This window comes from Phoenix dactylifera, unplaced genomic scaffold (genome assembly GCF_009389715.1).
Source record: "Phoenix dactylifera cultivar Barhee BC4 unplaced genomic scaffold, palm_55x_up_171113_PBpolish2nd_filt_p 000143F, whole genome shotgun sequence".
Lineage (NCBI taxonomy): Eukaryota > Viridiplantae > Streptophyta > Magnoliopsida > Arecales > Arecaceae > Phoenix > Phoenix dactylifera.
Window position 1 is genome coordinate 58,832 of NW_024067698.1, and position 56,910 is coordinate 115,741.

The window sequence follows — 56,910 nt, forward strand, 5'->3', positions numbered from 1 at the left end:
AACCCCTTGATTTCATCTCTTTGGGAGCAGAAAAAATTTGAGAAAAATAGTAAAAAAATTTGGAAAAATTCTTCTCCCTCTTAGCCACTTCCAAATTTTGTTTTTACATTTTTATTCAGTTTATTTAGTTCTTTTCATTCCGTTCTTTGCTGGATCTGCAAGTACGATCAGGTTCGCTTTGACTTCTTCCGAGACGTGCCGAAGAAGAAGTTGTAGGGTCGTCGTATCTCCGAGAAGAATTGTCGGGTGGCCCGTACGTGGGGGCAAATACTTCTTTGGGACAGCGTCTACGCGCTTCGACCTGCCTTCAATCAGGCTAATTTTTTCTACTTTTATTTTTAATTTAATATTAGTAGATTTGTAGGATTTGAAATTCTATAATATAAATTTATTAAATGCATAGATTTATTTTGTGCTAGAATAGATTTATTTTGCATTGAAATAGAATTATTTGGATGCCGAATAATATGCATGTATATTATTCCCTTTAAGATTTTCCTTTAATTGAATTAATAGATTTATTGTTTATTTATATGATATATTGCTAACAATCCAAAGAAGTATTTGTTTTTATTTATTGTTAGTAATATATAATTCATTAAATTCTTTATTACAATTGTGGCATATTAGATTTTAATTGCAATAATTATCTTTGCTAGCACATCATTAATAATAAATTATTCTAAAGAGGTAATAATTTGGTTAACCTCCAAGAGGTTTATTATACCTCCATTTGGACTCCTCAAGGAGTAATTTCCAGATCCTATTCAAACGGAAAATTCGGAAATTGGTTGATACATAATAATAAATCTATTGAATTGACTTATTAGATCTCAATCAATTAGTCTAATAAAGACTTTTAATTCATTGAATTGACATCTTAATTACAATAATTGATTTGCTACAAAATTAGTAATTAATTATTCTAATAAGTAAATAAATCAATTCTAATATATATAATTCATTGAATTGATAAATTAGATTTTAATTACGATAATTGTTTGCTAGAATTAAATTTAGTAATCAATTGTTACTAATTCGGAAAGGTCAAACGAAAAATTCAAAAATTAGTTAATCCATTTAAATTTACATTTAGGTTATTTTAAATATTGAATTTGTGTGATTTCTAGTGATTATATCCACTAACTAATAGTGTCTAAGAAAAGCTTGTCAAAAAGGCATACGTGCCTAAGAAAGGCTGGTACTTAAGTGAGCCTAGTGCTCCACCACCGATCTGGAGCTGATCTGGCTATTAGCTTTTTGAATATATCAATTAGACATCCAAAGTTCAATATAAATATTAGTGCAATCTTTTGACATAGATTTTTTGCCTTCAATCAGGTTTCTGTCTCTATTCTGTAACCCTGATCCTATGGCCTCAAACACTAGTGACCACCTTAGTGCCAAACCTGAAAAATTTGATGGCCATAACTTTAGGAGGTGGCAGAACCAAATGCGGTTCTGGCTCACGACATTAGGGTTAATCTCAGCCATAGGTGAAAGTACTACCGAAGTTGATAATGGGTCCAACCCAACTACTTCTTCCAACACTGAACATTCTGCCTCCACTGGCATACCCTCTAGGACACCTGATGAGATAGATTATCATTGTATCCATAGAATCCTAGGTGCTCTTTCTGAGAGGTATGATATCTATTACACAGCCAAGAGTGCCAAAGAACTCTGGGACACCCTAGATAGCAAATATGGTCTTGATGATGTTGGGGTAAAGAGGTTCAAGGCCTCCGATTTCAATAAGTTTAGGATGGTGGACTCAAAGCCTATGAATGACCAAATTCATGAATTTGAAACCCTAATCCACCAGCTTAGGGCTAATGGAACCAATTTGGATGAATCATTCCAGGTAGCCTGTCTGATAGATAAACTACCTACTTCCTGGTCTGATTTTGCCAAGACCCTGAGCCATACCCAAGGAGTTCTCACCCTAACCCAAGTCTTAAACTCCATTAGGATTGAAGAGCAACATAGGCTCAGAAATAATACCTCTACTGGACCCAAAAATAATGCATATAATGTAGAGGCTCCTCCTAAGAAAAATCAGAACCGACCCTTCCGTAAGAATTTCAAGAAGAAACCCTACAACCCTAACCACCACTACAATGGGAAGCCTATTCAATCCCAGGAGCAGAAGAAGAAGAAAGAGGAAGGTGGTGCTCGTTTCTGTTATGTGTGTGGTCGGACCAACCATTTTCTTCCCAGTGCTTCTATAAGAAAACTGCACCTCTTCAATCTAAGAAGAAAGGTCCACACACATCCAGTGCTCAAGTCAACATGGTGACTTCCGGTGCTGGCTCCTCTGAGACAGCTTTCAGGTCTGTTTCCTTCACTCCTGAAGTTAACATGACTTTACAAGCACTTGATTGGTGGATTGATACCGGAGCTGGTATTCATATTTGTTCGGATCGCTCCCGGTTTTCTTCTTACCAGATCTCAAGTGGAGGAGCTGTGATCATGGCAAACAGCTCGGAGGCGCATGTGTTAGGAGTAGGACGTGTGGACTTAAAGCTTACATCTGGAAAAGTCCTGTCCCTGCACGGCGTCCAACATGTTCCAGTTGTTAGGAGAAATCTCATTAGTGATTCCTTGCTTGTCCAGCAAGGCTTTCGTCTTGTTTTTGAGTCCAATAAGGTTGTAATTTCTCATGGTGTAATGTTTATTGGAAAAGGATTCCTTAGTGAAGGATTGTTCAAGTTGAATATAATAGCTCCTTTAATAAATGAAAATCCTTTGATTATGAATATAGAACCCCCTTCTATTTGGCATGGTAGATTAGGTCATGTAAATTATAATTCAATTAAGCAACTTATGAACCTAAATCTAATACTGTTGACCCTCTAATGGATTTTGATGAATTCAAAATACTAGAGCATAATTCCCTTTATCTTAACAAGTTATTTGAGGATTTTAGTTGGTTAATTAAGAATATTGTTAAGAAATGTCTAGGCAAGTTCCCATGATTTTTAAGAACTTATTGAAGAATTTTTGAGATGAAAGAAAAAGTTCAGGGACAGCCGAGACGTCTCCGGATTGTCTCCGAGACGTCTCTGGCACAAACAGGAAGAACTGGCACGTCTGGAGACGTCCCCGTAAAGCGCGGAGACGTCCCCGGAGCGCGGAGACGTCCCCTGAAAAAGCGGAGTTGACTCTCTCAGAGAATTCCAGAAGACTTGTTTTTCGGAGATATAACGGCGGAGACGTCCCCGTAAAGCGCGGAGACGTCCCCGGAGCGCGGAGTCGTCCCCGAAGAAGCGGAGTCGTCCCCATGCAAAAAGCGCAAACAAGCGGAGACGTCCCCGTAAAGCGCGGAGACGTCCCCGGAGCGCCTGGGACGCGACTAACAACTTTTTCAGGTTTGATTTGAATTTCAAACGTCTCTTTTTTGTGTCTAACGGCTATATTTGCTTTTTGGGCTATAAAAGGGACCTCTTAAGTGCTTCTCAACATCTTCTTACCAACCCAATACAAGATCATTCAAGAGAGAAAAGAGAAAAAGATGTTCAAGGGAGTTAGTGCATTCAAGTGAAGAAATCAAGCGCCTTCAAGTTTTCCAACAGATTTCGTGCTCAACTACTCTCTCCCGTTTGGCATTCAAAGCTCACATTCAAGCCAACACGATCCACATCGGAAGAACCATCATCTCCCACGCTTCCAACGGCTAAAAGGGTTCTTGCGGGTTCTATTGTTTATATTGTTATATTTGCTTGTTTAAGAAGCTTTGATTTGTTTTAAACCTTTATTCTAATATCTTGTAACTTGATTCAATCAAGGGATTGAATCAAAGGGTTAAGGTTTGTTGGTGAGCCAAAGGGAAAAACCAATGTTGTAAGGTTGTGGTTGGTGAGCCTTTGGGGAAAACCAACCGGGTTGGATTGTGAGCCCGTGAAAACAATCGGTTGGTTCGAGTCGGTGAGCCTGTGAAAACCGACCGAGTTTGTTGTGATCTCGTAAAACAACAAGTTGGGTTGTGAGCTTGTAAAACAACCGGCTGTAATTTGTAGGATTATAGTGAAATTCCCAAGAGGTCTTGGGGAGTGGATGTAGGTGCTGGGGTGCACCGAACCACTATATGTTTGTTGTGTTTGTAATGCTTCTTGTCATTGTCTAACTAACACACTTACTTACTTAGATAAATTGCTTGCTTAACTCTTATCCGCGCATCCTTTAGTTGCAAGCATATTCAATCAAGTCACGTTCTATACATCAAACTGTTGCTAAGTTTAACTTTCACTGTGCATCTGTACAACTTAGCATAATTAATCAAAAAGTTTCAAAAGCAATATAAAAGTTTTTAAAAGACCCAATTCATCCCCCCTCTTGGGTTGTATCTACTGGGCAACAAGTGGCATCAGAGCAGGTGCTCTAAGATTAATTATTGATCTCACGATCAAGAGCCAAAGATCATGACAACTCAAATAGATAGTTTTCTAGGAGAAGGACAATCAATTGATACACCTCCACTATTTAATGGCATAAACTACACACATTGGAAAATACGCATGCGCATTTTTATTCAATCACAAAACTATTATTTATGGAAAATCATAATAAATGACCTTCACACACTCTCTCAAACTATTAATGAAAAGGACTTAGCACAATTGAATGCTAATGCTATGAACATGTTATATTGTGCTATTCAAGAAACAAAGTTTAATGAAATTTCTGCATGCTTATCTGCTAAGGAGATCTGGGATACGTTAGAAAATATTTATGATAAATCTCAGATTAACTTGCATGTGCTTCAATTACATACTAACAATGAGATTGCAGAATCGTCCACAGTAGCCGAGTCGACTCCCAGGTTGTCCGAGTCGACTCCTAAAGAAGAACAGTCTGAAAGGCAGAGACACAGTCTTGAAGACCCTGTAAACTCGAGTCGACTCGAGGAAGAAAGAACAGCAAGAAAAGTCAAAAGCTTCCCAAAGACAAAGAAAGAGATAAAAAGGAAGAGAGCCTTGCCCAAGGAAGAGTCAAGCAAGAAAATGAAAGCTAGGAGCAACAATGATGATATTAGCTCCAATGAACTACAAGAGGTAACTAGCTTATGTTTTATGGCACAAGAAGACAAGGTAAAATCTGAATCTACTTTTACCTCAAATGATTTTCAAGAAGAATTCTCTTATGATGAATTATTAAATGCGTTTCATGATTTGTATAGTGAATATAGAAAATTAGCTGTGAAGAATAAAAATCTTAAGAAACTAAATCTGAAAATTTCAAAAGAAAGAAATCCTAATGATGAAATACAAGATTCTGAAAATAAAAGCTTAAGGTTAAATTTAGAACAATTGATCCAGAAAAATCAGAATTTAATTAAAGAAAATCAAAACTTAAGCAAAGAAATTAACCAATTAAGATCTTTTATTAACAAATTCACTGTAAGTTCAGAAAGATTAAAAATGATGTTTGAAAGCCAACATGCTGATTTTGATAAATCAAAATTTAGCTTGACTCCTTCACTTAGCCATAAATCTCTAGAGAAAAAGGTTATCAATTCACCAAGCAAACCATTAAATAAGATAACTTATTCCAAAAATAAAAAGAATGGGCATAATAACTTTACCTATCGTTCTAGTATAATTAAATCAAGTGGTAAAGTTATTACAATTAAATAAATCTGGGTTCCAAAAGGAACCATATGTCCTAACTCTCAAGGACCCAAGCAAGCTTGGGTACCCAAAATGAAAATATGAGGATGTAGACATAGATGTGCCAAGATACCCATGGAACAAATAGAACTTTCATACAAATGGGTGCTCTAGACACACATCAAAAATGAAACTTAAAATATACTTATGAAAAGTAATTTTAAATGAAATAATAATAATTATGAAATCAGTAATCCTTGCATCTCATCATTATTTTTGCTTTAGTATTTGATATGAATTGCTAGTATTGATCAATTTTGTGATATAGAAAATACTTTTGAAAATATAATCAAATCATTTCATTTTATAGTATACTTTACTCACTATTGGATAAGTTGCTAAATGATTAAACAATTTATTAAGAATAACTCTATGAATTCTCTATATGCTTGATTGAGAGTTTCTATCCATGGCATTATTATTTAAATGATAATGTGTACTTGGTATGCTTTTGAATATATGCACTATGAATACCAAGATTAAAGAAACCATCTTTGGCATATAGAATCAACTCATGCTAGTATGTACTTAATCTCAAAAGACCTTGTCATTGCCTTACTTAGATTATCTTCTAAAAGGTCAAAGTTTGCTATGCATGTTAACTAAGGAAACAAACAAAATCAATTTCTAAATCTAATGATGTTGTTTCCAATACTAAGTTTTCAAAAGCTTACACTGGCTTTGTTCTTGGCACGTAAATTGAAATATTTTCTGCATTGGCACAAACTCACAAAAAGGGTTCAAATGAAAAAGGTTTGCAAAAGTATCATGGGATAGTCTTGAAAACCAATTTTTTATCAAGTTGTGCATAGAAAATAATATTGAATACAATTGTTTCAGCACCAAGGACACCAAAAGTAAAATAGGATTAATAGATTTCTTGAAGAAATGAAAAAGACAATTGTGTATGATAGTCATTTTTAAAAGCTATCATCACTGCTTGTCATACATATGATTTCTATTAAATCTTTTTTTTTTGATGAAAACTCTTTTTGATCTTCTGAAAAATAGAAAATGAACTATTGCATATCTTTCATATTTATCAGTAGTATATGTTATACTTGATATGGTTTCTTGAAAGTAATGCCAAATCTGATAGAGATATGTCTATCATTGGATATCATTCATCAAGCAATGCATATAGAATATTCAATGAAAAGATTTTAGTTGCAGAAATATCAATTCATTTTATTCTTTATGAGACTAATGATTTATTATCAAGATACTAAAATCAAATTATATATGTATATGGTTAATCTTTTACATATAACAATCTGAAAACATGTTAATAATTAGAACCAAATTGAGCTTTTCAGAAATGCACTTAATGAAGAAAAATTGATGACTACTAAAAGACTAAATCAAGAAAAGATGAAATAGATCTTGATGAAATTCTTGCATGATTAGAAGTAAAGATCACCATTATCATTTGCTTGCTTTATGAGCTTTATATTCTATCAAATGAGTGTGTAGAATGGACTCCTATGTGCTTACTTTATTAAAGAAGATATATGTTAAATAACCACCATATTTGAAAACACTCATTACAAATATGATAAAGCAATATATGATTTGAAACAAGCATCAAAAGCGTGATATAAAAGCTTAAGCAACCTTTTCGACAGAAAGTAATAAATCTATGCATCAAAAGAAGAATTTGTGATATCTTACTTGCTCAAAGTATACATTGATGACATCATTCTTGGTTCTACTAATGGAGATTTATATGAAGATTTTACTAAGCTCATGCAAGGTGAGTTTGAAATATGTATGATGAATGAATTAACATTTTTTTCTCAAACTCCAAATTAAAACAAACAAGAAAGGGGATCTTCATTGACCAAAGTTAGTCCACAAGACAACTCTTATAGAAGATTGGCATGAAGAAGGTATGTCTATGACCCCATCTTGTAGAATTTGAAAAGGATGAGTAAAGTAGATCTATTGTTTTAAAGCTGTATTGAAGCATGATAGAATAATTATTTTATCATACAGTTAGTAGACCAGATTGTATGATCATTGTGTGCCCTTGTGCAAGACTTCAATCTAACTTTAATGAATCACATTTTATTGATAACAAATAAATCATAATCTGAATTTTGATAGAAACAACCGTTTAAGATAAGTTGATTAAAACTTAGCTAACATGTCTTATTGATAATTATCTTAAGCAAATAGAATCTAAGCTAAATTGATTCTGAAAATAAAAAAAAAATGAATTGATCTTGATAAATCTTCCTATTGCTTCACATGCTTGTCTTTGAACCATCTTGGTTAATGAAACTATCTCTTTAAGTTCAAGTGACATATGCTTGCTTATATTTAGGCAATCTCTAGAGTAAAATGACTCAACACTCAATTATTGTCATATCGTACGTTGAGTCATCTAGTTAAAAAATATATGGTATGAATGTTTTGTATCTTGAAGAAACTAATGATTTTTCTTCAAGAAAGAAAAGAATTTTGTTAATAATGTAGGATCTTTAAGCAAGAAAATGAGAGATTTTAACTTGAAGGAAACCTCCACATAAGATACAATAAACATTCACATGCAAACAAGAGAGAGGATCTTCTTCAGCCAAAAGTTCACACATAAGAAATCTAGTTTGGCTTGAAGAATATAGAATGAATAGGTAATTTTAGATACCTTTCTCATAAATTAATTGAGCAAAGTCAATAACTTAAATCTTATTATGGCATGATTATATTCTTTAATTATTAATTTTTGATATCATGTCTATGTGTGTATTGACTGACTTATACTTTTAGAAACTGTTTCATGGTTTGCCCAAACTAAATTATTTCTTTGCCTATATCATAACCATGAAATACACAAGTATATGCTTAAAATTTTGATGTAAAATAACTTGTGAGAAGTTATGAATACTTGCGCATAATGAAAATGTTGTTTGCATGATATACATCTATATGACACATAAGATTATTTCTTTATTCTGCTCTTTCATGTAAATTACTTGAGAATAACAAAAAGAGAGAGAGATAAAGAAAAGAAAATAGATATTATTCAAGAGAAGTAAAATCTAAGTAAAGGCAAATACTTCAATCTTGAGGAAAAGCAAAACAAGCATAATATATTTGGGACATTTGTGAGCATTCTTTTGGAAGGGATAAAATCCATAATTAATTACACTTAAACAGGAAGAGTTTGAAGTAAACATTTTAACCTTTCTATATTGCTCATCATAGGGATGGTGCCAATGGGGAGGCTAGTGGTAGTACCCAGCACTATTTGACCCAACTATTCGGTGTAGGGCATATTAGGGACGGCACAAGAGGGAGGCTAGTGGTAGTACCTCGTGCCCCTTCCCAACTCCACCGGATAGGGAGCAAATAGAGTATAGAGCATAAGAAAGTTAAAAATGAAAGACAAAGTAAATGAAAGTATATAAGAAGAATCAAGTCAAATTTTTAATCACTTGAAAACACACTTTAATGATGAAATCAGTGCAAAATTATATAGAGGGAGTTTATTTGAAAAGAATTGATTTTGATCCTTGACATTCTTTTTCTTATTATTTTAATGCATGACTTAACACATAATATATTTTGCATGTGGCATGATGTCTTGAATTATGGGTTCTCAATATTTTTGTAATGCCTCATACTTGGACAATTTGATTGAATGTTTGAAATACTACATAACATCTTGTGTTTGGTTTTATTGAAAAGAAATTTCAGATTTGTCGTTCACAATCATCGTTAAAATCTGAAAGTTAAATAAATTTGTAAAAAGGAGAAGAGAAGGATATCTCTACTTAGGCAAAATGAATTGAGTTTGTTTTATCTTTCAACTTGCTTAACTTTGGTATATAATGTGCTAATTCATACCAAAACTCACATTAAATACAAAGATTCTGAATATGCTCTTATATGTTTGAAATATAAGTTTTCAATCGTAATGATTTAAGATGAGCTATAATGTGGAAGATACATATCTCAAATTATGACCTTGAAAGGCTCTATTGAAAATCTTTATGAAATTCAGAATCTGATTTTGTATAAAAGCTTAAACTCATATGAATTCTAAATAAAATCTTAATATAAGAAAAATAGAATTAAAATTTTGATGCCTTGGTTGATTGCTCCGATACGCATCCGAAACATATCATTTCTTATCTTTAAAGTGTACTAATATTGGTCCAAATGATGTGTCTTTCGATGATTTTGGTTGCAAACAAAAATTTCTAAATATATGATCTTATCTTGATATTAAAAAGATTTATTGTGTTTCATATATACATTGGTGAAAAACTATGATTAAGAAATTGAGTTCTATAAATATATATACCTCAATGATCATCTATATGTTTTTCTCTCCTACATTCTTAAAGACTTCCATCAGAATATATATATAGAGTGAATGATCTTAAAGCTAGAAATATTTCAGCTTACTCAAATGATTCTTAAAAGAAAGAAAATGTAAATGTTTTTGAAAAAAAAAAACTGAGCTTCAAATGAATCATTTTCTGATTAATATCTCTATACATTTTCTCTAAGATTAGGAGAAAGCATAACTTGTGCTTAAAAGATTAAAAAGGGTGATTGCTATAAATTTTGAATAATTCTTGATCACTCGACATTCTCGATATCATAGAATTTCAGTTTTATTCACGCTTGTCATTAAAATCTGAAATTCAACAAAAGAAAAGAATGATTGAAGAGGAATGCATCTTTTGAGGGGGAGCTTTAGATATCTTATCCTAAAGTTACTTTAATTTGATGCATACCTTGATTTTTATGGATTGATTTTGATGAACATCCTTATATTGCAATACATGCTTTAATTATAAGTTTATACCTTAAGATGAGTTCTATAAAGGTTGTCTTATCTCAAATCTTGAGTCTTATGAAAATAAGCTGAAACTTATAGAAAACATATTTTTGAGATTGACAATTTTATTGAACATTATCTACAAATTCTAAACTCTTAAAATGGAATGATCAATTAAGGAGGAGAAAGAAAATTTCAGAAGAAAAGATCTTATGGAACTTAATCGCATAAATCTATAACTAAAGGAGAGGAAAAGAATACTAAATGAAAAGTGATCCTAATACTCTCCAATATGTATCATCTGAAATTTAAATCTGAAAATCTTTATGATACACCTTGAGGCGTGTTATTTGGTTAGTATATCTCATGCATCACTCTTGAACCAAATTGCAAATCATAAGAGCCTCTAATTTAATGAAAAAGGGGGAGAATAATGTGTTAAATTTTCTTGAGTATCTCTTAGAAAATCTATTTTTGAACTTCACTAATGAGTCCTAATTGGCTTGCTCTTTAGAACTTCAATTTTGTGCCAATTCATTATTTTATGTATCAAATTGTGCTTATTCTCTAAAGAAATAAAAGAAAGTCTTTAAAAGAGTTCTAAGATGTATCAAAAATTGCATGAATTCATATTTTGGTATTTGTGCCCCAATGCTCTTATTATCATAAAAGAACTTTGAAGTCATTAAGAATTAATGATCCAACAGGATGATATGTCTTTCAAATATATAAGTTTTGATCTTTTACTCTGAAAATCAATTGAATTGCTCTCCTATTGATAAAATACTTAATAGATTAGGCAAAAGGTCTTAAATGAACAAGCTTTCCCACTTATTATTGAAGAGAGGTCAGATTTCCATTCGTGCTTTCCTTGAATATCATTTGTGGTACTTCTTGAATTAACCTAAGGAAGATTCCACCTACACTTGATTAGAAAACTATCTGTGGTATCAAATTAGAAAATTTCTTGAAATCACATTCGATGTGTTCTGCTCTGGAATTATCTTAATTGGCTCTGATCTATGCTCATTAATCTTTTTCTAACATTATTGCCTTGAGTTATATGATTCATATTCTTGCAATAACTTGACATGCAAATCAGAGTACAATAAGAAAAAGAAATATCTGAGTATTCTTATCTTTGTGCTTAATGTTCCACTATCTTTTTGATGTTGTCAAAAAGGGGGAGAAATATCTAAGTATATGCTCATAATGCTTTGTATTTTATATTGAATACCAACTCAGCTTAAACTGAAATAGGTTGATTGTGTTAAGCTGATTAAATCTAAAGCATTATCATGAAGTATGTTTTAAATATTTATGTTTTCTACTTCATGCAACTTAGCTATGCATTAGTCCTAGAACACAGTATATTTTATATTGCACATACTCCAAGTTTTGTCATCATCAAAAAGGGGGAGATTGTTGACCCTCTAATGGATTTTGATGAATACAAAACACTAGAGCATAATTTCCTTTATCTTAACAAGTTATTTGAGGATTTTAGTTGGTTAATTAAGAATATTGTTAAGAAATGTCTAGGCAAGTTCCCATGATTTTTAAGAACTTATTGAAGAATTTTTGAGATGAAAGAAAAAGTTCAGGGACAGCCGAGACGTCTCCGGATTGTCTCCGAGACGTCTCTGGCACAAACAGGAAGAACTGGCACGTCTGGAGACGTCCCCGTAAAGCGCGGAGACGTCCCCGGAGCGCGGAGACGTCCCCTGAAAAAGCGGAGTCGACTCTCTCAGAGAATTCCAGAAGACTTGTTTTTCGGAGATATAACGGCGGAGACGTCCCCGTAAAGCGCGGAGACGTCCCCGGAGCGCGGAGTCGTCCCCGAAGAAGCGGAGTCGTCCCCATGCAAAAAGCGCAAACAAGCGGAGATGTCCCCGTAAAGCGCGGAGACGTCCCCGGAGCGCCTGGGACGCGACTAACAACTTTTTCAGGTTTGATTTGAATTTCAAACGTCTCTTTTTTGTGTCTAACGGCTATATTTGCTTTTTGGGCTATAAAAGGGACCTCTTAAGTGCTTCTCAATATCTTCTTACCAACCCAATACAAGATCATTCAAGAGAGAAAAGAGAAAAAGAGGTTCAAGGGAGTTAGTGCATTCAAGTGAAGAAATCAAGCGCCTTCAAGTTTTCCAACAGATTTCGTGCTCAACTACTCTCTCCCGTTTGGCATTCAAAGCTCACATTCAAGCCAACGCGATCCACATCGGAAGAACCATCATCTCCCACGCTTCCAACGGCTAAAAGGGTTCTTGCGGGTTCTATTGTTTATATTGTTATATTTGCTTGTTTAAGAAGCTTTGATTTGTTTTAAACCTTTATTCTAATATCTTGTAACTTGATTCAATCAAGGGATTGAATCAAAGGGTTAAGGTTTGTTGGTGAGCCAAAGGGAAAAACCAACGTTGTAAGGTTGTGGTTGGTGAGCCTTTGGGGAAAACCAACCGGGTTGGATTGTGAGCCCGTGAAAACAATCGGTTGGTTCGAGTCGGTGAGCCTGTGAAAACCGACCGAGTTTGTTGTGATCTCGTAAAACAACAAGTTGGGTTGTGAGCTTGTAAAACAACCGGCTGTAATCTGTAGGATTATAGTGAAATTCCCAAGAGGTCTTGGGGAGTGGATGTAGGTGCTGGGGTGCACCGAACCACTATATGTTTGTTGTGTTTGTAATGCTTCTTGTCATTGTCTAACTAACACACTTACTTACTTAGATAAATTGCTTGCTTAACTCTTATCCGCGCATCCTTTAGTTGCAAGCATATTCAATCAAGTCACGTTCTATACATCAAACTGTTGCTAAGTTTAACTTTCACTGTGCATCTGTACAACTTAGCATAATTAATCAAAAAGTTTCAAAAGCAATATAAAAGTTTTTAAAAGACCCAATTCACCCCCCCTCTTGGGTTGTATCTACTGGGCAACAAATACCAAAAAGTGATCTTAAGAACCATAAGAAATGTCAAATTTGTTGTCACGACCCCCGCCCCGTTCCCGGCGGGCCGCCGCGACGGTCCTAGGGTGCGGGTAGGCATAAGGCCACCAGCCACCGCGTAGAACCCTACTACCTATCAATTATCAATAAATCTTGAAAAAATTTGGCATGATGCATGCACAAAATGATCACTTTTCCTATAGTGACCTGTCAGGATTATCTCAATACATACAACACACTACCTGTCAGAGCAGCAATCACATAATCTGTCACATAATAAACCTGCACAATATATAGCAATACATTATCACAGGCACACAACTGATCTGCACACATATATATATGTATACCTGCTTCCCAATCCATCCATGGTCAAACCCATATCCACAACAGGATCTATGACTGTAACTATGCACTATATATAATAGAAGGTTTATAATACACCAAAAGGTATAAACCTCTATCTACATTATACTATACTATACTATGGAGCGGCACAGCTAGCAGGCAATCTCTAATCCTGCTCTTCTCTATACAATACCTGCCCTGCAATCAAAAACACCAAACTGGGGAGTGAGTATATAAATACTCAGTGAGTGGAGTAGAGAGTACTATGCATATGAGACAAGATATAATCATGGCTCGAGGTGAAATGTCAAGATCAATAACAAGATGAACATGAACTCAACATAAAGAATATGGAGTAAATCATCAATATCACCACAATCACAATCAACTCATCTGAAGCATATATGGAATAATCGAGTAAACATATATACTACTCATGAATATGCTCAACAGATCATAATGCTGGAACATACAAATCAGGTGTCAATATGCTGAATCATCAACAAGACAGCTATTGGGAGGTGGGTTTTACGCCCCAGGCGAACCAGCAACAACTCCCTACTGTCACATGCATATGCAGGATAAGACACTATACCAATAATATAAATGCTAGATAGCTATCGGGAGGTGGGTTTTACGCCCCAGGCGAACCAGCAACAACTCCCCACTATCACATGCATATGCAGAATAAGACACCATACTGATAATATAAATGCAAGCCAGTATCCAGAACAGAAATCCATCTCACATCTATATACTAAACGGCACCTCGCGGGGAATTCTACATCCGCGGAAAGCCATACTGCACCTCGCGGGGTCTTACTATGCCCGGCGGCAAGCAGAATATAAGTCGTAGGACTGGCCAATCCTACGCCTAGGGCCGTGTCCCCCCTAGGAAGGGACTGGGCTCCGCCCACCCAGAAGGCTACTATGTGCACAAAGGCCGATGTTCAACCCCATCGACTATAGGTGTCCTGCAGATACTGTCAAGCCATGCATAAATGCCATAATGCACCCTCCCAATACTCTACTAAAAATGAGTATAATCAAGACTACCACTCACTTGATCATGACCCAATCATAAACTAACATCAGGGTTAGGAGTGAGGGTCAAGGAAGTGCAATACAACTCAATATACCACTAAAAAGGCTCTACAAATCTTTGAAATAGAGGAAATGAAATCAATTTACAAAAGAAGTCATTTCACAATTCAGATCCAATTTGATTACTCATAAAGAGTATAATCAAGGCTACCACTTACAAGTCTTTAAATTAGAGGAAATGAAATCAATTTACAAAAGAAGTCATTTCACAATTCAGATCCAATTTAATTACTCATAAAAGAGTATAATCAAGGTTACCACTTACAAGTCTTTGAAATAGAGGAAATGAAATCAATTTACAAAAGAAATCATTTCACAATTCAGATCCAATTTGATTACTCATCAACCCCTCGAAATTCCTCTCAATGTTTCCTCAAATGCATGTACAGAATAATCAAGCATGGAGAATCAAGATTATAGAGGAATCTACTACAATATCAATCAATATGCTCAAGTGGAATCAATTCATACTTGGCGACATTCATGAAAATGAATTAAGGAAGCTCATGGTGCAAAGTACATGACTCCCACTCACCTGCCAATCCGGCACGGCCTCGATACGCCTCTAGAATTTTACAGTAGGCAGCAGGGGACTTCTTCCTCTTGTTCCCTAGCTTCTTGCCCAACTGTGACATGCATTTACAATACATTTAGTTTTGTATCAAGGGCTATAATCTACGTGCCAATTATAATATAGGGAACTTTAATTGATTCAACTCCCCCGTTCCCTAAATCTTTTCTTTTCTTTCTCTTTTTCTTTTTCTATTAATTAACTCATCATTTATGTGTATTAGGGACTCCCTTGCACGAGTACAAGGTCTCTTTTAGCTTGATCTAGGCTTAATACCCTATTATAGCATGAAATTCCCTATTTTCCACCCGGATGAACAGTAACCCGGACCGACAGCCGGTTACTTCATCCCGGGTTTGATCCACTTTCCAGACTCCAAATTTGATGAAATTTTTACCTAACATTCTACACTCATAGGAGATTCCAAAAAGGTAACATGCATCACTATCGGAGGCCGTTTGCCCCCCTAAATAATTTGCCAAAGTTGGGACTTTGACACGATTTTTCCGTAGTGCCGGAAAAATTTGTCGAAATCCGATTCTTCCCCTTTTAACACCCTTTACAACTATCATCTACCCTTTCTATAGCATAAATTCTTTAGAATACTAGGTAGGGATGGGTATTTACCTTTTTCTTCTTGTGAAACTTGGGTTCTTGCGTAGAAGGGAAGGAGATCTACACTTTTTCCTTCAGCTGGCAGCGCAACCGGAGCTTCCTTGCACCTCGAATCCCCTCCCTCTTTCTTCTTCTTCTTCTTCTTTTTCTTCTTCTTCTCTTTTTCCCTCTCTCTGTTTCCACGCCTGAGACCTCCTCTCCCTCTCTGTCTCAATTTCCTCTTCTCAGCCAACCCACCGCCAGACAACCCCCATTTAAGTCAAATCAAACTCTGAAAATTCCCATTTTGCCCTTGCCACTTCAACGGATCTACAGTTATGTCATTAACTTTTGATTCCTTCCCATTTTACCCCTTATATCAATTTTAAAGGACTATTCTATCTCTTTTTATATAAAAAAAATTTTTTTGGGGTTATTACATCCTCCCCCCCTTATATAAAATTCGTCCTCGAATTTAAAAGGGTAAATTATCTGATTACTCAAAGAGGTGAGGGTATTTGCTCTTCATACTTTGCTCCGACTCTCAAGTGCATTCTTCAACATTGTGCCGGTGCCATTGGACCTTTACCATACATATTTCCTTATTTTTTTTTTTTTTTTTTAGCTTCTTGATCTGAGTATCAAGGATAGCTACAGGAAGCTCTTCATAAGAAAGATCTTCTTCTACTGTAACTTCCTGCACTGATAGCTCATGGGATGGATTTGGCACATATTTCCGGAGCATAGATACATGAAATACTGAATGCACATGACTGAGATTTGGAGGCAGTGCTAATCTGTAAGATACAGTGCCAACCTTGTCTAATATCTCAAAGGGGCCAATGTATCTAGGACTAAGCTTGCCTCTCTTTCCAAACCTCATTATTCCTTTCATAGGAGAGATCTTTAGGAACACATAATTTCCCGTGCCAAACTGCACATCTCTCCTTCTGACATCTACGTAGCTCTTCTGCCTACTAAACACTATCCTCAACCTTTCTTGTATCACTAACACCTTTTCTGATCAGTGCATCTACCACAACATTAGCTTTTCTCGGATGTGAGTAGAGCAGCAATACTACCAGAAGTTTTTCAACTCGGTGTATCTATTTCCAGAGAGTAGTGTATAGACAAGGCATGATTTTTATTAATTCCAATCATCTTTCCTGTCTCATATTGAGTAGCTTCTAGGTAAGAAGGTATTTTAAACTCTTATGATCAGTATACACCTTACAAGATTCATTAATACATGGCCGAAGATATTTGTTCTGTATTGTTACCTTGTCCAATCCTTGATAACCAATACATAACCTCAAACTTCCATCTTCCTTCTTTACAAACAATACTAGAGTTCCCTAAGATGACACACTAAGTCGGATGAAGCCTTTATCAAGCGATTCTTGCAACTTTTTCTTTAATTCTTTTATTTCAGTTGGAGCCATTCTATAGGGGGTTTTTGAAGATTGGTATGGTAGTGGGAATCAAATCAATTGCAAATTCAATCTCTCTCTCTGGTGGCAAACCAGGAAGATCTTCTGAAAAAAAAAACATCAGGGTGTTCATTCATTACTGGAATATCCTCTAATTTGGTCTCCTTTCAGGTATCCATTACACAGACTAAATAAGTCTTATACTCCTTTTCTAATGCCTTCCTAGCTTTCAGGGTAGAAATTAATGTTATGATGAATTACATTACACGGGTGCATCGCTTTGAAAGAAGAACCCTGGTTCTTCAGGTATCCAGAATATCACTCTTTTACTGTACAGTCAATATGAGTGTGGTACTGAGACCTCCAAGCTATTCCCAAAATGATGTCAAAATCTTGCATGTCAAGTTATATAAGATTTGTCACTAACTCTCCTACCCCTATTTGAATTATGCAATTCTTGCACTAATGTCAACAATTACTGTTCTATAGGGGTGTAGGAACACACAGTGATTCTTCTAGTTCCTCGAGTATGCAGTGCAGTTATCTAGATAAACTAACTGAAATAAAGGAATGCATAGTGCCAGAATCGAACAAAATAGAGGGATCAATCAAGCTGACTGGTAATATACCTGTTACCACCCGGTCATTGGCACTAGCATCTTGGTAGGTCAGTGTAAAACTCGAGCATTACCTCTTGGCCTCTGGTCACCAGGTACAGGAGGTCTGAGCTCATTCCTCCTCTTGTATGGGCAATCACGTACCAGGTGTCCAGTCCGCCCACAACTATAACATGCCCTCGCTCTCCTCATATAGGGCCCACTATGGGATCTGCTAGAGTAAGTGCGGGCTCTGGGATCTGCTATGGTGATATTGATGATTCCACTATGGGATCTGCTAGAGTAATTGCGGACCCTGGGCTTCTCTTGAATTGGAGTGCCCCTGAAATCCCATGGCCTGCCACTCTGACTTCTGTCTGATCTGGATCTCATCAGGTCAGCCCTTTCTCTATCAGATCTTTTCAATTCAGCCTCTACTCTCAAGGCTCTGTCCAAAATATCCATATAGCTGGTAATTAACTGTGAAGATGTCCGGGACCTGATCTCATGTCTAAGCCCTTGTTCGAACCGGTTGGCTCTACTCATATCATCCTCCATGAACTGGGGGCAGAATCGACCCAGCTCATCAAACTTATTGACGTAATCCAAGACAGTCATATGCTCGGACTGAGTCAGCAATAAAAACTCATTCTGCTTCATTTGCCTAACCGAGTCCGAAAAGTACTTAGCATAAAATATTCTCTTAAAATCTCCCCAGGCCGTTCCGTTGACCTCATATGCTGTCTCCATAGCAGTCCACCAAGAGTCAGCACTCCCTCTTAGCATGGAGGTAGCTAGTTTGACTTTTACCTCCTCGGGAAATTGAAGTAACTCATACATCTTCTCCAATTCCCGGATCCAGGCCTCAGCTATCATGGGATCGGACCCACCATTAAACATCGGTGGATTCAGCCTACGGAACCTCTCGTAATAGGATTCTATCGGCTGTACAGGTTGGGCAGCTAACTGCATCTGCTGCTGTTGCTCAAGCAGTTGTGCTATTAACTGGTACACTCCTGCTAAATCTGCCTGGGTTGCTATGGAGTGTGGAGTAGTTTGTGAAATTGATTGGCTATCAGGGTCCGGAGAAGGTGCCCTTATTTCTCTTTCATCCTCCATGTTGCTTACGGCTACCTAGCAGTCAAGAATTTATGATGAGTTTACATAAATTATCTCTTAACATAGTAAAATAGCAAAAACCATCAAAGAGATCACATAGTCATATCATAATAAATCTGAGAATCTACAATATTCACCTTCTCTTATTAACACAAATCTTCATTATTGAAAAATCTAGTCTCCCATCACAGTCAATATTTTTGACCAATTTAAATTGATTCGATCCACTATACTTTCACTACACAACTCCGATCAATATCCTCCGAATTTATTAATTGACTTTCTGTCAAAATATAAATCTTGATTGTAAACTGAATGATATACAATTTTTTTTCTCAAGTAGAGCCAAAAAGAACTCTTAAGTCTCATCCCCAAATATATTTTACAGAATTGTATATGACTCATAAAATAACATATAGAAAAACCCTATGCTCCATAGTATAATCCTATACTTAATCCTGACTCACCCTATTGCTCTGACAGGACTCTTCTTAACCTTTGCTCTGATACCACTTCTTGTCACGACCCCCGCCCCGTTTCCGGCGGGCCGCCGCGACGGTCCTAGGGTGCGGGTAGGCATAAGGCCACCAGCCACCGCGTAGAACCCTACTACCTATCAATTATCAATAAATCTTGAAAAAATTTGGCATGATGCATGCACAAAATGATCACTTTTCCTATAGTGACCTGTCAGGATTATCTCAATACATACAACACACTACCTGTCAGAGCAGCAATCACATAATCTGTCACATAATAAACCTGCACAATATATAGCAATACATTATCACAGGCACACAACTGATCTGCACACATATATATGTATACCTGCTTCCCAATCCATCCATGGTCAAACCCATATCCACAACAGGATCTATGACTGTAACTATGCACTATATACAATAGAAGGTTTATAATACACCAAAAGGTATAAACCTCTATCTACATTATACTATACTATACTATGGAGCGGCACAGCTAGCAGGCAATCTCTAATCCTGCTCTTCTCTATACAATACCTGCCCTGCAATCAAAAACACCAAACTGGGGAGTGAGTATATAAATACTCAGTGAGTGGAGTAGAGAGTACTATGCATATGAGACAAGATATAATCATGGCTCGAGGTGAAATCTCAAGATCAATAACAAGATGAACATGAACTCAACATAAAGAATATGGAGTAAATCATCAATATCACCACAATCACAATCAACTCATCTGAAGCATATATGGAATAATCGAGTAAACATATATACTACTCATGAATATGCTCAACAGATCATAATGCTGGAACATACAAATCAGGTGTCAATATGCTGAATCATCAACAAGACAGCTATTGGGAGGTGGGTTTTACGCCCCAGGCGAACCAGCAACAACTCCCTACTGTCACATGCATATGCAGGATAAGACACTATACCAATAATATAAATGCTAGATAGCTATCGGGAGGTGGGTTTTATGCCCCAGGCGAACCAGCAACAACTCCCCACTATCACATGCATATGCAGAATAAGACACCATACTGATAATATAAATGCAAGCCAGTATCCAGAACAGAAATCCATCTCACATCTATATACTAAACGGCACCTCGCGGGAATTCTACATCCGCGGAAAGCCATACTGCACCTCGCGGGGTCTTACTATGCCCGGCGGCAAGCAGAATATAAGTCGTAGGACTGGCCAATCCTACGCCTAGGGCCGTGTCCCCCCTAGGAAGGGACTGGGCTCCGCCCACCCAGAAGGCTACTATGTGCACAAAGGCCGATGTTCAACCCCATCGACTATAGGTGTCCTGCAGATACTGTCAAGCCATGCATAAATGCCATAATGCACCCTCCCAATACTCTACTAAAAATGAGTATAATCAAGACTACCACTCACTTGATCATGACCCAATCATAAACTAACATCAGGGTTAGGAGTGAGGGTCAAGGAAGTGCAATACAACTCAATATACCACTAAAAAGGCTCTACAAATCTTTGAAATAGAGGAAATGAAATCAATTTACAAAAGAAGTCATTTCACAATTCAGATCCAATTTGATTACTCATAAAGAGTATAATCAAGGCTACCACTTACAAGTCTTTGAAATAGAGGAAATGAAATCAATTTACAAAAGAAGTCATTTCACAATTCAGATCCAATTTAATTACTCATAAAAGAGTATAATCAAGGTTACCACTTACAAGTCTTTGAAATAGAGGAAATGAAATCAATTTACAAAAGAAATCATTTCACAATTCAGATCCAATTTGATTACTCATCAACCCCTCGAAATTCCTCTCAATGTTTCCTCAAATGCATGTACAGAATAATCAAGCATGGAGAATCAAGATTATAGAGGAATCTACTACAATATCAATCAATATGCTCAAGTGGAATCAATTCACACTTGGCGACATTCATGAAAATGAATTAAGGAAGCTCATGGTGCAAAGTATATGACTCCCACTCACCTGCCAATCCGGCACGGCCTCGATACGCCTCTAGAATTTTACAGTAGGCAGCAGGGGACTTCTTCCTCTTGTTCCCTAGCTTCTTGCCCAACTGTGACATGCATTTACAATACATTTAGTTTTGTATCAAGGGCTATAATCTACGTGCCAATTATAATATAGGGAACTATAATTGATTCAACTCCCCCGTTCCCTAAATCTTTTCTTTTCTTTCTCTTTTTCTTTTTTTATTAATTAACTCATCATTTATGTGTATTAGGGACTCCCTTGCACGAGTACAAGGTCCCTTTTAGCTTGATCTAGGCTTAATACCCTATTATAGCATGAAATTCCCTATTTTCCACCCGGATGAACAGTAACCCGGACCGACAGCCGGTTACTTCATCCCGGGTTTGATCCACTTTCCAGACTCCAAATTTGATGAAATTTTTACCTAACATTCTACACTCATAGGGAATTCCAAAAAGGTAACATGCATCACTATCGGAGGCCGTTTAACCCCCTAAATAATTTGCCAAAGTTGGGACTTTGACACGATTTTTCCGTAGTGCCGGAAAAATTTGTCGAAATCCGATTCTTCCCCTTTTAACACCCTTTACAACTATCATCTACCCTTTCTATAGCATAAATTCTTTAGAATACTAGGTAGGGATGGGTATTTACCTTTTTCTTCTTGTGAAACTTGGGTCCTTGCGTAGAAGGGAAGGAGATCTACACTTTTTCCTTCAGCTGGCAGCGCAACCGGAGCTTCCTTGCACCTCGAATCCCCTCCCTCTTTCTTCTTCTTCTTCTTCTTTTTCTTCTTCTTCTCTTTTTCCCTCTCTCTGTTTCCACGCCTGAGACCTCCTCTCCCTCTCTGTCTCAATTTCCTCTTCTCAGCCAACCCACCGCCAGACAACCCCCATTTAAGTCAAATCAAACTCTGAAAATTCCCATTTTGCCCTTGCCACTTCAACGGATCTACAGTTATGCCATTAACTTTTGATTCCTTCCCATTTTACCCCTTATATCAATTTTAAAGGACTATTCTATCCCTTTTTATATAAAAAAAATTTTTGGGGTTATTACATTTGTGTAGAAGCTAAACTCCCTAGGAAGCCTTTTAAATCCGTTAATAGGGATTCAGATCTATTAGAGTTGATCCATAGTGATGTTTGTGACTCTGGTAGAACTTCTAGAGGAGGTAACAAATATTTTGCGACCTTCATAGATGATCTATCCAAATTCTGTTATATCTATCTAATTAAAACCCAGGATGAGGTGCTCAGCAAATTTAAAATATTTAAGATCGAAGCTGAGAACCAACAAGAAAAGAAAATTAAAATTCTTAGATCAGATCGGGGAGGTGAATATACATCCAATGATATAACTCAATTTTGTGAAGATCATGGAATCATTCATGAAGTGACTGCACCCTATTCTCCCCAATCAAATAGAGTAACAGAAAGGAAGAATAGGACTTTAATGGATATGGTGAACTCCATGCTTATAAGCTCAGGAGTGCCAGAAAATTTGTGGGGGAAAGCTCTTGTTTCAGCCTGTTATATCCTTAATAGGATTCCCTCTAAAAATAATGATCTAACCCCATATGAAGTTTGGAAACATAGAAAACCTAATCTTAGCTATTTAAAAGTGTGGGGGTGCTTGGCAAAAGTAAAAATACCTGATTTTAAGAGAAAAAAATAGGGCCTAAAACAGTGGATGCCATATTCATAGGTTATGCAGCCAATAGTAATGCCAATAGATTGTTGGTGATAAGTTCAGAAGTAAATGATATTAGTAACAACACTATCATAAAAGCCAGAGATGCAACATATTTTGAAGACACCTTTCCACTTAAGACTAGAGTAGATAGCGGTATAGCTAGTAGCTCTAGTAGAATAAGGACAAGAGAAATAGAAGTAGAAGCAGGACCTAGGAGGAGTAAAAGATCCAGGGTAGAGAAAATATTTGGAGATGATTTTTATACTTTTCTAATAGAAGACTCTCCAACTACCTTTGAGGACGCAATAAAATCTTTGGATTCACCTTTTTGGAGAGAAGCTGTGGACAATGAGATGCAATCAATTATCCAAAACCATACTTGGGAATTGACTGATCTTCCTCCTGGTTGTAAAACAATAGGATGCAAATGGATCTTTAAGAAGAAACTTAGGCCTGATGGCTCTGTAGATAAATTTAAGGCAAAATTAGTTGCCAAGGGTTTTACTCAGAGACCTGGTGTAGATTTCTTTGATGTTTATGCACCTGTAGCTAGGATTATTACTATTAGGGTCCTTATAGCATTAGCCTCCATTCATAAATTAGTGATTCATCAGATGGATGTTAAGACAGCTTTTCTAAATGGAGACTTAAATGAAGAAATTTATATGGACCAACTAGAGGGATTTAAAACCCCAGGCCAAGAAAATAAAGTTTGCAGACTAGTCAGATCTCTTTATGGTCTTAAACAAGCACCCAATCAATGGCACTTAAAATTTGATGAAACCATACTGACATTTGGATTTGAAATCAATAGTACAGACGAATGTGTATACCACAAGAGAGTTGGACACAAATTTGTGATCTTGTGCCTCTATATAGATGATATACTGATCTTTGGGACAGATCTTCAGATAATTGATGAAGTAAAACAATTCTTAAGTCATAAGTTTGATATGAGAGACTTGGGACAAGCTGACTTGATTTTAAATACCAAAATAATTAGAAGTGAAAATAGTATTGAGTTACCCCAAAGTCATTATGTTGATAAGATACTCAATAAATTTAATTATTCCGATTGTCAGCCTGTCTCTACTCCATTTGATTCCTCTACTCATCATAAGAAGAACTTAGGAACTCCTGTCTTTCAAAGCCTATATGCTCAAATCATAGGCTCACTAGGATTCCTAACTAACTACACTAGACTAGACATAGCATATGCTGTAAATAGACTTAGTAGATATACTGTTAATCCAAATAGAGATCATTGGATAGCATTAGAAAGGATCCTTAGGTATCTTAAGGGTACCAAGTCCTATAGTTTGCACTTTAGTGGGTTTCCTGCTGTTCTAGAAGGTTATAGTGATGCCAACTGGATCAGCGATACCTTAGATGTTAAATCCACCACAGGATATGTCTTTCTCCTAGGAGGTGCTGCTGTATCTTGGAAATCCACCAAACAAACCTTGATATCTAGGAGTACCATGGAGTCTGAACTGATAGCATTAGACACTACTAGCACTGAGGCTGAGTGGCTCAGAGATCTACTAATAGACCTTCCTGTAGATGAGTCACCTTTACCACCTGTCTCCTTACATTGTGACTGTAAATCTGCAATAGATAAATGCAACCAAGAAAATGCCAATGTAAAAATGAACAGGCACTTAAAAGTACGTCATAAATCATTGAGATATAAATTGAAAAATAATGTTATTGCCTTAAATTTTGTTAAATCAGAAAATAACTTGGCTGATCAACTTACTAAATGCTTGTCTAGAATAGTAGTTCTAGAGTCGTCGAGGGGGATGGGGCTTAGCCCATAAAGATAGATCACCACGGTGGAAACCCAACCTTAAAAGGTTCAATGGGTAGCAACAAACCGGAGTGTGACTAAGAGGAGCACTATTTCATGTTTTCCTCATCCCTATGACGCTAGTGCTCATAAAAGCAAGCGGTAGAATGAGTTCGTTTGTATAACTTTTAATGAGTCCGAGACCCAAGTGGCAGGAGCTTCCTTGCTAGCTTCCTTATTAGGACTCACCTATATGTGCAGTCGTGAGGCCGCGATTATGGAAAATGGGCGATTCCCTAAAAAGCATATGATAGATATCTGCGCATGGCCATAATAGCGCAACCCGCTTAGAACCCAGATCGGGCTATATTATGTGTGCTGTTGATTTAATCTGAGCCATGGACTGAGGTTCAAGGTTAAGACCATCTTGGCTCCACAGATGTAATCAATTGTCACTAAGTGAAGGTTCAAACCGAAAGGTACCTACATCTATTACATAATATAAGATATCCAGCATTTTATTTTGATTTTAAAATTATTTAAGTTTTTTGTAGGGGATTGTTGAAAAAAAAAACTTAAATGCGCACGCGGCCAAAATCTCGGGCCGCGTGCACGTTTGAGAAAAAGGTAACGCCCAGTGGGCGTTACGCATTTGAAAACGGACGCATTTGAAAACGCGTCCGCAAAAGACCAAATTGCCCCTGTAAAAACCCCTATTTAAACCCCTTGATTTCATCTCTTTGGGAGCAGGAAAAATTTGAGAAAAATAGTGAAAAAATTTGGAAAAATTCTTCTCCTTCTTAGCCACTTCCAAATTTTGTTTTTACATTTTTATTCAGTTTATTTAGTTCTTTTCATTCCGTTCTTTGTTAGATCTGCAAGTCCGATCGGGTTCGCTTTGACTTCTTCCGAGACGTACCGAAGAAGAAGTTGTAGGGTCGTCGTATCTCCGAGAAGGATTGCCGGGTGACCCGTACGTGGGGGCAAATACTTCTTTGGGACAGCGTCTACGCGCTTCGACCTGCCTTCAATCAGGCTACTTTCTTCTACTTTTATTTTTAATTTAATATTAGTAGATTTGTAGGATTTGAAATTCTATAATATAAATTTATTAAATGCATAGATTTATTTTGTGCTAGAATAGATTTATTTTGCATTGAAATAGAATTATTTGGATGCCGAATAATATGCAAGTATATTATTTCCTTTAAGATTTTTTTTTAATTGAATTAATAGATTTATTATTTATTTATATGAGATATTGCTAACAAGATGTACATAGAATATATAAATGAGAGACAATCTAATCTATGCCGAACTATCATACAAACCTAATATGATGTAGGACCCACATAAATAAGCGTGTTGTCGTGATCAGGCAGCCAGGTCTTTGTGTGCTCTTGGTGTCACTATAGCCTCTTGCAGGCGGGCCACGAAGAAATAATATATAAAAAACAAACAAAACAAAAAGAAAATAATATATATACTTTACTGTATATATAAATTAAAAGTTTATATATATATATATGTAAAAAAAGAAGATTCTCAGGAGGAATCCTTTTAACCGAACACAACTGTAATTATTGACCAGAATAATACGCTCAAGTCTTTTAATATAGGAAGGTGCTCGGATCTGGAAAATTAAACGTAAGACAGAGTAAAAGTTGACAAGCGGCATTTTTTGCTTTTTAAAGTCTTTTTTTTTATACAAATAATCGTAATTCAGACCACTTTATTTAGACCACAAATAATACTCACCTACTCTCACGTATTGCATCAACTGATGACCACATGACCTGTAGATAAATGAGTTAAAAATTGGGGCCTGGCCAGCATTTCCCTTCTTCTTTTTTTTTTTTTTTTTTTTTTTTTTTTAACGGGTACTTCATACAATGTGTGTACAAATACACCCAAAAAAATCAAAATACACAATCTCACATAGTGTCAGTAGCATCTCCCTCTCTTCTGCCCACAGAACGTATCCTGAGTGGTGGGCCGCGTATGCAGCCACCCAGTCAGCCGCCCCATTGGCCTCTCTGAATACATGCTTGGCCTCAAAGGCCACACCATCCCTCACCATCATCCCAATGTCTCGGATCAGAGGGTGCTTTGTGCTCTCACCACTCGGTCCTCGCCGAATCCACCCAATAACCGTAGCCGAATCGCCCTCCAAGATGATCGAGCTGGCCCGCAGCACCTGCCACGCATGACGAAGACTGCCCAGGCAGCTCGCAACTCCGCTCCTGGAACTGATATGTCGAACAACCGGCAACCGCCCGCTGCCATCCAGCATTCCTCTTCTCTGAGCAGTTCTCTTGGTATTTTTATACACCATCAAGCACCTAATCCTAGAGTTCTCTTTTGTAGCATCCCTAGGGAATCCATCAATCAATCGTTCATCAAGCACATTAGCCAAACAAAGGAAAAACCTTAGCTACGTATATATACTAAGACAATGAAGAACTAATGCCAGATCCTAGCATTTTTAGTGGAGCATTTTCGGTGGTACACTATTAATATACCAATATTAACGCATGAACAGCGTTTATTGAATGAACTAAAGTGCTATTCAAATTGCTCACAACTTTGTTTTTTATAAACACAGTAAATATATCGAAAATTATTATCATTTTGGGCGCCAACACATTGTTCGTGATACTTAATTTACAGCTCTTTTCAATAAACTCAATTGATCAGATAGCTAATATTTTCATCAAAGTGCATCTACTTTGTCGCTCTTATGATCTGAGTTTCACATTTAAGTTAGATTCTACTTTACCATCTTAAGTTTGACAGGTACATGTTGAACACATTTAGTATCTTGTTATGGTATTTTCTTAGTAGCCATATCGTTAGAGTATGTATTGATGTATATATTATTGTAATAGCAATTATAAAATAAAAAAATAAATATAAATTTTTGATATATTCTTTCTTTTTTTATATTATAACAACAAGATGTGTCAAATGCGTATCACCAAAATTTCAAGCCATAAAATCTGCCATGCGTACTAGCCGCATGATATTCCCAAAATGTGACGTGAAGGACCTAACGTCAGCTAGGTCTGTCAACGGGCCGAGCTGCTCGGGCTCGGCTCGGGCCCGGCTCGGTAAAAGCCCGGCTCGAGCTCGGCTCGTTAGTCAAACGAGCCCGAGCCCGAGCCCAAAATGAGGCCCGTTTAAATCTGAGCCCGAGCCCGAGCTCGAGCCCGAGCAGCTCGCGAGCCCAAAAGAGGGCTCCAAAATCGAATTGAATTGGTTTGGGTTCGGACTTAGCCCGTTAACCCAAACCCAATCCATTAATCCTTCCCTCCCACCTCCTCTTTTTTTTTTTTCTTCTCCTTTCTTCTGGGTTTCTCCAGAAGCGTCCGGGTGTCCCTCCCATCCCCTCTTTCGGGTGTCCCTCCCCTCCTCCCCTCCGGGTGTCCCTCCCCTCCCCTCTCGCCTTCCTCCTCCGCCGCCGATGCCTCGCTGCCTCCCTCCGCCGCCGATGCCGAGCTCGGTTCCGGAGGTTTCGATCGGAGACTGGATAGGGTTGTCCCTCCCCCTCTTTCTTCTTCGTTTCTCCCTCTCTTTTCCCCTCTTTGCCGACTCCTCCGCCGGCGACGACGGCGAGACTGCGACAGAGGAGAGGAGTCCCTCGCACGGGAAGGTCGGGCCGCGGCCGGCGACGCCCACGGCCGAGCCCGCAGCGCCCGTGGCGTCCTCGGCCGTGCCTGCGGCCGAAGCCCGTGCCGGAGGCCGCCGCACGCGACGAGGTAAGTCATTCTTCTCTCTTTTTTTTTATTTCTTTCTTTCTATCCTTCTTTCTTCTCTTCTTCTTCTTTTCTTTCTTTCCTTCATTCTTCTCCGACGAACCGCCGGAACCGAGCTCGGCTGGCGGCTGCTCGTTCTTCTCTCCGATGGTCGACAGAGTCAGGGACGAGAATGGGGATGGGGCGGGCTCGGGCTCGGGCAAACGAGCTTCACGAGCCCAAGCCCGAGCCCAAGCTGTGCCGCCCGAGCCCGAGCCTAATACTGGGCTCGGTACCGAGCCCGAGCCCGAGCCCGAGCCGGGGAGTTGGTGAAACGAGCCGAGCCAAGCCTGCGGAGGCTCGGGCTCGGCTCGGCTCGTTAACAGCCCTAACGTCAGCCATTAGACATCAGCACTAACGACGCTTACTTCACACGTGAAACAGGAACGTCCAGCTATAAATAGGCCCTCATGGCTGAAAGCGAGCACACCAAACCGCAAGAACTAGCGCAGAGCAAGTTCAGAGAGGAGGCAATTAGAAGCGTTAATTAGAAGGAATGGGGATGAAGGTAGAGCAAGTTCTTCACATGGTTGGAGGTGCTGGAGAGACCAGCTACGCCACCAACTCCAGGGTTCAAGTCAGTCATCGATCTTCCTTAGCCTCCTCATTCTATCCCAAGGTTTACATTAAGTATCAAGTCCATTTCTAACCTTCTGCTTGTGAATTTTCCCAGGAGAAGGCAATATTTGAAGCAAAGCCCATAGTGGAGGAGGCCTTGAGAGAGGTCTATAAGACTGCCCTGCCTGAGAGCATGGTGGTGGCTGACTTGGGTTGCTCTTCTGGTCCTAACACATTTCATGTGGTTTTCGAGGCCATCGATATCGTGGACGATCAGAGCCGACAGCTGGGACGGCCCCCGCCGGAGATCCTGTTCTTCTTGAACGATCTCCCGGGGAATGACTTCAACAGTATTTTTCAGTCTTTGGAAGGATACGAGGTGAAATTAAAGGAAGAGAAGCAAGAGCGGATTCCGCCGTTCTATGTTGTGGGAGTGCCTGGCTCTTTCTATGGGAGGCTTTTCCCCTCTCGAAGCGTTCATTTCTTCCACTCTTCCTACTGTCTCATGTGGCTCTCCCAGGTTTGCATCTTTCCTTCTTTTTCTATACCTGCATATATATGATACTCCCTATTTTTCTTTTTTTCTTTTTGGTAAATGTGCATATAATAATTTTTCTTTTCCGGTAAATCATATAAGACTCCTTGTACACCCATTTTTTAATCAATTGGCCACACATGAATCACGTGATTTGTGATTCAGCAGATCCCAGTGTCACACGGCAACCCACGGCTCGGGCTGTCTCTTTGGTACGAAAGAATGACTAATATTTTTTTCACGACATCAAACTGTTGGATCATGCATCGTATGCTTCTCGAAGCACTCCAAATTCTCTTCCATCTGTTTGCACGATTCTCGTAGCGGCTATTGTGTGATCCAATAGTGCATACTGAGAAAAAAAAGGTGAATCACTTTTTCACACCTAAGATACAATCCGAATCCGCCGATGTATTATATCACATGGAACCCGCTGAACCATGTGCCCTCGTTGAGCAATGATAACATCCATTTTGGGATTGGCAGGTCCAGCATATGATGTGGCACCCACCGGTATATCATTCATGTTGAAAATATTATTTGAGTTTCTTGATAAATAAGTACCTAAGTTCTATCCTAAGAAAATCGATGTAGGACTAATTAAATATGTCGGCACTGACACTTTTCGTCATGCTAAGAATCTAGATACAATCATAGATATCATGATCAATTTGTAATCAATCCCTTATGATTCTATTATTGCGGTTTTCTTTAATCGACATAGGTCATGATCAGGTTTGATCTGAAACTACTTGTGATGATTGAGGATCTTACCTAAAAAGCTAGCCCAAAAGATAATTTAGATTTCTTAGTCCTATATATTACCAAAATTTACCAAGGGAGGAGTTAATATGGGACTAAATGCGTATCCGTATGAGTTCTCATACTTATACCTCTTACCTTGTACAAACAAGCATCTAGCCAAACCACCTAATCTCCTCTTTGATGTTTTTTTCAAAGGGCTTTTTTGGGTCTAAGATATTTAAATACACCACTGGATTTTTGTAACGCAAGCTCTGACCACTGTACATTATATTTATGCATAAATTAAGGTGGGGGACACCGTCACACCTAACATCTCCCTCCTTCCTTCTAAACAAATAGTAATAATAATAAAATATTTTTTATAAATAAAAAATCTGTAAACCGCTAAAACTAAGAGAAAATATATCTTTTAAATTAAAAAAATGTAAAATGAGATTCTTTCCAGAAACAAATTGCATATACCGTGGGTGTCAATGGGTTGAGTTTAGGTTAGATGTACTATATACAAACTCAAACCTAATTAATACTTTATATCCATAATCAGTATTGGATCTAAAAAACTCAACCCATCTATATATGTGTGTGTGTTACATATATGAATATTTTAATCCAATCGAATTCATGTTTTCGGGTATAGACCTACCTAATCAAATACCTGAGCCAAAAAAAATTTGGGTCTAAACTCAGAATCCAAACCCACTGGTTTGCTTTTCATATCAAAACCTAATATTTTGTGTTGATTTTAGGTGAGGTTAGTAGGTTATCGGCCTCTATTGATACCCTAGGCATACTCATTGACAAGAAAATCTTCATCAAAGAAGTTCCATATTCAATCCGAGATAGTGGTAAAATGGTAAATACCTACCATAAGAAGTGTCACCTCTTGGCTTGTAATGAGATGTATCAGATGATCGGACGGACTTTTGTGCCATCCCATATTGATCATGCTATACACTACCAGTATGGCAACATGCAATAATAATGTTTGATTTGACATATATTAAGCCAAAGTGGTATGTGTTGCTCCAAACCAAATGGCATCACTTGATTTCAAATGGTACCATACAGAGACATTTCTTATTTTTTGCAACCATATGTCATTTAATATTTCAGGATATTGATTTTAATTTTGAAACTCTAGGTTCCTCCAGGAGTTGAGAGTAAAACTGGTGTTTCATTAAACAAGGAAAACATTTACATATCAGAGACAAGTCCACCTACTGTGGTGGAATCATATCAAGAGCAATACCGCAGAGACTTTACGACATTTCTCAAGTCTCGTTTCTAAGAACTTGGTTTCGGAGGACGAATGGTTCTATCGTTTTTAGGAAGGACTAACAAATATGCACCAAGTGGAGAATTGAGCCAGCTTTGGGGACTACTGGCTGAGGCACTCAATGCTATGGTCCTAGAGGTATGTTCTCCTCTTTTATAAACTTATGGTACTATACCTGTGTTTTGTGTGCCGGACTTCATTCATATCTTTGTGATATCTCTCTTGGAAGAAAGCAGTTAACAAGAAGGCCAATGGAAAGAGAGTTGAGAGGGATAGAAAGATAAGAGAATTGATATAGAAAGATGATTTCTAATCCAATACTTTGAGTTCGTTTGGTTAAGGGGACATTCCCATCGGAGGCTAAAAAGAGATCCACAATATCTTTTATGTTTTTATTGTTAAAATGCTATTTAATTTGCTGCTATATTAACAACCGATTCTTTGAAATGTGTTGATTATTGAATACAGGGTATCTTACAAAAGAAAAAGGTGGATGCCTTCAATTTGCCTTTTTACACACCTTCTATGGAGGAGGTGAGGGCAGTGATACAAAGTGTAGAATTTTTTGATCTCGATCGAGTAGAAATATTCAAGTCGAACTGGGATCCATTTGATGACTCTAGTGATGATCGCATATACGACAATGTTATAAGCGGAGAAAATGTGGCAAAGTCTATAAGAGCACTGATAGAACCCATGATTGCACGTAGCTTTGGGGAGCAGATACTTGATGATTTATTCTCAAGATATGCAAAGAATGTTGCAAGGCACCTCTTGGAGGAGAAGACCAAGCTTCCTGTTTTTGTCATTGCTTTGAAGACAAAAGTGTGAGGATCAATTTGGATCTATAATAATCCATCGGTACAATTCACTTGTCATGATGGAAAATCAATAAAAATATTGATTATGTCCTTAATGGTTGTAATGGTATTTAGAAAAGAATGAATCATTATTAGTATAAAATGGAAGCTTGTTTCCTACTTTCTGTAATGCTTTCTTTTGTTCTTTTTTTTCTATTGATAATGTTTGCTAATTTTTACACTTATTCAAAATAGAGAAATTGATGACAAATCCTGAAATTTTATCAGATGTCTTTATTTAAAGAGTGATGCTGCAGCAAAGCACAAGTTCAATTTACAAAAATACTAGTTTGTTGGCTATCCAAGAACTTGATTTGCAAGACTAGGGCGGATAAGTAATAAAACCTGAGAGACAACTTTGTCTCTATTTTTCATAATTTTTTATATAAAAGTTAAGGTTTAGGAGTATCTATTCTATATTAAGCAAAATAATATAATTTAGTATGAACTTTTATTTGAGAGAAATCTATAGCCTACTATTCCAATACTTGGGCTCCTTTAAGCTTGGTTTCCATATACTGGTGTGTGTGTGGACTGAACGCATACAGGCTACCACAATTGGATTTCCCCTCCACCACTTGGAAGCGTTGCTTTTGATGCAGATGGGAGAGCACGGAAATTGCTTATCCGTGGGATGAGATCTGATGTATGGATGCCTACATTCTATGCAAGATTGGGTTAGATTATGTGGTGCAGATGCGCGGACATATAGACAATTTGGAATCTCTCTTTAAGAAGGAAGATTTGGGTTAGGTTTTATTCATGTGATAGGTTTGATGCAAAATTCCAGATTTTTATGTTGTTGCATATGTTGAAGAGCCCAAGATTCATGGTTAATGGCTTGATTAGGGTTAGAATTCGTTTAAATGGTAGGTCTAGTAAAAACTCAAGAGGGTTCTCTCTTTCTAGTATTTGATGGGGTGTCATGTTGAACAATCCTAGGGTTTCCATAGGCTCGTTTGGGATGAAGACCATGGCTGGGTTTAGGGTTTATCTGAGGGTAGTGCAAGTTTGACCAACCATGATCACGACTAAGTTTCAAGGTGTAGAGTTCTTTCGAGCTAAAAATTAGTGCCCCTTATGTTCATTTTAGGGTCATAAATAGAGGACAAGTAATATGTTAAAGGTTATTATCCTTTGCCATGAGTGGTGATTTCTAGATATGTGTATGGAGGTGCAGTTGCAAGCAGAAAACCTGATATGATGTTGTGACATCAAGTATTGTTTCATTTGGAATAGTTCTAGGGCTTTCAATGCTACAAATTTACCTTGGGTCCTTTTCATCATGCCCCTTTGCTCTCTGTCCCTAACTTTGAGACATAAAACCACTGCAACGTTGGATTAAGAAGATACATCATTGTATTCTGCGCTTTTGAAATGATCAAAGCTTTACTTGATTCTCCAAGATGAGAAGATGCATGGGTTGCCTCATATTTTTCCGAAGCTTTCTTGAACTTGAGATAAAAAGCAGAAAAAAGATCGAAAAATGGTTTGGCCTGAGCTCAAGAAAGCTCTGGGAAAACATGTGTAAATCCACAAGAATTATACATAGCTTTATTCTTAGGATCTACCTCACTATGCACAAGGTACGAAATGTTGAACTTTTTTTCCTTATTTTCGCTTTTCTGTGTCTTTTCCCTTCCTCTTTTCTTGAATTGATTTTTATTTCCCCTTTTTTTGGTACAAAGGTTTCCCCTTTCAATTGCTTCTTTTAACTGGTTTTGCAAATGGTTTGTTGTTGTTAAACTAACCATCTTTATGCATGAGCTCTTCTCGACATCAAAAGATACAGTAGTTAAGAGATCGTTTTTGATTTCGAGGTGTCATGTATATATTTCACCTGCATGATTTTTTGAGTAAACTTAGAATAAGACGGTTAATTATCAACATAAAATGATATATCTCCACCATGTAAATAGACTTTTATTGAATAAATTTGGGGGAAGTATCTTACTTCCTCCATTACTCATCAATAAAATGGTATAAATTTATTTTGAGCATTTTATTTACTATATAGCTATCTGCCGAACTAAGCTATTGGAGAAAAAGAAAATTAAGAGCACTGACCTCTTGGTTATGCCTTAGGCTTTGAACTCCTTGGTGAAGTTTATATATATATATATATTGATGGGAGGCAAAATGGATCGTCCAACCCACAACAAAAGGACCACCAAATTTCGGCCCAACAGACACCAACGCCGACCAGACGTATCCTCGGTCTGACCCAAAATTAACCCAACCTCGGACTCTGCCGAAAGCTCCTTCAACCTCGGATATTCGCCGACGCGCCCGACCAAGTTCGGGACGCCCTCTTTATTCACCGATACGCCCCGGCCAAACTCAGAGCGCCCTCCTTATTCGCCGATGCGCCCCAACCAAGCTCGGGGCACCCTCTTTATTCGCCGACGCGGGGTCGGGGCGCCCTTTCCAATTATACGCCCCGACCCCTGAGCTCGGGGCGCTTCACCAGGCTCGGTCGTGGCGCCCTTTCCAATTATATGCCCCAACCCCTGAGCTTGGGTGCTTCACCAAGCACACCTCGGCACCTGTCAAGCTGACCTCGCCAAATGCATGATGCGACCTATCAACGAGTTCGGCCTTACCGACAATCGCACCCATGTGCATGCCCACGCCCTCCTACGTGGCCGTACACCGCGACGTCACTATGCCACAGTTTGCTAGCTAGGCCATGGCAGTCAAAGGACAGCGCCATGCTACGACTATCAATGCCTTACTGTTCTCAAGAATGGACTCCACCGCGTGCCACAAGCAAACTCTGGCTGCATGCCACTCCCACTCATGATGGGAACGGGACATACATCCGCCACCTAAGCACCCCTACTGGGACTATAACAAACCCCAACAGGTAACACCTAAGGGATTTTTGACTGGACCTAGCAAGCTCTACTCTAACTTGATCGTCGGAGGGCCCTCACCGGAAACACCGATGAGGCTTTGTGCAGGTACACCGTCGAACGCGGGAGGTGGCTCTTCTCGTCTTCCTCCACACTCCGGCGGCTCCCCCGACTCCTCCGACGTGGTCACCCTCAGGCCAGATTTGAACCACAACACACACACACACATATATATAGGGGATTGATAACCTACTCTCTGTTATGGTAGGTTATCAATCTACCCATTTTTTTGTAGATAAAAAATATCCTTAGTTTTTATAACTCTTAAGGGTATTTTACGTCTTTTTACAATTCCACATTAACTCAACCTCTTAACCCCCCCAATTAATACTCTCTCCCTCTCTCTCTCTCTCCAGCATACATATATATGCATGTATACATATATGTATATGTATGCATATATATACATGTACATATATATGTATATGTATGCATATACGTACGTATATATACATACATATATCTATCTATATATATACATCTATATATATACATGTATATATATACATATATACATATATATATATATATATATATATATATATATATATATATATATATTTGTATGTATGTATGTATGTTTATATATATATATATATATATATATATATATATATATGAGAGAGAGAGAGAGGGAGAGAGTATTAATTAGGAGGTGTGAGAGGGTAAGTTAATGTGGGATTGTAAAAAGACATAAATACCCTTAAGAGTTATAAAAAGTAAGGATATTTTTTGTCCAATGAAAAATGAGTAGATTGATAACCTACCATAACAAAGAGTAGGTTATCAATCCATATATATATATATATATATATTGCAAACTAAATGCAGCGTTGTTGCATAAAATTCTCTTTTCTTTCGGTATATGATGACAAAGTGAGGGTCAGTGTCTAATTATTGTTTGCAAATCCTTTGTTGTTATAGAATCATGGACTGACTTCACAAATGACCCACACATTCTGCTACGAATTAATGCAGTAAGTTATGAGGAAGATTAATGGAGCTAAGGGAAAGATTTAAGATCATCTTTTGATACGAAGCATATGTATGTATGTCAAGTCAGTCAACTTGTCTAGTATTGATGAAATTGTAGATCCTGCAAAGAATGCAGCATTATTGCATAAAAATATCTTTTGTTTATCTATTTATGATTTCCGTTTTGTTGGTTACGTACTAGCTTAATGACTTCTGAATCGATCAAAATACCATTCTCTAGAAACGAACTTCCTCAATTATAATAGGAGAGTTTTTTTTGATCATAAAGTAAGAATTCTGCAATCTCTTCTTCTGTCTACTTCTTATGACTCGTTAAAGTCAAGATTTTTAAGCCTATTGTAGAACCTTCAACAAAAGTTCTGGTGGGTTTGTTGCCTCCTGGTATTTAAGTTCTGAAGTCCTAACGGCAGGACCTATCCCTTCTGCTACCAATTTTACTGCTGGTTGGGTTGTAGCACGAAGAGCTTGCTTGGCGATTCAATTGAAGTATGATGCTAGTTTTGCTTAGAATTTTCTTTTCTTCTTAACTAAAATTTAAGGGAAAGGTTAAATTTTGTTCAAGTTGACGACATTGAAGAGATAGCAGTGTTTGAGATATGGGTTGTGGATCAAGTTGAAACAATTATATCAAACTAGGGCTGAGCACATCCAATGCATACGATGCAAAAACATGGACGACTGTATTTACATACAAGAAGCATTAATAAATGTTTTCCTATCAAATTAATGCACTTTATTTCTTAGTTTGTGCACTCATTAATTTCTCTATCTAAGTAATGGAAAAATTGATTAGGATACTTAATTTAATTTGCTAAATAGGAGCTGTGCATATAATGCAGAACTCGGACAGATGGCAGCACTTAAAGCAAAGGAGAGAACTCGAAAAATCTACCTTATGAGTTTCTAAATAATATTTTATGTTATAACTTGTCGTAGTAAAGGTTTTTATTTAATCATAGGTCATGAATTCTACTAGATGCCGAATGGAGAAATTATTCCCTTGCAGTACAGAAACAATCCGAGACCAGGTGAATGGGGCTCATGTGAGCAAGAAACCTGATCGTCTTAGTGCACCACTGACGTGGTGCATCTTGTGTAAGGTATAATTTCTTAGTTGAATCGGTGTACATTTGGAGAAGCTGAAAAAAGAATTTTAGATGATAGATTAATAGGGAAGAAAAGACATAACATGATCATTCAAATACGGGACCTCACCTTTTCATATGAATTTTATACTAGACAAAAAAAAACACGAAAATGGGAAATCTTCTCTACTGAGCAACAACTCTTCTCAAGACAAGAAATATTTTTTAGGGAAAGGGCCAAAAAATATATTCTTGATTAGATAGTTGCATGAATTGGCTTTTGACTTACTGATAGCCTAATTTTGAGCCTTTTGTGGTAGGGGTGGGAAGTGTGATTAATCATTCCATAGAAAGGATGGAAGCGTTACTTGTGGAAACATTTAAGAAGTTCCTCACCGGCCCAGTTCTCCCACACGACTCACGGGTGGGGTAGGTCTGGGCTCAGATTACGAGCATGCCAGGTTCCAAATAGGACACCTATCTTAGAGGTGGGGTCCCGTACTAGCTCGCGGACGTATTTCCTCGTCAGGTCCCATCACGATGAGCTTAATTTAAGGCGACCTCTTCAAGAAAGTTTCTTGAAGCATGGCTAAAACATTCAGCATGAAGCTCGTCCAGCATGGCTAAAACGTGCGACGTCTTCCCATGAGTTAGAATATCATTATTTTCACGAATTATGACACCGACCTCACCCAACGGAAGGAGAAGTCCAAATAAGATGCCGGTGGAGGCACATTCAATTATGTATATGATACCATTAACCTACCACAAAGTTGTAGAAGGGAAGGCATCCAATTTAATGAAGAGGCTCTTTTGTAACATGATTGATATAGGGAACACATGTTCATATTTTTATAGCAATTCTCTTTATATATATATATATATATATACTTTATTTGTTGGTACAAATATATATTCCAGCACAATTCACGTGTTTGCTAGAGCGAGACCTCTAACTTGGAGGAATGAATGCCAATCGACTGGATCAGCTGCTTTTAGTAATAAAATCAATAAACTGTCCTCCTGTATCCCAAAAAATAAAGTTGTCATAAAATATATGTATAAAATTCAGGGATTAAAAATGACTTCCATGTAATGAACACTATAAGACGTACATAGAATATATAAATGAGATTCACGACGTTTACTTCGCACGCGGAACAGGTACGTCCAGCTACAAATAGGCCCTCATGGCTGAGAGCGACCGCAGCAAACCGCAAGAACTAGCGTAGAGAGCAAGTTCAGAGAGGAGGTAATTAATTAGAAGGAATGGGGATGAAGGTAGAGCAAGTTCTTCACATGGTAGGAGGTGCTGGAGAGACCAGCTACGCCACCAACTCCAGGGTTCAAGTCAGTCATCGATCTTCCTTAGCCTCCTCATTCTGTCCCAAGGTTTACATTGCATCAAGTCCATTTCTAACCTTCTGCTTGTGAATTTTCCCAGGAGAAGGCAATATTTGAAGCAAAGCCCATGGTGGAGGAGGCCTTGAGAGAGGTCTATAAGACCGCCCTGCCTGAGAGCATGGTGGTGGCTGACTTGGGTTGCTCTTCTGGTCCTAACGCATTTCATGTGGTTCTCGAGGCCATCGATATCGTGGACGATCAGAGCCGACGGCTGGGACGGCCCCCGCCGGAGATCATGTTCTTCTTGAACGATCTCCCGGGGAATGACTTCAACAGTATTTTTCAGTCTTTGGAAGGATACGAGGAGAAATTAAAGGAAGAGAAGCGAGAGCGGATTCTACCGTTCTATGTTGCGGGAGTGCCTGGCTCTTTCTATGGGAGGCTGTTCCCCTCTCGAAGCGTTCATTTCTTCCACTCTTCCTTCTGTCTCATGTGGCTCTCTCGGGTTTGCATCTTTCCTTCTTTTTCTATACTTGCATGTGATGCTCTCTATTTTTATTTTTCTTTTTTTGATAAATCTGCATATAATACTCTATTTTTCCGGTAAATCATATAGTACTCCTTGTATACCCGTTTGTTAATCAATTGGCTATTCATAAATCACATGATTTCTGATTCAGCAGATCCCAGTGTCACACGGCAACCCACGGCTCCGGCTGTCTCTTTGGTATGGAAGAATGATTAATATTTTTTTCACGACATCAAAGTGTTGGATCATGCATCGTATACTTCTCGAAGCACTCCAAACTCTCTTCCATCTGTTTGCACGATTCTTGTAGCGGCTGTTGTGTGATCCAACAGTGCATATTGTGAAAAAAAAGGTGAATCACTTTTTCACACCAAAGATAAAATCCGAAGCCGCCGATGTATTATATCACATGGAACCCGCTAAACCATGTGCCTTTTTTTTTTTTTTGCTAATACGGGTGGATCATACTTGACGGGTACGGATATCCCCAATAAAGTCAAAAAATAGGATACCTCGGAGTGCCAAAAGCAGCTTCCCATCTCCTGTCCACAAAGTGCCTCCGGAATGACTAGCTACATACGCAGCCACCCAATCCGCCGCATCATTGGCTTCACGGTAAATATGCTTGGCCTGAAAGGCCCATCCATCCCTCACCACAGCCCAAATATCCCGGAGCAAGGGATGGTCTGTACCGTCACCCCTAGGACCCCCCTGGATCCAACTGATAACTTTAACAGAATCACCCTCTAGGATGACAGACCTGGCCTATAACACATACCGGGCGTGGCAAAGGCCCGCCCAAGCAGCTCTCAGCTCCGCACTCGGCACCGAGGTGTCAAATAGCTGACTACCCTCAGCAGCCACGACCCTGGCAGACGGGTCCCGAATAACGAAACCCGCGCCTCCCCTAGTGCCACCATCTAGGATTGACCCATCAAAGTTGACCTGGAAGAAGCTCGGGGATGGGGGCTCCCAGATGAAAAACACCATGCGGGATGCTGCCGATCGAAGCAGAGTGGGAGCTCCAGATGTCCCGAGCTATCAAGGTCGCTCCAGCGAGGGTGATGTGACACAACTCTGCCGCCTGACAGCGGGCACTCTCGACCACAAATCTTGGCGACATATATCGTTCGCCGAATGTACGAGCGTTCTTGGCCAACCAGATTTGGTAGGCGGTACAGCTCGCTCGAACCACCACCTGACAAAGCGTCGGGGACTCCGAGCCCTGATGCATGACTGTAAGAACCATGTGCCTTCGTTGAGCAATGATGACATTCATTTTGGGATTGGCAGGTCTAGCATATGATGCGGCACCCACCGGTATATCATTTATGTTGAAAATATTATTTGAGTTTTTGGATAAATAAGTACTTAATTTCTATCCTAAGCAAGTCGGTGTAGGACTAATTAAATATGTCGGCACTGACACTTTTCATCAGGCTAAGAATCTAGATATAATCATAAATATCATGATCAATCTGTAATCAATCCCTTTTATGATTCTATTATTGCGGTTTTCTTTAATTGACATAGGTCATGATCAGGTTTGATCCGAAACTACTTGTAACGATCGAGGATCTTACCTAAAAAGCTAGCCCAAAAGATAATTTAGATTTCTTAGTCCTATATATTATCAAAATTTACCAAGGGAGGAGTCAATATGGGACTAAATGCATGTCCGCATGAGTTCTCATACTTATACCTCTTACCTTGTACAAACAAGCATCCAGCCAAACCTCCTAATCTCCTCTTTGATGTTTTTTTCATAGGGCTTTTTTGGGTCTAAGATCCTTAAATGCACCACTGGACTTTTGTAACACAAGCTCTGACCACTGTACATTATATTTCTGAATATATTAAGGTGGGGGACACCGTCACACCTAACATCTCCCTCCTTCCTTCTAAACGAATAGTAATAATAATAAAATATTTTTTATAACTAAAAAAATCTGTAAACCGGTAAAACTAAGAGAAAATATATCTTTTAAATTAAAAAAATGTAAAATGAGATTCTTTCCAGAAACAAATTACATATACCGTGGGTGTCAATGGGTTGAGTTTAGGTTAGATTTACTATATATAAACTCAAACCTAATTAATACTTTATATCCATAATCAGTATTGGATCTCAAAAAGGTCATGTATTAAATTTGATTTTGGGTAGAAATTGGATGTTCAACAAGCAATTTTACTATGTTTTAATTTTTTAAATCCCAAAATGCTACCTTATGAGTTGTGAAACATGAATATATAAAAATATTAAAATTATAGCTAAAAGAAGGAACTTTTTCAACTCTTTTGTTACCTAAGCATCCATGCGACTAAAAGACGTGAAGAATGGAAAAGATTCTAAAATAATGGAGATCAATATAAGTATTAAATAATAAAAATATACTATAAAATGGAGAATAACAAATGACATGGATAACAATTTGGTGGAACACGATTAATTATGATCTCGCTTCTCTCCTTGATTTTTTCTTTTACAATTAAACAAATTATAGATGCACAGATATATATACATGAATGTGTATATATATATATATATGTGTGTGTGTGTGTATACATATATGAATATTTTAATCCAATCGAATTCATGTTTTTGGGTATAGACCTACCTAATCAAATACCTGAGCCAAAAAAATTCTGGGTCTAAACTCAGAATCCAAACCCACCGGTTTGCTTTTCATATCAAAACCCAATATTTTGTGTTGATTTTAGGTGAGGTTAGTAGGTTATCGGCCTCTATTGATACCCTAGCCATACTCATTGACGAGAAAATCTTCATAAAAGAAGTTCCATATTCAATCCAAGATAGTAGTAAAATGGTAAATACCTATCATAAGAAGTGTCACCTCTTGGCTTCTAATGAGATGTATCATATGATCGGACAGACTTTTGTGCCGTCCCATATTGATCATGCTATACCCTACTAGTATGGCAACATGCAATAATAATGTTCGATTTGACATATAAGCCAAATTGGTATATGTTGCTCCAAACCAAGCGGCATCACTTGATTTCGAATGGTACAATACAGAGACATTTCTTATTTTTGCAACCATATGTCATTTAATATTTCAGGATACTGATTTTAATTTTGAAACTCTAGGTTCCTCCAGGAGTTGAGAGTAAAACTGGTGTTCCATTAAACAAGAACATTTACATATCAGAGACAAGTCCACCTACTGTGGTGGAATCATATCAAGAGCAATACCGCAGAGACTTCACGACATTTCTCAAGTCTCGTTTCCAAGAACTTGGTTTCGGAGGACGAATGGTCCTATCGTTTTTAGGAAGGACTAACAAATATGCACCAGGTGGAGAACTGAGCCAGCTTTGGGGACTACTGGCTGAGGCACTCAATGCTATGGTCCTAGAGGTATGTTCTCCTCTTTTATAAACTTATGGTACTATACCTGTGTTTTGGGTGCCGGACTTCATTCATATCTTTGTGATATCTCTCTTGGAAGAAAGCATTTAACAAGAAGGCCAATGGAAAGAGAGTTGAGAGGGATAGAAAGATAAAAGAATTGATATAGAAAGATGATTTCTAATCCAATACTTTGAGTTCGTTTGGTTAAGGGGACATTCCCATCGGGGGCTAAAAAGAGATCCACAATATCTTTTATGTTTTTATTGTTAAAATGCTATTTAATTTGCTGCATATATTAACAACCGATTCTTTGAAATGTGTTGATTATTGAATACAGGGTATCTTGCAAAAGAAAAAGGTGGATGCCTTCAATTTGCCTTTTTACACACCTTCTATGGAGGAGGTGAGGGCAGTGATACAAAGTGTAGGATTTTTTGATCTCGATCGAGTAGAAATATTCAAGTCGAACTGGGATCCATTTGATGACTCTAGTGATGATCGCATATACGACAATGTTATAAGCGGAGAAAATGTGGCAAAGTCTATAAGAGCACTGATAGAACCCATGATTGCACGTAGCTTTGGGGAGCAGATACTTGATGATTTATTCTCAAGATATGCAAAGAATGTTGCAAGGCACCTCTTGGAGGAGAAGACCAAGCTTCCTGTTTTTGTCATTGCTTTGAAGACAAAAGTGTGAGGATCAATTTGGATCTATAATAATCCATCGGTACAATTCACTTGTCATGATGGAAAATCAATAAAAATATTGATTATGTCCTTAATGGTTGTAATGGTATTTAGAAAAGAATGAATCATTATTAGTATAAAATGGAAGCTTGTTTCCTACTTTCTGTAATGCTTTCTTTTGTTCTTTTTTTTCTATTGATAATGTTTGCTAATTTTTACACTTATTCAAAATAGAGAAATTGATGACAAATCCTGAAATTTTATCAGATGTGTTTATTTAAAGAGTGATGCTGCAGCAAAGCACAAGTTCAATTTACAAAAATACTAGTTTGTTGGCTATCCAAAAACTTGATTTGCAAGACTAGGGCGGATAAGTAATAAAACCTGAGAGACAACTTTGTCTCTATTTTTCATAAATTTTTATATAAAAGTTAAGGTTTAGGAGTATCTATTCTATATTAAGCAAAATAATATAATTTAGTATGTACTTTTATATGAGAGAAATCTATAGCCTGCTATTCCAATACTTGGGCTCCTTTAATGGTCTTTGCCTTTCTTGTTCACGACTCCTATCTTCTCTTTTCTGTGACTAATTCGAAAGATCATTCGATATGGTTGAAATCACTGAAATTTGTCTTGTTCGGTCAAGTATAGAAAATTCCATAGAATTAAACATTATCAGTTTCAGAAAGAGCATACCAGAATTGCGTCGTAGCTTGTAACTTGACGAAAAGTAGTTGGTGCTGCTAGTTCAGATGGTGTAGCTGAAAGAATAGATGCCCTATAAGCCAATCGCAATATGTATTGCGAAGAATTTTCTTTTAATTTTTCAAATCATGTACATGACATTTAAATACGAATAAAGGCATTGTGTTTTATCATATGTTGTTGATTATATTTGTGATAAACCCCTTAGATTAGGGTAATAGTTTTGAGGCTATGATGAGATCATACTAGTGAGACCTAAAATCCTAATCTTAAATATTTCCAGTCATTGGTACATTGAGTCGGGGATCAATGTTTACCGGAAAGACTGGCACATCTTATGTATACTCAATGTAGAGGGTGATTGATCTCACAATCACTTGTGTTGAGACACTAATACAAACATGTGGGTGCTCATTAGAGGAATGAGTTCACTGAATTGACCTACAAAGAGAAATCTTATGAAGTCTTACTTACATGTCAAAAGATGATTCTCTTAGTGGGAGTTGTGCAACTGATCCTTTGATCTGAAATCACCATAGTATCTTGTGCACATAAATCCATATTTTGGTTTCCACTCATTCATGACAATAAGTTGTGTATGAGGTCTTCTGAATATGGTGGATTGTGTACGAAGGTTATAAGTAGATCAACAAGAAATTAATTACTTCTAGTAAGAGAAGATCGCATCCTATTTATTCTAATCATATGATAATTCAGGGAGCCTTTGAGCAAAGCACAATGAAAATTAAAAAGAGTTTCTAATGTTTTATTATTCGAATTATCATTAGAAGACTGAGAAATATATGAATATGAAATTGAGTTTGACATATATTCATACTCATATACATATTCAGGATGCAGTTTGATTAAAGGATTGAATTGCACGGTAACTTGCCACTGAAGGGTATTTTTGGTATTTCCACCAAATTCCATATTTTTCGGGTAGACATGACACGTTGCTAGACGTCAATCTTGTCCTATAGGTTTGATCGAATTAAAGAGTTTAATTCGATCACCAATTAGAAAGGATTCTAATTGTTAAGTTCGGGTTCGCGCAGTTTGGATTTAAATCGATTAGAAGAGTTCTAATCAAGTTGGGTCAACTCACACTCACACCTATTGCTGGCTAAGTATGGAAACCAATGGGTCACACACAAGAAAACTTATCAAGGGTCTAATTAGATTAGATCATGTTTGTAAGATAAACATCCTAGCAGGTGTTGCAAACCCTAGCTCCTGATTTAAATTAAATTCGAATTTGATTCTTAGATTAGATTGATCTAATATGATTAGATCATGACCTAATATAGGTTAGCCAAGAGTTGGAACCCATTTGGCTTTAATTAGACCTGATTTGATTAGGTTTAATTTTTCATTTAAGTTGGTTAAACCCAATTGGATTAGGTTTGATAGGGCCTTCACTTCTGGACCATTGATCGCTTCCTGGATGAAGGATCTGGTCCACTGGTTGGCGCCTTCATCTGGACCATTGGATGGCTTCCTGGATGAAGGATATGGTCCACTGGTTGGCGTCTTATTCTGGACCATTGGATAGCTCCCTGAATGAATAATCTGGACCATTGGTCAGCGCCTGAATCTGGACTACTAGATAGCTCTCTGGATGAAAGATCTGGACCATTGCTCAGCGCCTGAATCTGGACCACTAGATGGCTCCCTGGATGAAAGATCTGGACCATTGCTCAGCGCCTAAATCTGGATCATTGGTGATGTCATCTTGCTTCTGGACTATTGGATGGCACCCTAGATGATGATGCCTTGATCTGGACCATTAGATGGCGCCTAGATCTGGACCATTGGCTTTGGTTCCCTGCATTTGGGCCCTTGGATCATCAGGATTTAAGAGGGAGACGTGAGAAAGAAGCGTATCATTAGATACGGCTTTTTCTAAAGCTTGATACGCCTCCCTCTCTCTCTTGTTGGCATCCTCTTATCACACCCTTTGATGCATGAAGGGATGGCTAGGATGCATCCCTTCACATCTATAAATAAGGAGCCATTCCACTGTATTCTCCATTCCAACTCCATAGCATTCTCTCTCCCTTATCCCTTCTTTCTTACAAGCCATTGTCTCTTTCTAGCATTACTTCTAGAGTGTCCTAAGCCAAGACAAGGAGGTCTTCTTTAGGACAAAAAGATTAGAAGTGATTTAGAAAGGTGAAAAAAAAATAAGAGAGAAGAGAAAGCAAGCCAATTTAAATTCTTTGGAAGGATTCAGCATTAAGGATCAAAAATCTTTGGAGCTAAAATCTTGAAAAAGTTTCCGTGTGGATCACCGTTGGAGGGCGGACACTTGGACGCCTCGTGGAGATTCTATAAACTTGGATCTAGCGTTATAAGTATTCTTCTATTTCAGCATTTATATTTATATTGTTTGATTGTTACTATTAAGGTGATCTAGGCTTATAAGGATTTCATGTCAATGGACTTTATTAAGAAATTTTTAAAATCTCTAGCTTCCGCTGCCCATCATGACATGATTGGAACCCTTCAGTGGTATCAGAGCAAAGGTCCAAGAGTTGTGACCGATCTCCGGAAACTCTCATGCGTGATCGTGTAACGAAGCGTGGCCCTCCATCCGGAGGTGTATAGAGATGCGTGCTCTGATAGTTATACATGGGTATCACCCTATTTTTGATAGGACCGAACCCATGTAGGAGTGGAGACTCCCCGTTTAGTGGTATCAGAGCCGTCCTTAATTGGTTCAATCAAATAATTATGCATGATGTATGATTATTAATTTACTATGAGATAGTAATGTCATATGCTTAGTGAATTGCTGAAATGTATGATTGATATATGATATGATATGTAATAAAATGTCATGAAACGGAATTTTTCATATGAAGATAGTTGAAACATGTTAATTAATTCAATCAATTACTTATGATTTATACATGCTATGAGATAGCCATTGTGCATGATAGTTTATTTTAGACATGTTAAATATATGTTACAATTAAAAGAATGTGCTAGAGACCAGTTAGCCCTCAATAAAAATTATATTAAGTCATAGTGTTAAAAAACTTTGAGCTAACCCATTCTAGAACAATTAATCTAATTGGTGTCTAAGAAAAGCACTAAAAGTGGTTCTCTAATTAGGACCTTACTCTCTGAGTAAGGGGAGCCTTCTACCTGCTTACCTGGCCAATTGTTTGATTGCATATTATGGATAATTTTAATGTTGATATAACACTATTAATAGCCTTCCTTCATGCCTCGTCATTATTATTTCAAGATCCATGCTAGTTTATTGTGCAACCACAAGACTTGCAATGGGGACTGATGTTATACTGTCTTGGTGCATAGAGATGCTTATGACATATTTTAATATGTTGTTTTGTTGTGCAACCACAAGAGCAATATTATTTGAATATAACTGTTTAGAAATGAAGGGATTGACTTAACTAAAACATTATAGTTTGTTGTGCAACCACAAGGCTATAAGTGTTTTAAGAGGACAGGATAAAGTTGAGAATTGCATGAGATGCAATTGGAAAGAGTTTTCTACCTTTGAACTCATAAGGGTTTGTTGTGTAACCACAAGGCTTTTATGAAGAATTAAGATCTCAACCCTACTAAGAAAAATTTAGTTTTCTCGTTTATCATAGGAGAGGGCTATGATATTCAATAAAATAGTGGGAATAATAATTAGATAAAGTCCTAGTCTAATTGTACATATGTCATCATGATTGGTCTGTTTATGTTAGTTTTGTTCTTTATATATGTAGAATAAAATTCTGCATTAATGGCATATTCACTATCACTAAGAGGCATCTTAGATGCCAACAAGTTGACCGGTCCGAACTATGTGGACTGGTTGAGAAATCTTAAAATTGTTCTCACTCAGAAGAAACTTTCTTACATCCTCAAAACCCCTGATCTTGGATCAATAGGGGATGATGCTACTAAAAGTAGTAAAATAAAGAGGAATAAAGGAAAGAAAAATCTTCGGATTAGGTGCCTGTTTTCATTGCGGCAAGAAAAGCCACTGGAAAAGAAATTGCAAGAGTTTTCTTGCAACTGTAAAGCCTGATGCAAGAGTTGCATCAGAAGGTATGTTTATGTTACATGCTAGTTTGTTATTAAGTTCTTCAAATTCAAATTCATGGGTATTGGATACCGGTTGTGGTTTTCATATATGCAAGACATTTCATGGACTACAGAGAATTAGAAGTTTGAAGAAAGGTGACTTTGAGCTTTGTGGCGCTGGAGGAGAGTCCATCCAGGCTAAAGCTGTTGGAACCTACTTATTGGAGTTGCCGTCGAGCAAGCTCCTGGAGTTAGAAGATTGTTATTACATGCCCAAGATTATTAGAAATGTATTTTCCATTCCTTTGTTGTTAAAGAAAGGATTTGAGATTAATGGAAAGAACAATGGTTGCTCAATTTCTTTTTCTAATAAAGTCTATTGCAATGGCATTATAAAAAATGGTCTTCTTGCTCTATTACTTAATGACAATGTCTTTCATATTGATAAAAGCAATAAAAGAAAGAGAGAAGAAGTAAATAACACCCTTCTTTAGCATTGCCGACTTGGTCACATAAGCGAATCAAGAATCAACAAGTTGTACAAAGAAGAGTTCTTTGATCCTTATGATTATGAATCATTAGGAACTTGTGAATCTTGTCTTATGGGTAAAATGACTAAGTCTCCATTCATTGGACATGGAGAAAGGGCAAGTGAGTTATTAGGACTTGTGCATACAGATATATGTGGTCCTATGACAACTCCAGCTAGAGGTGGATACTCTTACTTCATCACATTCACTGATGATTTATCAAGGTTCGGATATGTGTATCTTATGAAACATAAATCCGAAGCCTTTGATAAGTTTAAAAAGTATCAAAGTATAGTTGAAAAACAAACTGGAAAGTATATTAAAATTCTTCGATCTAATCGAGGAGGTGAATACCTTTCTAGTGAGTTTTTAAATCATCTTAAAGAAAAAGGCATTCTCTCTGAATGGATACCTCCGTATACGCCACAATTAAATAGTGTAGCCAAACGGAGGAATCGTACTTTATTAGATATGGTACGGTCCATGATGTGCTTTACAGATCTTTCTATTTCCTTCTGGAGTTTTGCCCTAAAAACTGCTGCACTTATATTAAACAGGGTACCATCAAAATCTGTATCTAGTACTCCATATGAGATATGGAGAGGAAAGAAGACTAATCTTAAGTATCTTAAGATATGGGACTGTAAAGCTTATGTCAAAAGAAATTTTGGACACAAGTTAAGTGCTAGATCAAATAAATGTATTTTTGTAGGTTATCCTAAAGATAGTATAGGATACATCTTCTATCATCCTACCGAACAAAATGTCTTTGTAGGTAGGCATGCCATTTTTTTAGAGAAAGAGTTTATCTTAGAAAAAGGCAAGGATAGAAAATTGAACTTGAAGAAGTTCAAGATCTACAAATAGAGACACAAGATATTCCTCAACCAGATGTACCCATTGATGAGGTACAACTACAACACACATCTCCACTTTGAAGGTCAGATAGAGTGTGAAATGCACCTAAGAGGTATGGTTTGTCATTGAGAATGATGAAGCTCACATCGTTCAGAACGATGATCCTCTGACCTATTCGGAAGCTGTCATGAGTAGTGACTCTGACAAATGGCTAGAGGCCATGAAATTCGAAATAGATTCTATGTATACCAACCAAGTATGGACTTTGGTTGATGCACCAGAGGGTGTAAACCCTATAGGTTGCAAATGGATCTATAAGAAAAAGATTGGAGCAGATGGCCAAGTAGAAACCTACAAGGCTAGACTGGTAGCAAAAGGTTTCAGGCAAAAGCAAGAAATTGATTATGATGAAACTTTTTCACCAGTTGCCATACTTAAATCTATTCGAAATTTGCTTGCAATAGCTGCATACTACGATCATGAAATCTGGCAGATGGATGTCAATATCTTGAGGAAGAGGTTTACATGACACAGCTAGAAGGATTTGTCTCAAGTAAGAGAGCAAATCAAGTATGCAAGCTCAAGAGATCCATTTATGGATTAAAGCAAGCATCGAGGAGTTGGAACATCCGTTTTGATACAACAGTTTGGTTTTATCAAAAATGTGGATGAACCATGTGTGTACAAGAAGACTAATAGGAGTGTCATTGTTTTCTTAATATTGTATGTAGATGACATACTGATCATTGAAAATGATATTCGGTCAAGACTTGGCTATCAAAAAGCTTTTCCATGAAAGACTTGGGAGAAGCATCCTATATACTTGGTATAAAGATCTATAGGGATAGATCTAAAAGGATGCTAGGCTTGTCCCAGTCTAGGTACATAGATCATGTGCTGAAAAGATTCAGCATGGAAAGAAGTAAAAGAGGTTACTTACCTATAAGTCATGGCATACGTCTCTCTAAGAAGATGACTCCTAAGACATCTGAAGAGAGGAATAGAATGTATTCTATTCCCTATGCTTCGGCAGTAGGATCAATAATGTATGCTATGCTATGTACCAGACCTGATGTTGCTTATGCCTTACGCATAACAAGCAGATTCCAGGCTGATCCAGGAGAGGATCATTGGATAGCTGTGAAAAATATTCTTAAGTACTTGAGAAGGACTAAAGATATTTTTCTAGTTTATGGAGGATCTGAGTTGAAACTAGAAGGATTTTCTGATTCTAGTTTTCAGTCAGACTCAGATGATAGCAAGTCCACTTCAGGGTATGTCTTTACCCTAAATGGTGGTGCAGTGAGCTGGAAGAGTTCCAAGCAGCAAACTGTAGCTGACTCAACTACTGAGGCAAAATACATTGCTGTAAGTGAAGCCGCTAAGGAAGCTGTCTGGATGAAGAAGTTCATCTCTGAGTTAGGAGTAGTTCCTGAGATTGCTGGACCAGTCCCAGTTTATTGTGATAACACTGGAGCTGTTGCTCAAGCAAAGGAACCAAGGTCTCATCACAAATCCAAGCATATTCTAAGACGCTTCCACCTCGTTCGAGAGATCGTCGAGAGACAAGACATAGTGATTGAACGAGTAGACACAAAGAACAACCTAGCAGACCCGTTCACTAAAGCTCTACCACAACAGCAATTCGATCGCCACCTCGATTGTATGGGGATGAAATATAAGGGCGATTGGCTTTAGTGCAAGTGGAAGATTGAAAGAATAGATGCCCTACAAGCCAATCGCAATTTGTATTACGAAGGATTTTCTTTTGATTTTTCAAATCATGTACATGACATTTAAATATGAATAAAGGCATTGTGTTTTATCATATATTGTTGATTATATTTGTGATAAATCCCTTAGATTAAAGCAATGGTTTTGAGGCTATGATGAGATCATACTAGTAAGACCTAAAACCCTAATCTTAAATATTTTCAGTCATTGGTACATTGAGTCGGGGATCAATGTTTACCCGAAAGACTGGCACATCTTATGTATGCTCGATGCAGAGGGTGATTAATCTCACAATCACTTGTGTAGAGACACTAATACAATGATGTGGGTGCTCATTAGAGGAATGAGTTCACTGAATTGACCTACAAAAAGAAATCTTATGAAGTCTTACTTACATGTTAAAAGATGATTCTCTTAGTAGGAGTTGTGCAACTAATCCTTTGACCTGAGATCACCATAGTATCTTGTGCACATAAATTCATATTTTGGTTTCCACCCATTCATGACAATAAGTTGCGTACGAGGTCTTCTGGATATGGTGGATTGTGTACGAAAGTTATGAGCAGGTCAACAAGGAATTAATCACTTCTAGTAAGAAAAGACGCATCCTATTTATTCTAATCATATGATAATTCAGCAGGGAGCCTTTGATCAAAGCACAATGAAAATTAGAAAGAGTTTCTAATGTTTCATTATTCGAATTATCATTAGAAGATTGAGAAATATATAAATATGAAATTGAGTTTGACATATATTCATACTCATATACATATTCGGGATACAGTTTGATTAAAGGATTGAATTGCACGGTAACTTACCACTGAAGGGTATTTTTGGTATTCCACCAAATTTCATATTTTTTGGGTAGACATGACACGTTGCTAGACGTCAATCTTGTCTTATAGGTTTGATCGAATTAAAGAGTTTAATTCGATCACCAATTAGAAAGGATTCTAATTGTTAAGTTCGGGTTCGCGCAGTTTGGACTTAAATCGATTAGAAGCGTTCTAATCAAGTTGGGTCAACTCGCACTCACACCCATTGCTGGCTAAGTATGGAACCCAATGGGTCACACACAAGAAAACTTATCAAAGGTCTAATTGGATTAGATCATGTTTGCAAGATAAACATCCTAGCAGGTATTGCAAACCCTAGCTCCCGATTCAAATTAAATTCGAATCTGATTCTTAGATTAGGTTGATCTAATATGATTAGATCATGACCTAATATGGGTTAGCCAAGAGTTGGAACCCATTTGGCTTTAATTAGACCTGATTTGATTAGGTTTAATGTTTCCTTTAAGTTGGTTAAACCCAATTGGATTGGGTTTGATAGGGCCTTCACTTCTGGACCATTGATCGCTCCCTGGATGAAGGATCTGGTCCACTGATTGGCGCCTTATTCTAGACCATTCGATGGCTCCCTGAATGAATAATCTGAACCATTGGTCAGCGCCTGAATCTGGACTACTGAATGGCTCCCTGGATGAAAGATCTGGACCATTGCTCAGCGCCTGAATCTGGACCACTGGATGGCTCCCTGGATGAAAGATCTGGACCATTGCTCAGCGCCTAAATCTGGACCATTGGTGATGGCATCTTGCTTCTGGACCATTGGATGGCACCTTAGATGATGATGCCTTGATCTGGACCATTAGATGGCGCCTAGATCTGGACCATTGGCTTTGGTTCCCTGCATTTGGGCCCTTGGATCATCAGGATTTAAGAGGAAGACGTGAGAAAGAAGCGTATCATTAGATACGGCTTTTTCTAAAGCTTGATACGCCTCCCTCTCTCTCTCGTTGGCATCCTCTTAAAACACCCTTTGATGCATGAAGGGATGGCTAGGATGCATCCCTTCACATCTATAAATAGGGAGCCATTCCACCGTATTCTCCATTCCAACTCCATAGCATTCTCTCTCCCTTATCCCTTCTTTCTTACAAGCCATTGTCTCTTTCTAGCATTACTTCTAGAGTGTCCTAAGCCAAGACAAGGAGGTCTTCTTTAGGGCAAAAAGATTAGACGTGATTTAGAAGGGTGAAAGAAAAATAAGAGAGAAGAGCAAGCAAGCCAATTTAAATCTTTTGGAAGGATTCAGCATTAAGGATCAAAAATCTTTGGAGCTAAAGTCTTGATCGAGTTTCTGTGTGGATCACCGTTGGAGGGCGGACACTTGGACGCCTCGTGAAGATTCTATAAACTTGGATTTAATGTTATAGGTATTCTTCTATTTCAGCATTTATATTTATATTGTTTGATTGTTACCATTAAGGTGATCTAGGCTTATAAGGATTTTATGTCAATGGAATTTATTAAGAAATTTTTAAAATCCCTAGCTTCCGCTGCCAATCATGACATGATCGGAACCCTTCAACAGCTAGCGCTAAAGTTACGAAGGCAAGAAGGCAAGGAGTTAGTTCACAGCGTCGAAGTTTGGGTCAGGTTCTATGGTATTCCTCTGGAGTTTTGGACGGTTATTGGGTTGAGCTACATCGTCAGCGCTATTGGAAAACCTCTTCACTCTGATAGAATGACAGGAGAGAAAAAATGCATTAGCTAGGTGTACTACTTACCAATTAGCAGACCCTGTAGCCCACTAAGGTTGTGCATCTATATTCTTAAATATTGGGCAACTTTAACAGTATTAGGCTGTAATAATAATTGGAGGCAACTCCATCAAAACTAGGAATGTGCTTTGAGTGATAGCTTAATTTTGAATCTTTGTGATAGTGGTGGGGAGTCTGATTAATCATTCCGTAGAAAGGATGGAAGCATTACTTGTGGAAACATTTAAAAAGTTCCTTCCAGTTTTCACGCTTGCTTGCATTCCCCTAATAGCTTAAAAAGAATGGTTCATCTCGATGCATATGCTACTAGCCCTCTTCATGATGCTCACCAAAAAAATGCCTTGTCCGTGATGAAAAGGAGTACTCCACCTGATAGTATATGCTTCCTCTTTGTAAAATAATGATGTAAAATTTTTCACAGATTAATAATCAATCCTCTTAATTTGAGGACCAAATTATCCCACCTATGATAGAAAAAGTAAAGGAAACAGATAGTAGTGTTTGAGATATCCAGGAAACACGGGACATGCCATATCCATTGTGAGAAGAGCCACGCCTTTCAGCCACAGAAATTAAATGACCCCAGGAAAATGACATCCCACCAATACAAGATGAGAACCCTCCCACAGGAGCCGTCGTTCAAAACGCAACCTGCCGAAATTTTAAGGGCTCGTTTGGTTTGCAGAAAGCATTTTTTCTTGTAAAAATATGATTTCTGAAAAATAAATTCTTAAGAAGAACATACCTAAAAAAGTACTTTGGTATATTTGATTGATAATGAAAAAGTGACAAATTTCCAAAGTGCTTATATTTGGTTAGGCATCCATTTTCTGAAAAAGTTATGTATAATTCCTATTATGTCCTTAATAAAAATTAAATCTTTAATGCATCTTTAATGCTGAAGGGGCTTTTTGGAAAAAAGTAAAAATAGAGTGATTGCCGCCAAATAGAAAAGTAACTTTTCCATGTTTCTCATGGGAAAAATTTTTCCATGAAATATAGGAATCATATTTCAATGAGAATATAACTTTCTCGTCTCTCCTCTTTAAAAGCTCCAATAAATAAGAAGCATCTCATTACTTTACTTTTTTGTTGGCCACATTTTCCCCACTTCTTTTTTCGCGAACCAAACGAGCCTAAGGTTTAAAAGGGTCAGCATCTGATGGTTATGGTTCACGTACGTACCAGGGATCTGTCCACTCGTCACCGGTCCGGTTCTCCCGCACGTCTCACGCGTGGGGTTGGGTTTGGGCTAAGATTACGAGCATGCCAGGTTCCAAATTGGACACGTATCTTAGAGGTGGGGTCCAGTACAAGCTCAACGGACGTATTTCCTCCTCAGGTCCCATCACGAGTTTTATTTAAGTTCCTTCTAGAAGCGCCATATGCATCGCTCGGATGACGTCAATGGATAATGGCATGAAGCGTCACGAATTATGATGGCAGTGTTCGTACTTGGGAGCGAACCACAGCCTCTCACCAACCTCGCCCAAGAGAAGGTGGCGTCCAAAGAACAAACTGGTGGAGGCACATTCAATCATGTATAATATACTAGGCTGTCATTAACCTAGTAGAAGGCAAGGCTCTTTTGCAACAATATGTACTCTTTGATCAACGCCATTTTGAAACATGATGGATTAAAAAAAACACATGTTCATATTTTTATAACAATTCTCTTCTTTCTCTATAGATATACTTTCTTTATCGGCCGGTGCAAGTATGTATTCGAGCACAATTCATGTGCTAGCGCTAGACCTCTAACTTGGGCGGATGCGTAATTTATCATAAAATATATTTATAAAATTCAGGGATTAAAAATTGACTTTCATGTGATGAACAGTAGTTAGATGAACATAGGATATATAAATGAGAGACAATCTAATCTGTGCCGAACTATCTTACAAACCTAATATGATGTAGGACCCACATAAATAAGCGTGTTGTCGCAATCTGGCAGCCAGGTCTGTGTGTGCTCTTGATGTCCGGATAGCATCGTGCAGGCGAGCCATGAAGAAATATTATTTAAAAAACAAACAAAACAAAAAGAAAATAATATAAATTAAAAGTTTATATATATGTAAAAAAAGAATAATACGCTCAAGTCTTTTAATATAGGAAGCTGCTCGGATCTGGAAAATTAAACGTAAGACAGAGTAAAAGTTGACAAGCGGCAGTTTTTGCTTTTTAAAGTCTTTTTTTTTTTTGACAAATAAACGTGATTCAGACCACTTGATTCAGACCACAAATAATACTCACCTACTCTCACGTATTGCATCAACTCACGACCGCATGACCTGTAGATTAATGAGTTAAAATTGGGGCCCGGCCGGCATTCCTCTTCTCTGAGCAGTTCTCTTGGTATTTTTATACACTGTCAAGCACCTAATCCTAGAGTTCTCTTTTGTAGCATCCCTAGGGAATCCATCAATCAATCGGTTCATCAAGCACATCAGCCAAACAAAGGAAAAACCTTAACTACGTATATATACTAAGACAATGAAGAACTAATGCCAGATCCTAGCATTTTTAGTGGAGCATTTTCGGTGGTACACTATTAATATACCAATATCCAAGCATGAACAACGTTTATTGAATGAACTAAAGTGCTATTC

General features: G+C 37.7%; 3 protein-coding genes across 3 annotated transcripts; 2 read left to right on the forward strand and 1 right to left on the reverse strand.

Moving 5' to 3' along the window:
• Nucleotides 1-18,122: 18,122 nt before the first annotated feature.
• LOC120104919 lies at nucleotides 18,123-19,169 on the reverse strand. Its single transcript, XM_039116828.1, has one exon. It carries the CDS (start codon nucleotides 19,167-19,169, stop codon nucleotides 18,123-18,125), a length of 1,047 nt encoding a protein of 348 aa, XP_038972756.1.
• A 10,204-nt stretch (nucleotides 19,170-29,373) lies between these two features.
• Nucleotides 29,374-32,885, forward strand: LOC120104920 (anthranilate O-methyltransferase 2-like). Its single transcript, XM_039116829.1, has 3 exons — nucleotides 29,374-29,497; nucleotides 29,594-29,998; nucleotides 32,523-32,885. The coding sequence occupies exons 1-3, from the start codon at nucleotides 29,417-29,419 to the stop codon at nucleotides 32,883-32,885; spliced, it is 849 nt and encodes a 282-aa protein (XP_038972757.1). The 5' UTR covers nucleotides 29,374-29,416.
• A 6,294-nt stretch (nucleotides 32,886-39,179) lies between these two features.
• Nucleotides 39,180-43,972, forward strand: LOC120104921 (anthranilate O-methyltransferase 2-like). The gene is made up of 4 exons (XM_039116830.1): nucleotides 39,180-39,260; nucleotides 39,355-39,759; nucleotides 42,896-43,165; nucleotides 43,497-43,972. Exons 1-4 carry the CDS (start codon nucleotides 39,180-39,182, stop codon nucleotides 43,857-43,859), a joined length of 1,119 nt encoding a protein of 372 aa, XP_038972758.1. The 3' UTR covers nucleotides 43,860-43,972.
• The last annotated feature ends 12,938 nt before the right edge of the window (nucleotides 43,973-56,910 follow it).

Coding starts and splice junctions, on each gene's coding strand:
- LOC120104919 (XM_039116828.1), bottom strand. CDS start 19,169: ATGGAGGATGAAAGAGAAATAAGGGCACCTTCTCCGGACCCTGATAGC.
- LOC120104920 (XM_039116829.1), top strand. CDS start 29,417: ATGGGGATGAAGGTAGAGCAAGTTCTTCACATGGTTGGAGGTGCTGGA. Junction 29,498..29,593: donor CCACCAACTCCAGGGTTCAA/GTCAGTCATCGA, acceptor GAATTTTCCCAG/GAGAAGGCAATATTTGAAGC. Junction 29,999..32,522: donor GTCTCATGTGGCTCTCCCAG/GTTTGCATCTTT, acceptor TATTGAATACAG/GGTATCTTACAAAAGAAAAA.
- LOC120104921 (XM_039116830.1), top strand. CDS start 39,180: ATGGGGATGAAGGTAGAGCAAGTTCTTCACATGGTAGGAGGTGCTGGA. Junction 39,261..39,354: donor CCACCAACTCCAGGGTTCAA/GTCAGTCATCGA, acceptor GAATTTTCCCAG/GAGAAGGCAATATTTGAAGC. Junction 43,166..43,496: donor TCAATGCTATGGTCCTAGAG/GTATGTTCTCCT, acceptor TATTGAATACAG/GGTATCTTGCAAAAGAAAAA.